This window comes from Labrus bergylta, chromosome 6 (assembly GCF_963930695.1).
Source record: "Labrus bergylta chromosome 6, fLabBer1.1, whole genome shotgun sequence".
In the NCBI taxonomy this organism is placed as follows: domain Eukaryota; kingdom Metazoa; phylum Chordata; class Actinopteri; order Labriformes; family Labridae; genus Labrus; species Labrus bergylta.
The window spans coordinates 24,207,232-24,272,018 of record NC_089200.1 but is presented as its reverse complement, the minus strand read 5'-3'; the positions used below and the strand labels follow the sequence as shown (position 1 = coordinate 24,272,018).

At 41.4% G+C, this 64,787-nt stretch overlaps 1 protein-coding gene across 2 annotated transcripts; it reads right to left on the bottom strand.

Moving 5' to 3' along the window:
- Positions 1 to 5,376: 5,376 nt before the first annotated feature.
- On the bottom strand, positions 5,377 to 11,975 carry LOC109993411 (trypsin-4). Of its 2 annotated transcripts, none has more exons than XM_029279796.2 (6): positions 8,735 to 11,349; positions 7,085 to 7,271; positions 6,692 to 6,874; positions 6,502 to 6,554; positions 6,052 to 6,209; positions 5,377 to 5,930 (listed from the first exon to the last, which is right to left on the bottom strand). In XM_029279796.2, the coding sequence occupies exons 1-6, from the start codon at positions 8,766 to 8,768 to the stop codon at positions 5,715 to 5,717; spliced, it is 831 nt and encodes a 276-aa protein (XP_029135629.1). In that variant the 5' UTR covers positions 8,769 to 11,349; the 3' UTR covers positions 5,377 to 5,714. The 2 variants fall into 2 exon arrangements, with proteins under 2 accessions (XP_029135629.1, XP_020502026.2); XM_020646370.3 differs by lacking the exon at positions 8,735 to 11,349 and adding an exon at positions 11,884 to 11,975 and having other exon boundaries at positions 5,378 to 5,930.
- Positions 11,976 to 64,787: the final 52,812 nt, after the last annotated feature.

Sequence of the window (64,787 nt, the reverse complement as noted above, 5' to 3'; positions counted from 1 at the left end):
GTTTTATTGTCAATAACATGCTTATTGACTTATCTGGAGCATTGAAAAGCTTATATTGAACATGTATACTGAACACTAGCAGTTCCTGGACCATTATCTAGAATTAAAATGGTTTAGTTTAATGCAGAAAAAGGTCAGCTGGGACTTGAGACATTCGTTTTTTTTAAATTAAGAACTAGCTGAAGCCACAAACTCTTCCTAACCTTTACCCAAGTGTTTTTGTTGTTTTTACATAACCACAGACCACGACAATGAACGTTAATCCAGGATTTAAGTGCAGACAGCAGTTCTGAACTTTGTTGTCCGGTCATCTACTGATCCTAAATATTCAGCAGCATACAAGTGTTCTTTTAACCTTAAAAAAAGATGTTGTCCGTGATGATATACAGACTGAGATTCTGTGGTCAACACAACACATTTAGGAGCGCAACGACGTAAAATATAAGAGTACAGGTGGCGGGATCGCGCCAGGGGGATAAATTTAGGGTTTGACAAGCAAACTTCAACCAGATTCACAGGATTAGGGATGGATGGATGGATGTAGGGATGGATGAATAGATGGGTGGATGGATATATGGATGTAGCCCTTTAGTTATGTTTTGATCTAGAAGACCAAAGTGCTTTATGTCCTTTGCCAGATATTTAAAGGAATGAATCATGTTCAATCAAAACAAGGCCTGTTGCAACAACGCTCATCATTTTTCAGTTACTAACCGGTCATGTCAGGACGCTACATGTGAAGCTAAAAAAAGCTTCTTAAAGATGAGCGTGTGCGTGTGTTTGTGTGGGAGTGGAAGATATCAAGGAATGTGAGGAGTTAGAGAGTGAGCACTTCTGTGTCTGTGTTTTAAATTCCTAGTTACTTTTCCTACCAGGCAGTTTTCGCCACATTCCTCCACCTCTCTCTCTCTCTCTCTCTCTCTCTTTCTCTGTGCTCAACGTTAAGCCCCTCCTTCTTCCTGGTTTTCACCTGACTGAAATATGAACCTTTGGTAATAAGAAACCTGTGGCACAGTAAAGTGAGTGCTCAGGTCGGTCGAACAAAGATGACACAGTTCACAGCAAACAAGCAAGCTTTTCAACAGCCTTCATTATCAAGAAAGGGACAGTGAATTAGAGCAGAACCTAACGGATGAAATCATTTAGAAGCTTATGGTTAGATTCCCTCTTTTCCCTTTTAAATAGTCAGTCTGAAAACAAGAAAGAATCTGTCGTGACAGTTGACACATTTCTAAAATGAAACTCTTGTCCTTGTTGTATGATCTCATGAGAGGTACATGTAGGGCCGTCAGATTTGCGTATTTAACTTAAACAGTCGTTGGCAGGTTTCTGTCATCTGCTACATCTGTCGCTGCAAACTTGGCAACACAATGTTTTTTTGTTCCCAGTGCCACAGGCTGTTTGTGCACACACAAGCTTCACGTCAGACATGAAGTTTCGCTGTGTCTGATCCCAGGGTGTGGTCTTTCATTTATGTTCGATGAAAGTGTGACACAGACCTTAGGAATGTTATCTTCTGGCAGACACCGTATCAGGGTTCATGTCAGCATCTTATCCCATCTCTCCCCCTATACCCTTTCCAAGCCCGGCGCAGTCTAGACCTGTGAAGGCTGTTTCGTCATGAGCCGGGGATCCGGCCAAAGATTTCTGCCTTTTAATAAGGCAGTTTTTTCTTACCACTGTAACTTTTGCTGCTTTGCTAAAGTGCTCATGATGGATAGGCCGGGTCTTAAGTAAGGTATTTTACCTGCTCTATGTAACATAACAATGAGTAAGGTCTTTTTACCTGCTCTTTTGTAATGTTAACAGACAAAGAGTAAGGTATTTTACCTGCTTTTTGTAAAGTGTCTCGAGATAACACTTGTTATGAGTTGACGCTATACAAATAAAAATTGATTGATTGATTGAAATTGAAAAGTTGCGGCCCCGTGGTGGCAACCTGTTAGCAAGGTTAGCGCTGTGCTCCATCTCCCACTAAACTATAGCTGACTACAACAGCTGTGTGCTAAGCAGCCCTCTAGAAACAGTGATGGTAACTCCGTCTAGAAACAGTGATGGTAACTCCGTCTAGAAACAGTGATGGTAACTCCGTCTAGAAACAGTGATGGTAACTCCGTCTAGAAACAGTGATGGTAACTGAGGCAAAAGACAGAGAGGATGGACTTTCTCATCACTGGGGGGGGGGGGGGGGGGGGGGGGGGTTGTAGACGGACAAGGGACTCATGTTAGTGTTAGAAAAGTATGGTAAAGAGTATTTTGCATAATATGTGACCTTTAAAGCACCGCCACAGGTGTGTCTGGCTGCGCTGACGCTGAGAAGCAGCACCTGAAGAGCACACAGGAGAGAGAGAGGGAGAGACACAGCGCTACAGCACGTAACAATATGGAACCCCTTAAGGGATAATTCTTGACTCACAGATGCTTCATCTGTATATTCCCACTCTGATTCATTTTTCAGCCAGAAAATATTTCAAATCACTCAGATGTTTAGGACACACACATCTCCAAATGTGTTTCTGCCAATTACCTGAGCTCAGTAATGACCTTGTTGAATCCATTGCTGATATCAAAAACTGCAAGGCCAGCATTTATTTTAGCTAAATGAGACCCACCAGGGATTCTTTTATCAGGTAACACCGGCTTTGAGGCACCAGACTCCCTCTGTGTTTACTCCCCAGTAAAAGATCTTCAGCATGCCAAGACGTGGGACGTACAAGTAGGCATTTCATTCATTCGTAACAGTACGATTGGGAGTAGTTGGTTCTCGCAATTATTTTCAATAGATGTTATCTGTTTGCTTGGCTTACAAGGCAGACGTCATCTTAAGTTCCAGCTTCCTACAAATCCTGCAGCCAAAACATCAGAATGTCATTTTGTATGGACTTGTAAAGACTTGAACAGTCCCTCTGCTCTTTGTAAAGGAGGTCTTTCTTATCAAAACTGAAGTTTGCTCAGCAGCCAGAGGGGGGCAGTGATATCAGGGGGCAGTGACTGAATCATTATGCAGTAGATTGGGTCTGTATTCACAATGTTCTGAGGATTACAACTTAATCAGTAAAAAGAGAGACTGCCAAAACTTTAGTTGCTGGTGTTCACACAACATATACCCAAATACTGACTGAATACTTGTAACCAGTGACGATCTGGGACATTGACAGAGTCCATTAACTGTAGCATGCATAGCAAACTGGCCTGAAAGAGGTGTAGGCCACTTGACTTTTAAAATAAAATTCTGTGCATATGTGTATAAATCTGAAAAAAAATGTGCAAACCTTTTTAGGTTTTTGTGCTCCTCAGAGCTTGAAGAATTGAGTATACAGGAAAACATCCCTTTACCCTCCATATACACACATGTTCATAGGAAGACATTCCCAAAAAGAGATGCCACCCCATGTTTGACTCTACTTCTACTGAATCAGATGTCATCTAATTGCACGCTTTCTTTTTTTAATCCACGCTGCCCTCTACTGGTAGATGAGTGCCTTGGCTTATGATGTCTGCTGGGGTCTTTTTTTCTTGTCAACTTTCACAAGCAATGGAGATGCTGATTTGAGCTTTCTTTTCTATCGTTCTAAATGTGGTGATATACTCACCCGACCCCGCTGTGGTATTGCCAATGGTTGGGAGTGTGTTTTCATGTCAATAGTCATCTTTTTTGCCTGTTATGCAAACTATATTCATGCTTATCACAACCTCTCAGTGGTCTATTTTGTCCTATGGATACTGGGATTGATATCCTGGAGAGACCTCTCCCACCAGAATAAAAGAAAGATGCATTCTAGGCAATAAGAAAGGAGCACACCTAGCCTACTTGGCTAAATCCATTAGTTTAAGGGCAATCTTTTTGAAGCCCCCAGTTTTCTTGGAGGAGGTTAAAGACGATCACTGAGAGTACTTAGCAACTCTTAGCATTATAAAGCCTCAGCCTTCCCTTAAATGAAAGGTCAAGCTTTCAGGTTTTCTGTGAATTTGGGACATGTGTTTAAAATGGCTATTTATTCACACTGCTGCGGATTTTGTGTAAAACTTGACTTTTCTTGTGTCTTCTTTTAGATTACCTCACATCTTACATTATGTATCTATTCCATTCATATCTGTCCTCTCTCTCCCTTTCTCTCAGAATCTTTTCCCCTGCTCTCACTCACTCCTGATGTTTTTTTCATTAGCCTCATGATCACCATGCATGTAGCTAAATCTTTACATTTTGCACGTCAGCAGAGGCTCATTTGAAGATCGATGGTCTAAAATGGCAGGACACAGGTCCTGCATATCCGATGAGATTTGGCTGACGGCAAATTCAGAGGATCAAATGTCACCACAAATGTCACTGCCATCACAGGAAATGTCACTGTCCAAATTTCCTGAGAGGCTTTGAATCCATTTGTGGAATTAACCTCTGTCACACCAGGTAATATTGAAGCTCTGCTCCAACAGCACACAGATATTTGTGACTGCTTGTGGGGTTGCTGGTGAAGGGAAGAAAGTTTTTTACAGGAATAAGAAAAATGTAAAAACAAGTGTTAGGAGTTCCAAAACATAGCATTTATATTCTAATAATGACAAAGAAACCGGACACTGTCACTGTGACTTTAAAACATTTTCCCAGTAGGTTTTAATCATAATTCTCAGCAGGTCCAGATCTTATATAATGAAATAAATTGTCTGAAGCCTTTAATCATGGGAGTGTAAAAGACTGTAAAATGTAACATGGTAGGTTATCAAAGCCAGAGAAATCTATAATTTTATATTTTGTGGCGGTCACCATGACAGAGCCGACATGACAGACACAACAGGTTTATCGTTGCCATGGAAACAGTGGATGTAACGCTAATGACCACAGCATAAGGAAGCATGAACTGCTTCTGAAAGTTGCTGTACTGTTGCTGTATGTGTTGCTGTGATAAAAACGTCATGTAAATGACACTTGGTTACATTAGCTTGACAGTAAACACATCTTGACTGCGGTCATCTCTGAGTTTGTGGGGGGGGGGGGGGGGGGGGGGGGGAGTAGCAGAGAGGATCACTCCCATGATTCCCCACGTAATCTTTCGTTATTTTTTGACTGAGAGCTTCCTGGTGGCAGAATCTACTAACTGCGCATTTAAGACACAGATTTATGAAGGTGTGCTCTCTCGTCTGTTGGTGGCTTCAGGGAAAGATTATTTTTTATTATGAAATAGCTGTGAAAAACAGACACTGAAAGAATGAATAATTCATTGATTGATCAATGAAGTGTTCTTTACTGAGCCAGCTTTAAATTCAAAAGTTTTACAACTTTTTAATACAATACAAAACTGTTTTTTTCTAATGTAGTGATTGGGAGCCCCCTAGTGGTGGAATTTAAATACTGTGCCTTTAATTGAATTGTCCAAAACCCAACTCAAAATTTAATATAATTCTGCTTTATTCTGCTGGATTTCAATAAAATACATAAAAACATTGATTGTTATTAGAAAGTCTCCAAAATAAAATAAACACAACACATTTTGAGTCATATTCATTTTAAATTCATCATTAATCATGATCATATTTTACATGTTTATAGTTTTTACAGACAAACTGACAAAAAAAAGCCAAATACATTTCATGAGTATATTGGAAAATGCACATTTTTAAACATGTTTTTTTTGCCTTCTAACAGTTAAATCAAATCACTTCAGTAATGCTTTAGCAGTAATGCTGTTTCTTTTTTCAAATGGGCTTCACAAGGACAACTAAGGATTAAGACACTTACCCCCTTCCCCCCTGGACAAAGCTTTATTACTAACTTTGTTAAAAAAACCAAGACCCACTTTCTCTTTGATCCATGGCATGTATTTACAGACGTCCATGTATCCAGATTTGTTAACGCAGGCATGAGTACCATTAGCAACAAAAGCGTTGACCCCGTAAATCCTGCAATTTTGCACGGCTCCTCCACCAGAGTCACCCTGTGAGACAGATAAACATTTAGAATTGAATATCTTGACTTAAAAACTTAAATCATATTTAAATGGTAACTCGTGTATTGGCTGTAGGAAATGTGTAATACAAGAAGCTGTTCAGACTCACTGGAGAAATATCCACAGTATTAGATTGGCTACAGAAGAAGTGTTGATAGCTGTAATACTGAGCTGTTCGGTAAGGGCTGCTCTGCAGACATTTTTTATAGTCCGGACACTGGAAGACTGGGATGTCAGCACAGTGAAGTTCTTTTGGTCTATCAATTCCTAGATAAGGACGAGGAGAACGTATTAACTGCAGAGACAAAAAAAACCTTTATTGTTTAAATTGTTGAGAATTTTTCTTTACTTTTACATTCTTCATTAGATCAATGTATCGTGTAGAACTTTCTTTTAACTTGAGTTTTTTTTCTTCTACACCAAAAATCATCTCAAACTATTTAATGCTAAAATAAAAGACTACATTGTGAACTAAATTGTGCAGTTATTTTACTTAGCACACAAACTAAAGTACGAACACCATTTTGGATAAACATAAATAATAACTTAAAAAATGTACCTCTTTTATGATCAGGACCCATAATTGTGGCTCCATGTCCTGCAGTCCGAAGGCTTTTTAAAAAAAAATATTATGAAAAGGATGATAAAATGACAGTCTTTACATTGTGTTTGTTTAGGTTTGTTGTTGTTGCTTGTAGCTCCTAAAGATTTTAACTTTAAGAAAAAGCTTAGGAAAGATCAAAACTCACATTTTATGAAATTTACTACATTTATTTTCATTAGGAAGTGCTACGTATGGAATCTGAGTGGGTTGTGGTAACTTCAGCAGCATGATGTCATGGTTCCCATTAGTGTCATTGTAGATATGGTATTCTGTGATTGTCACTCCTTCTGGTTGACCTGGATGCACTCCTACTAATGCAGTCATATTCCTAAAAAAATAAAGAAAGGAACATGACTGTATAATTGTAGATATACGGTATTATGATAACAGAGGTCAGTTATTATTGAATATTTACATCAGAAAAACTAAAGAAAAGCTGTCTTCATGTTTGGAATTACAGCATGACTTTCAGCTCAATTTCATTTAATTGACAAATTTACCCTTACTTCATTTTAAAACCAAACCATCACTTTCTTACCACCCCTGTTTCCAGCAGTGAGCTGCAGTCAGAACATAGCTCTCACTGATCAGGGAGCCACCACAGAAGAAGTCTTTCTTCCCATTTGATGCTATTAACTTGACATGGTACCGGCGCTCTTCATTTCCACATGGACTACCATTAATAATTCTCTTCTGCAGATCCACAGCTGTGCTCACTGTGACACCTGAAAGAGAAAGTCCACCAGGTGACTGGGAGTTGGAACAGTTTTTGGACCCAACAACTTTTTCATTTTGGAAAGTTAATATACTTCGTGTTGTATAATCCTTTGGAAACCCAGTATTAGAGCTATTTTCTCTCAATCTTTCATTATTTTACTTAAATGCAACACTTTTCATTAGTACATAACTATAGAGGAGATATTGAAATACAGCACTGGATGGACATGGATTATTATTATTTTCTTTAATAAGGGTCTTTTATTTGGCTCTCAACATCACATCTTTATGACCTGCATTGCATCTGGAAATAAATGTTCAACATGTTAAACTCTCCTGCAGATATTTCCAGACATCAAGCATTAACATGTTGATGGAAAGATCTACCCACCGTAAATGCCCTGTACATTGCTCTCTTAAGAGTCAAGTTGCTAGTTTGACAAATAATTCCCATAATATCTAAAACTACATCTGAATCTATTATTGAACTCAATGGACCTCTTCTCTCTCTCCCACTTAGTTACTCAGCAGCCATCTCTGTTCATCAAGTTCCACTGGTCTTACAGCCCCCGGCATGTGGTTACTTTGATGGCATATTAATGGCTAATAATAGGGCTGTAAAACAATGAAAATAATTCACTTGTGATTAATTTATGAATTTCAATAGTTAATCGCGAATAAACACATTTATAGTTTTTCATGTTGAAAACTTCATTATTTTGCATTTCAAAACTGCTTTTGTTGAGCTTTATTTTGAATTGTTGTATTGTCTTATGATGAGGGTACTTAACTTCCTGTTTGAATACAAACATTGTTTTATTTTGAAAAAAATAAACGAACATCGGGTAGATTGTACATATGACACTAACTTAACTACAGAAACAGAAAGTGGTTAGGGATCAAAGCTAAATGAAAATAGCTATAGAGGGACAGTAACAAAAAGCACAGACACCACCTCACGGATCCCCTGACATCACTCCCCGCTTCCACGTGCACATATCGTGTTAACGTTAAAGGAACTCCATAACTGTACTAACTGTCTGAGTCGTGCGTTTGGGTCCTAAAACAAACACGTGTGTTGTTCGTAACAGAATAATTCGGCCAACATGGACCCAGCCGACTCAGATTTACAATCTAATGTTAACTCCCTGCGCCAAACGATCTCCTCTCAAGGAATCATGCTTGGGCAGCACCACCAGACCCTTTGTGGTCTCATGGTGTAACTGGCAGTGTATGGACCCAATTGAAGAATGACAGGAAACTGGCAGATATAGTCACACACACTTTATTTCTCAGCAGCAGGTGATACAAAGACAAACAGAGGTAATCACGGTCTAATCTGAAGTAGCCGCTGAGGGCACAGGAAAAGAGTCCAGAACTGATCGTGCAGAACAAACATGAACACAGAAAAACTCACGTCGAACAGACAAAACAGGTAAGCCACACTCAGACAGAAAGCTGAGGTAATTACCAAGGTTTTGATGGAGAAGGTGAGCCCAAGACATGCAGGACCTGTAGATCAGTCCAAGGGAAACCGATGGAATGAGGTATGAATGTGATGACAATCTGGAAATGAGAGAGTTTGGAGCAGCAGCTTATGTAGGTGCTTGATTACTGATTAGCTGCAGCTGAGAGAGCTGATGAGGTGGGTGTGCCTGACAGGTAGAGTGAGAGGGAGGCGGTCTGAATGGAAAAGTACTGAGAGGCAGAGCAGGGCTGTGACACATGGAGTCCCTGCAAGTGATCTCCACAAGCCTCAATCGTGTGGAGAACCAACTTCAGATCGCCTGATCTCGCACTCCAATTCATCATGGAGGTGGACGCCTCAGATGTGGGTGTCGGCCCCATTCTCTCACAAAGATCAAAAATTGCATCCTTGTACCTTTTTCTCCCGCAAACTGTCCCCCGCAGAAAGGAATTACGACCTGGGTAATAGGGAGCTTCTGGCTGTGAAGTTGGCATTAGAACTGGTTGGAGGGAAGTTAAGACACCCTTTCTGGTTTGGTCAAGAACTTATCATACATCCAGAAGGCCAAAAGGCTCAACACCAGACAAGCCTGGTGGGCTTTGTTTTTTGGCCGTTTCAAGTTCAACCTTACCTATAGACCAGGAAGTAAATATATCGAACCTGACGCACTCTCCAGACAGTTCGCTGCAGCAGATGAGACACCAATTAATCCTGACACGATTCTCCCCTCATCATGCCTGGTGGCAGCTGTCATGCGGGCAACCGAGTCAGTAGTGAGATCTGCACATCCGAGGGTCTCTCACACCCTGGACCTGCTGCGACGACACTTCTGGTGGCCCACCATGACTATTGATACCAAGGAATTTATTAAAACCTGCTCTGTCTGCTCCCATAGTAAAGCATCCCATCGCCCTCCTGTGGATCTCCTCCGTCCGCTCCTAGTGCCAGGCTGTCCGTGGTCTCACATTGCCCTGGACTTCCTTACCAGTTTACCACCTTCACAAGGTAATACTACAGTACTCATCATTGTTGACTGGCTCTCCAAAGCTGTATGTATTCCGATTCCATGGGAAACCATTGGATATCGTCTCTGATCGAGGACCACAATACACCTCATAAGTTTGGAAAGCTTTCTGTCGGGCACTGGGGCAACGGTCAGTTTATCATCTGGCTACCATCCTTCAAACCAACGGGCAGAATGAGAGGGCCCTCGAGACCTCGAAGCAGCCCTCAGATGTTTATGTGCCCAAAAACCTTCATCGTGGAGTGAGCACCTGGCTTGGGTGGCGTTTGCCCTCAACTTACTCACCTCTTCAGTCACAGGTATGGTGCCTTATGAGTGTACTTAGGGTTATTTACCTCCTCTCTTCCCTGCACAGGAGATGGAAATCAAATTACAATCAGTCCAAACTCACCGTCGTCAGATCCGCAGAGTCTGGGTTGGGGCCAGGGCAGCACTTTTAAGGACCAGAGAGTGCAACCAGAGACTGGCTGACTGCCACAGAGATTCTGCTCCCAACTACTCTCCCGGTCAGAAGGTTTGGCTAAGTTCTAAACACATTCCCCTCAGTGTTGCTTCCAAGAAGCTGGCTCCTTGTTATATCGGTCCTTATGAAATCGAGGAAATCGCTATCTCCTCGGCCAAACCGGAAGTAGTTCAAGTCCCGCCATGATAAAGATTGTCCCAAAGCTCTTATAACTGAAAGGAGGAGAGGAACGAGGAGAGAGGAGAGAGATCTGAGGAGCGATGACCGAGGATACACGAGAGCTGACTTTGCAGCTGAAGTCTTTTTACTGACATGCACGCCCCCTTATCGAATATCACTCATTGATTGGACGCTGCTGCGGATCAGACTTCAATGAAACTTATCAGCATAAGCAAAGTTTAATAATGGTGAAAAGACGGACATTAAAAAGACGCTAAACGGGCCGTCGGACATTTAAACAGATTATAAACATCTGTCAGTTTGTAAAGAGTAAGTCTGTGATGAGCTGGGATTAAAAAAAGTGTCTGACATGAAGAGTAACAATGAAATATTATGTAGCCTATAAGATCTATAAAATCAATACCTAAGAGTGTATAGGCCGATCACTCCCGACATTTGATTTGTTTTTTATTAACTGTCAAACAAAAAGTCTGTTGATATGAAGTGTTAAAATAAAAACATCATAAATGATTTCTTCATAATAGTTTTCTTTTCATGATCACTCAGACTGTTTGCCCTTGCTGACAGAGGGAGTCTGTCAGTCAGAAACACGTTTTACATTCATCATTATTTACGTTCGTAAAGTTTCATATAAGACTGATCATTAATGATCTTCTGTTTGGAAAAAGGTCACTTTTTTCTCTATTATTTAGAACTCGTAAATAATTGTCAGTATTCCGGAGACATAAGTATCTGTGTTTATAAAATACAGAGTTCATTGTCGAATTAAAAGTCAAAACTAATACAAATAATAAATAGACAATTTAATATTAAATCTCTTTGTCAGTAGAAATCGTCCTTTTGGTTTGAAGCAGACTGTAGGTTGTTCTTCATGTGCAGGTGTTTGTTATCAGATAAAGTACACAGATTAAACACTGCTACTGTGTGTATTTTATTAGAAATAATAGAGTTCATATTTGTGCGGACATAAACAGCTGTTTAAGTCGACTGACAGCTGAACGTGATCAGCTGATGTCATCATTACAAACGGATGTCGCTTCACGTGACGCTGCAGAGGAAAGGACGTCTCATGTCTCTTAAAACACATCTCCTCATTCCTCTCTCCTCTGCTTCGTTTCCTTGCATCCCTCCATGTATCTCTGGTGGGAGGGACTAGGACGCAAGTGGAGGAGGCAAGTGGAGGACACTTGGATGCAATTAAGGGAACTGGGATGTACCCCTCGTGTGGCAACTCAAGGCAGTCTCCTCCAGTGTTTATTGCAAGTGTAATAGAACGGGAAAGTCTACAAGGTCACAAAAATATGCTTTCTTTGAGTTTTTTGTCCTTTGAGAAAAAAAACAGTCATAATACATCTCTACTATATGAGCCTCTGAGCCTGTTAAAATACTTCCCTTGGGTTTCTGTACGATTCAGATAACTCTACCTCAAAGGATGAAACTTAAAAAGTAAGCAGCAGACATGTAAAGATAGAATCGACTACTCACCTGCACACAGCAAAAGGAGGAGACACTTCATATCACCCATCTCTGCGTGACTGTTCTCCTGGTGTAACAGTGGTTCATTTTCATGTTGTGCTGTTGGACATCCATCCACCAATCAGCACCATGATGGTTTATCAGTGTAACCCCATTGGCCTTCCAGCCTTCCTCCCCTTATTTGCCCTTAAACATTCTGATTAACAGTAACATGAGTTGAGAAGAGAAGAAAATTTAAGCAAAATAATTTCATATTGTATTTCTGTGGTGTCAGTGAAATGTCACTGTTTGAATTTGCTGACTGCCATCTGTCTTCTTTCTTCAAAGTCTTTTTACTGATACCTCCACTGAAGATGAAACAAAAGAGTTTGAGTTCATGTTGTTGACTTAGTAAAACATGCGCTCTAACAGTTGGACTTACAGTTGTCTGGTCAAGACAGATAAGCTCAGGTGATGCAATAAAAGGCTGTAAATTCACACAGCCAGAGTGTTTATCAGCCGCTAGCTGTTATAGTACATCACATTTTAATACATATAACTGAAGCACTCTACAGCTGGCCTTGTCTGAGCATTCAGTGTATCCAAATGAGTCTTTGAATTCTCACTGTCAGTGTGATTATACACAGGGATCTCTTTGTTCACTGACCTTTTATTATCAGTGAGTAGAATATTCTACTCACTAATATAACCACATCACGTGTGTTGTTTTGCATAACTTAAAGTGTATTCAAGTACAATGCTTGAGTACACGTTTGACTTCCTATTTCATATTACTTTAAAATCTACTCCACTACACTTTGAAGGCACATTTTCTGGTTTCCACTTTGGTTCTACTTTATTTATTTGACAGCTTAAATTAGAAGGTACGGTGCACATGAGGATGATAGACATAAAATATATTCTATAAAATAAAATGATGGATTAAGAAGTCGCGTCACATAAAGTAATGAAACTAAGTCACCTTCAGCAGCTGCAACACTGGATATTCTACACCAGTGTTCTTCAAAGTGAGGGCCCTGAACCCCTAGGGCAGGGGTGGGCAACTGGGGGCCCATGTGGTCCCCATCAACCCTCAACGTGGCCCTCAGGTCAATTTTTACATATCAATTAATTGGAACATGAAGAAAACATGACAAAATATTCCATGAAATCATGAAAACCAGAAATATGTCCATAATAATATTTGATCACTGGTATTTGTTGAGTTAAATTTGAGACATAATTGACTGTAATCGTATACAACAATTTGGCCCTCTGGCAGTGAGAAATAAATTAATGTGGCCTTTGCTATGACCAACGTTGCTCATCCCTGCCCTAGGGGGTCACCAGGGGGTTCTAGGGGGGTCATGGAAACTTGTAGGGAAGTGGAAGGTAACTGGAATAAAAATAATTTCTACGACAGTCTTTCAATTTTGTAAAATAACAAACAACACAACGCCATGAATCGTGAATGATTAAAGACAAACTGTGTGATTGTTCCTTGGACTATTGATTATTGCCGAAAGTCGGCATCGGTGCAGACTCGCTAGTGGAGGGTTTTACAACCAACTACCACTCCCTGCTAATTGGTTTGGGACGGACTTAATATGGCAAACCCTCCGCGAGGACGCGCAAACAGAGGGGTGTAGTGTCTGGTTTGAGAAAGACCCACAGAGGCAGGAATGAACACTAGACAAGAAACACTGGAGAAAGAACTACACTCTCAAACACCAAAGACACAAAGAACTCAAGAATTGAACCATACATACTAGAAAAGAGAGAAACACTAGAACAGGGGTGCCCAAACTTTTTTGAACCAAGATCTACTTTTAAAGTTACCAGTCTGCCGAGATTTACCAGTCCACATAGTGAGCCGTAGCCTTTACCGACAGCCTACAAACGCATTTAATACTCACACAACAAACAGAAAATAATTTCAGATATAATAAATGAGAGTTCTGTAAAAAATAATGCAATATCGACATACTTTTTTTTAAACTCTTATTTTAGGGTAGGCTACATTTTAATATTACGTTTGTATTTATATCACATATGTTTTTCCCTTAATTTAGTTTACAACAAACAACTTTAATCTGTGTGGAGATGTTCACAGACTACAGCAGGCTGCTGTGAGATGATGTTGCTTTTGTTAAATTAGCTGCAGACACGGTGAGAGTGAACGGAGTAAAGTCGAACCGACTGTTTGACCGGGTCACGTGTGTTCCCACCTCGGTCCGTAAAGATCACAGATCAACTGTGTGCTGTAGCACTAAAAGTAAAAAGTAAAAAGGTTCGCGTGGTGGCTGGTGCTCCAGTGCAAGTGTGTGTGTGTGTGTGTGTGTGTGTGTGTGTGTGTGTGTGTGTGTGTGTGTGTGTGTGTGTGTGTGTGTGTGTGTGTGTGTGTGTGTGTGTGTGTGTGTGTGTGTGTGTGTGTGTGTGTGTGTGTGTGTGTGTGTGTGTGTGTGTGTGTGTGTGTGTGTGCGTTTGCACTGTTTGTTGGTGTGTCCCGTCCCCCGCCATGCTCACAGTCATGACAGCAGAGAGGAGCAGAGAAAAGTAGCTGCAGCTTCATCAAATGCGCTTAATACTCGTAGCATAGTTTCTATATATGACTTTTTGGTAAAACATTTACCCCCCCGGTTTTACCTGCACGTCATTGCGCATGCCTGCACTCGCTCTCATGCACGCAGCAATTTCATGAATAAATGAAAAATTAAATACAAACAGGTCGGAAGTATACTTGGCTCCCCACACAGGTATCGTGTGTGGGAAACAGTGCAATGAGATGAAATTGAAATCACTTTTCTATTTTACAATTGTATTTTATATTGACTAAACATCTCGCGATCGACTGAGAATCAGTCAGCGATCTACCTGTCGATCGCGATCGACTGTTTGGGCACCCCTGCACTAGAATAACAAATTACAAAATAAAACAGGAAACACTAAAGACTAAACTAGGAAACATTTAAAGAAACACAAGGGACACAAACATAAGAAAAACTAAAACAAGAAGATCTAAACTTTGAAAAACAAAACCAAACCAGACCAAATCATGACAATTTGATAACATTTCGTTTAGTCTCGTGACCTTTAATAAAACATTTTGTGTTTTAATCTGCTCTGTCACTTTAATAATCTTATGTATTTCCCATTTGATGAATAAATTACTAATTTTACAAAAGCTATGAGGTCATATTCTGCCCTTTGTCAATAATTGACATTGATTAATGACAGCCTTTTACACCCATTTTTCCATTCGGTGCAGTTCCCACTTCAGCCACTAGATGTAGTCATAGCCTTGTAGATGTATTACCTTAGCTTTGCAAGTTGCATCAACGCACACAACCCAAACCAGGTTCTTAAACAGCTGAACATATCAGACGAGGATGGTCTTCTGACAGGTTTGGGTTAATGAAGCTTGAGGTGTAAAAAATGTAACATGGTGATAAGCAGTAGGGTAAATTAACAAAATGATTGTTGGAGGTACTGTTGTGACTCGCCACAAAGGTTAAGGACCCAAAAGCCAACTCTGGACACAGCGGAACAATATAACAGTAATTTCATTGTGAATTATCAAATAATTGTGCAAAAGGGGGCAAGGGGGAGTCCGTCCTGGTATCCCAGGTGACGAGTGGTGAGGTGAAGGAGCATGGTGAGGGTCTAGGGGAACAAAGAGTATTTACAGGTGAAGTCCCTCCACATGGTGCATGATGAGTATGGCTCGGTTGAGCAGAGCGTGTCCAAATCCACACAGAATGAACAGGCAGACGGGTGAGCGAGCAGGCAGGCAGGCACGAGCATAGAGCACGGCTGATATCTGAGACAGAGTGACACAGACTAGCATTCAGGCTAAACAAAGGAGCACAAGTTCACACAGAATTACAATTCTCAATGACCCAACAACGAGCGATATACCACAGTGAAATATGGGATACTCAGGCGACGGGTGGTGGAGAGACCAGGGTAGATATTCTAGATGAGAGGGAGATTGCCTGCACCTGGGCTGCCTGCGCAGAAAACCAAACCCACATGCAATCACACACAGGAATGCACTCAGGACACACAGGGGAGGAGAACAGACAGAGGAAAACTAACAGCATTCAAGAGGAAGGAAGGGGCTGCCAGGGGTTGAACCATGACAGGTACTTTTGTCCCGTGTTTGAAGCATCTGAAGTCTGTCTTCGGTCTATTTAGTATTCTGTTTTCGTTCCAGGTTTACTGAAAGTTCATGTTGTTGTTCTGTTCTGTTTACAAAATAACTTTTTCATCTCTGACGTCTAAGAGATGGTATCTCTTGTTTTTCTCCCATATTTCTTTTCCCCATTTTTTCTTCAGTCTTTTTTCGTAGCAGGTATCTTTTCATCCTTCCAATTGAGGTTCCAAGCATAGAAGGTGACATATTCTATTTGGATATTTAAATTAATGAAATCCGCTTGACTTGACTTGATTTAACCCTAGTAGATTCCCACCAGGGGCGGCTGAGGTTCACTTGGTAGAGTCAGTTCTCTCCTAACTTGAAGGTTGGGGGTTCGATCCCCAGCTCCTGCAGACATGTCTGATGTGTCCTTGGGCAAGACACTTAACTCTAAGTTGCTCAGGTTGCTTTGTTGGTGGTGTGTGAATGTGTATGAATATGATTAGTTATGATGGTCACTTTAAGGCCCTGACACACCAAGCAGACGGCAAAGAACTAGTGGCGTGCGTGAGAGGAGATAATTCTCCATGCCAGCAGGCGGCGGTAGTCCGTTGTTATGTTACGAGAAGACCATTTTCACACCGCTGTCAGCCACCACTCGTGTTTTAGGTAGCCTACTAATTGAGAAAAATGTCAAAGTAATATTTTTACTGTGTAGTGCTTTGGGCTTGTTGGCCCATGTGGCCAGTGCTTATAATGAACGTCATATTCCCCTTTTTGTAATGTCAAACCCAACTTCATCATTTTTTTAACTACACATTTACTGTGTAGCCGTTGCTGGAGTCAGCCAGCACAAACAGCTTTATCCCCCACTTGGTGGATTCATCTTTCATGTACTGGGTCATGCCAGTTTTTGCCTTGGTGGCCACCATTCGCTCATCTACAGCCCATTCCTTCCTTGGATGGTAATAAGTCTGGCAGACACTCAGGATGTCATCCATTAGGGGCTTGATCCTGACAACCTTATCATGCTGTGGTGTTCCCTTCCTCTCATCATTTTTTTTGTCCTCCTCCAGGTCACTGGGGTGGATATTCCACAGCAGAGCCCTGAATCTGTCCCTCAACATCACGGTTGCTGGAAACGGCACAGATGTTATCTTGTTCTGCTTCCAATAATCCACAATACTCGGCAGTGACACCAGTGACGTGTAAATAAGTAGTCCAAGGAACTTGTAGAGCTCCTCAACTTCAACGTCATAACATTTATACTTCTTCCTCCAATTTCCTGTTTTCCTGCAGCATACTTATTGGTGTTTCTGCAGAGGGTCCGCAATGTGGTTTGGGAGAAATATAACTGGAACAGGTGCAGAGGTGAATAGGCTGCATGGCTGTCCACCTGGGCTCCTGGTGTTTTCCGTGGTGTGAACGGGCTAATTTGTGGGACAGTGTCAGGATCATTTTCAGTTCTCCAGGGCTCCAAGCGATGGTGTGGCTGCGCGTGTGGAGATCTGGACCTCAGCTTCTCGATTCAGTGATATATGTGACTGTTAAAAGAAAAAAGAGTGTGATTATTAGTTTAAAAGCACTCTCTGCATATGTGCATAACACAATCATCAAAGTGATAACAAGAAGGACTAAAACTTTGTTCACAAAATCAACCCAAATTTAATGAATTTCCCACGCACTCTCCCACGGCCTCTCTGGGTATGCCTCAGTATAGAGGGTACAGGCTCCTCATCTCTGTATGTGCATGACAACAATACAGTGTAAATACATGTGTAAAAATGAGAGATTGTTCAGGTCATTTATCATGTGCACATGATGGACAGTGAAAAAGTTTAGTTGGCACTAAAATACTCAGTTTACAAGGCAATTGCCTTGGGCCCCCAAACTGCAGTGGCTCCAAAAAAAATTATGTTTAAAAGTATAAGAATTACTATTACATTTATTTTTTAAACTCTGTTGTAAGTTATTATATACCCACAGCAAAAATGTCTTATCAGAAGAATGTCTAATACATCTTTAAATGGGGCGGCAGTATCTCAGTCTGTAGGGACTTGGGTTGGGAACCAGAGGGTCGCTGGTTCAAGTCCCGGTGCGGACCAAGTATGGAAGTTGGTCTGGTAACTGGAGATGTGCCAGATCACCCTCTGAGCACTGCCAAGGTGCCCTTGAGCAAGGCACCAAACCCCCTCCCCACCATCAGCTCAGGAGCGCCCACAGCAGCAGCTCCGTCACTCTGACATCTCTCCATTAGTTCATGTCCATATGATCCTGTTTGTGTGGATGTGTGTATATACTTCAGCCTATGTGTGTGTTGCATGACTACAGAGTGTAAAAACTGAAATTCAATCAATAAAAGTAAATCTTAAACCCTCCAGCAGCTCTACATGGACTATTCCATGGCACTCACTAACGGCGTGTTTAAAGAAATGATTGATGCGGCATCACAGGTGACGGAGAGAGAGAAAAGAGACGAGAGCAGAAGAGATAGAAGATCAATTTGTGGGCCTGTTTCTCCCCTTCTGACCAACACTTCCCTCACTAATATGCACAAGAACCGTAGCTCCAGAAGTGGACCTTAGCTCATCTCTTGCATGGTGTAGAAATTATGTCGTCTCATGTCTCATTTAGCGAGACAACAGCCAACGACAAACTCTGTCATCTGGGACAGACTTTGAGTGTGTGCTAGTGCACGCAAGGAGTAGAGAACGAGCAGGGAGACAGGGAGGCGTGATTGGTTCATCAGATTGGTACCTCGTGGCAGACACCGGTTGAAGTTTTTACAGGCTAACAACTGCTACAGATGGAGGATTTTTTTGTTCCTTTTTCAGAGAACATTTATTAAATTCTGTCAGGACCTAAAGAACATTTCAACCCTGCCTTTAACCTTAGTACACTTTATCACAACTGATTATTGTGTATGGAGGTCTAGCATGGCATGAAGTATGAAAAAGAGCTACGACTTGGAGAGGATGTTTCCTCCATGCTTCATGTCTTCTAAGTGATGCTGCACAAAATTCCAGGTCTAATACTATTCACTTCTTCAGTTATATGTTATTAACAACAGATCAGATCTATGAAAATGAACCAAAGTTGTAAAGACCCATAGTTTTTGTTTCAGGCAGTACAATAGACTGCAGTCCAGCACACCGGGACTATCTGATTGGACCAGGTTCCAATTTGATCAAAAGCCAACATCAGCACTGTGTGACTAATCCGTGTGTGTGTGTGTGTGTGTGTGTGTGTGTGTGTGTTGGCGTGTAACTGCTGGCCTCAGCAGTCTGCTACCATAACCGTATGTCACGCAGTGTGATTTGTTCATAAATTCGAAGCCTGCTCTCCACATTCCCCTGCAGCCCTCGGCAGCGGGCTTATCAGACTGAGTCAGACAGTGTGCACTTTAATAATTTGATTACATCCAGTAAAGCAATACTGTGTTTACAGCAACTCATGTAAACACCTGGTTATCTTACTTTCATTAAGGTTGTAATCGGAGTAAAGCATAACTGCATTCACTGAGCCGGATTACTTATCGTCCTTGATTGTTGGCGTGTCTGCAGCTCCGTCCGTTTGCTCTTGGAGTTTTGATTCACAGCATGCACCACAAAGGTCACAAAGTTAACCACATGCAAAGCAATGAGTTTAAACAGAGAGCAGCAGGGCTAGCGGTAGTGGGGGGGCGGGATAGTTTTTGTGGGCAGCAGTGGAAAAGATGTAAAGCTTGAACAGATACTGCCAGAGAGAGCGCTGGTTAAAAGATGCTTTATGAAGCCCTCGATGTATTCTACACAATTTCCCTATATCCTGGCTCCAAATGGTTACAGAAAGTTCTCTATCCATTAGCTACTACAGTTAAATGCAAAGAAAGAAATAACAAAGGCCTGGAGCCAAAAACAGATGTGATTAATTTACATGAGGAACATAGTTGTTATTGTGGTTCATATAAACCCCTTCAATCAATGGAAATAAAACAAGTTGAAGTGAGCTGGGCAACATGTGATCATGTCAAAACAGGTTTTACTTTGACTACACTCCCAAATCAGATTTGTTTGCTCGTTACAGTGACCGGTGATCAAAATTTTTCACAACAGTTTTTGCAGCATAAGTGCAATGCCATCTGATCTTTTCATATTTAGCTTTGGGCCACCTTCATATGTCATCCAGAATCCGATAGGCCTGCGGGTCGGATCCTTGAAATGTTACCCGAGTCTGAACAGTCAGGACAACTCTGAAGTCACTCTTCAGCGACACTTGTCTCTGTTCCCCACCAGAGAGACGGGCAGGAGCTTGCATCACTTTTAGACCCTCTTTCTTCTCTTCTTCTTCTTCCTCACTACCATCTGCTTATAGATTTGCCAACTTCCACTGCACATCAATTTCAACATGAAAGCACAAGCCACACTTACTTCAGTGGCCACCATGTAAATTGTAAATGATAAATTGACTTGAGCTTGTATTGTTCTTTTCTAGTGTTCTACTCAAAGTGTTTCAGGTCACACATTCACACACTGACAGTAGAGGCTGCTTTGAAAGATATCCATCAGTGTTAACTAAGATCAGACATGTTGCTGTAGGAGCTGGGGATCCATCCCTGACCTTCAGATTGAGAAGTGACCGACCCTACCACTGAGCCACAGGGGTGTAGTCTGAATTGGTTGATATCAGGTGGAGGAAGCCTCTGTTGTTTAGACTTATGAAGGAGAGTTCACTCTAATAGTGTGGGACCAGAGCAGACTAGAGGTCTGATGAGGTGGTTAACAGTAGGGTCCTTACAGTTTAATGGTCAGGCAGGATGTCAGGCTTGACCATGGTATTTTAGTTTACTTCACTGCCCTAGTGTTGAACAAAATGCTATTCAGCATCAATGCCTGTCTGGCTCTGCCTGTTAGTCACATCAGCTCTCTTCTAGTTCACAGATTGGTGCTCAACACCAGAGGTGACTGGGCCTTTTGATTCACGGCCTGCGACTCAGAAGAGATCCCACAGCTTTGTGTTTATTTTAAGTGAAGTTTAGTTTAGCTAAAAAATGTTTCAGAAAGGTAGTTTTTGGTACAGTTTTATTGTTAAAGGAGAAATCTATGTCTACTTAGTTAAATGATAAAGTGACCTTACTATATGATCGAACATTAAGGAAACATGCTATGTTGAAGTGCTGGCTTCTCTGACAACAATGCAGCAGCCGTACGTCCTCTTTCTAACTTTAGATTCTGGTCCTGAATGGTCTGGATTTGTTTGGACCAGAGAAGGTAGGCAGTTTTAAGGCACCCCAACACAAACGTTTTGGACGCCCCTCGGTTTGCCAGGTAAACATCAAACCAACAGGTGTTGCAGCGATGGAAGCGGGAGAGAGAACGGGTTCAGATAGAAGTGATTGTACCCGACCTAAAAAGCCTCTACATGTTTCTAATAAGCTCCACGATTAGAAACGTGCTCAAACTAGGATCAATGTTGGAGATGCTTTTGAAAAATGGAGAGAGATTAGAACACAGAAAGGTTTACAGACCGATGCAGAGCTGGCTAAACACTGAAGCTTCAGTGACATGAGAAGCTGCGCGCACATCGACTCTAGGGAGGAGGGGGAAATTTATTAAATTTGGGTTGATTTTGTGAACAAAGTTTTAGTCCTTCTTGTTATCACTTTGATGATTATGTTATGCACATATGCAGAGAGTGTTTTTAAACTAATAATCACACTCCTTTTTCTTTTAACAGTCACATATATCACTGAATCGAGAATCTTTCAGTCTGTTTCACAACCAGCTATAATGATTTATGAGAGCTTGTTTGTTTACTGTTCTATTCTTACTTAGTTGTTTGATTCATCAGAGGTGTATCTGTTGGTCTTGTTGGTTTTATAGAGCTTTAATTCTGTGTAACACCATAAGCTCAGCACCATGTCCTCCGTTATCTGTCTTCCAGCCCGTGACAAGAAAAATTGATTGAGGCCTTGCATCATCGGAGAGCCTTCCAATCCTATAAATGGATCTTAGATCAGACTAGGAATCAAGTGTCTCCTTTACTGATGCTTCTGAACAACACTACAAAAGAAACACACTTTATAAATCAAAAAAGCATCAGAAAGTTGACTGATCGATACAAACAGACAAAAAAGAGACGATTTCTTGATATGTGAGTTGTTCAGATGGGACAATAAATCCTAGTCTAAATAAGCTAAATTTACATACGAAAACAGAAGTGACTGCACCATCAGTGACTCTGTGGTCCAATTTATGATTATTTAAGATTTGTATTTGTCACATGCTCATGCAGATGTGCAGTGAAATGTAGAGACTTTTCCACAAGGCCATACATTAAAAACACTCAAACATTATTATCAGACACATCCATCCATCCATTTTCTATACCTCTTTACCTCTATACCCACACATGCACTGGCAGAACATCTAGGTAACAGCGCTAACCACTGCACCTCCACCGTGTATATAGGATGCAAACAGTCAAATGTGGAAATATAATATACAATTATACAAAATGTAGAGAGATGGCAAGGATATCAAAGTGTGTTTTTTGTCCTGTTTTTATACAAAAATACATAGTTCAGCGTTTTCAGTGCTCTCACCACTAAAATGCCCTCACGGTCAGCTGTTTGTTGTCGCTGTGCTCACAGCATCTCTCAATTGAAAACAGCGGCACACTCGTCAATGCAACTTCTCCCTCACCATCAGTCAGAATCAAGACGGGGCGCGACTTCAAACATAGTCCACAACAATGTCAGAGGAGACGCTAGTGTGACTCGTCTTTTCAAGGGACACAACTCCTTTACACTGCTTTCATGTCTTCTTTGCGATATTTCCTTAAATTAATGAAAGTATTAAACACACTGAGCTAACTAAAAGACACCTAAGGGACATTTTTTTTAAGGGACACAACTTTTGTAACCTAGCAACAATGAGCACAGGTGAGAAGTGCTCTTAAAAGAAGGTTGTAGTAGCTGCCGACGCAAAAAGTGTTGTCTGTTGACAGGCCCTAAAGTGAAGTCAAGGTGTCAAAGTTCAATAGGTTTTTACGTGTGGTTGTGTGTGCCACAGTCTCAGATCCATCGTGTGTTGTGTGTTTTGACCAGAGGAGGTCTGTGGGAAGAAGCTCTTCCTGCGTCTCTCTCTGTGATCGCCTCAATGTGAAGCAGGCGTCTGCAAGATGGCCGCCACACAAAAGGTCTGTTACTGGAATGGTGGGGACCATGATCCCTATTCATGACCTGAATAGAATTATTAATTTTTTTTTTCCATTAGAATAGATGATATTTTTCTAGTACATGGAAACATGGAAAGCCCAAGATTAAGTTCAAATACCATCCGACCGTGTTGTCCCTCAACCAGCATCCAACGCTCAGCCTCCATCATTGGACTGCGTCGCCCCCACAACCACCGCCGTCCTCATTCATGCATGGCCTGCTCCGACCTCCACCTCAGCGGAAAGGAAGTGTGGACAACAAGAACGTGAGGAATACAAAGGAGAAATCCTTCCTGCATATAATCCTATAAGCTCTTTGTAAAGCATCTCGAATAATGCTTGTTATGAATTGGCACTATACAAATAATGATTGATTGATTGAAATATTTCTTTTCACTCTGATATTCTGAATCCTTCTCAAATATTGAATTGAGGAAATAATACAATTTGATGCACTTCAGGACAGGAAATGTGCCTCTCATCACACTTCCTCAGCAGGCTTTCATCATGTTGGAGAATGAATTTACCCCCATGGCTGTTCTCCATGATTGTAGAGCATTTCAAATCACATTAACAGTTCGGATGACAAACCAGCAGTAGCCCTCATTAAAAATGTGAATTGCACAAATAAACAAGAAGTAGTGGTTGTGATTGGAGTCAATCTGCGGCTCTAAATGAGGCGTGTTAGAAGTCATGTGTGAAAATAAATCATCCCAACCCATTTGGTAAAGTGGTTGAATTTATAAAGTGTTATTTTTTTCTCACTCTGTGTGTGATTCATGCCTTCTTTCAATTATAGTGGCCTGTTCTTGTTCTCTTAAACAAAATATCCGCTGGATATTTAATGACTATAAACTTGTTACACTAGCATGACTCATCTCTTTGTGAGAGATTCTGAGGACAATGTACCCTGCTACAAAAGTTGACGTCACCCTGCTGCCGTGGCTGGACTGGTGATCCGGTACACCGAGCAGTTTCACACTCAGGGCTGACGCATGTTTTCTAAATGTTAAGTTTAGATCTATCTTATATTGCGTTTTCTGACTACTCAAAGCACTTTTACACCGCAGGTCACACCTACACATTCACACACTGATGAGGCTGCTATGTAAAGAGTACATTAGAAGTAACTAATCCCATTCATACACATTCATACACTGCCGATGAAGCAGTGGGAGCATCGTGGGGTTAAGTGTCTTGCCGTAGGACATATAACATAAGACTGCTGGAGCTGGGGATCGAACCCCCAACCTTCCAGTTGAGAGATGACCGACTCTACCACTGAGCCACACCAGCCCAAGGTATGGTTTTATCTTTAAAAGAAAAATCTGTAATTGCTTTTTACTGGCCCACACAGCAGAGGCACTGGCTGTCTTTTTTAATGACAGTTGTCTGGCCCACTCCTGCAGGACGTCTCCCCTCACTCACTATCGTGCTCAGAAATTGAAAGTGTTCGAAGGACGTGTATTGAGAGTATCAAAACGATCCCTTGAATATGCTAGAGGCCTAAATTCAAAATACTTTTAGTCAAGATGATGAAAAATATATAAAGACTCACACCCATTCACACACGGATGGCAGATGTCGCTACTGTATGTAAAGTAACTATCAGAAGTAACTAATCACATTAAGACACATTCCCACAGACGAAGAAGCGGGAGCAACTTGGGGTAAAGTGTCTTGCCCAAGGACACATCGGACATGTTGCTGCAGGAGCTTGGGATTGAACCCCCAACCTTCTATTTGAGAGACGACCGAGAGAATTAGCTCTGTATAGTATCATACAGATACATACGCCCGAGGTAGCCCTTTGACCATAGGCTTCAATATACCGTATTTTCCGCACTATAAGGCGCACTTAAAAGCCTTTAATTTTCTCAAAAAACGACAGTGCGCCTTATAATCCGGAGCGCCTTATATATGGATCAATTGGTTAATTGGTTGATCCATACTGGTTGTACAAGGCGCTCAGCGACACTGACTCGGATAATGACGAGAGGGATGCCTCTACTCGCCCAACTGTTCAATTCGGACACTGAAGAAGAATTCGAGGGATTCGTGGACGGGGAATGAACTGAAAAAGTGAGCTTTACGTGTTATACGTAACTGAACAATGTTGAGTTATGCACTAACGTTTGAATTAGCGGTATCAGACTGTGTTTCTTTTACGTGTTTACAACTGAACAAGGCTGGGAGATATTGTGAATATGCACATTAACGTTTGAACAACGTTGAGTTATTGTGAATGCACTACGTATAAAACATAGTTTTATACGTATTTATATTTATATATTCACAATATCTCCCAGCCTTGTTCAGTTGTAAACACGTTCTATTCTATGCGCCTTATAATCCGGTGCGCCCTATATATGAAAACAGTTCTAAAATAGGCCATTCATTGAAGGTGCGCCTTATAATCCGGTGCGCCTTATAGTGCGGAAAATACGGTAATTCCCAACATTTTGTATATGTATGCTATGAGTCCAAGATTGAATGATATATTATATGTGGTTCACATGTATATTAAATGTATTTATATGGAAATTACAAATAATAATTTTTTCAGCATTCTTTCTTACTTTTTGCAAACTTTTACTTGAGGAGGGATTTTTAAACTCCATGGTCACTTCAGGGAGTCAGCCAAACAGAATGAACACACTCTCTAATATGTGTCTATCTTTGGGGGAATCATGTGGTCGACCTATTAAAGGGGACACATGGTACAGTTAAGTCGTGATCCATCGTTTGTAAGAGCTTCATTTTCTTCCCAGTCCAGCGTTGCCTGCTGCTATGCTCTGTCTGTTATGCTCTGTCTGTTATGCTCTTACTTATAAGAGAAAGGTCAAATCAAGCTCCTACAGGTACTGGAATTTTTAGCCCACCTTACAGAAAGTGTCTGATAATAGAATCATCATGACCAGGATTTTAAAGCTTCAGTTTTCCTGAGGGTGGTGCTGTAGGCGAGATCACGGCGAGCACTCTCTGAGGAGCATTGCGTGCCCAGAAAACCTCATGACAACGTTGTCACCTATTCTACCTCTGAACAAATGTAAAATCAATAAAAGGCAAAAAGACAAAAAGACTGTGAGTCATCTAAATCCTGAGCGCTCCTCCTCTGTGGATTCCCTGAGAATATCACTTTTCAGTAGCCTGAGCTGCACACTTGGCTCTATTTTCTTCTGCTCTAAATTGTTGCATCTTCATATAATTGATGTAATACATAAAAATGAAGCTCCTAAACTCACACTACCACTCTGCAGCCAGCAGTTTGATGTGAGATAAGTGTGTGTAGCTGTTGATGTAGCCCTGAGCTCTCCGATGATTCGAGTAGAGGTGAAGAGAGAGCTTGTGAGGTCAGCTGAAAATTTTATTCATTTTCATCCTTCTAGTCTTCAGCAGCGAGCGATGCCTGAGGTGACATCACTTCGTTTTGGATACATGTCAGACCTCACATCGTTACCATGGAGACAATAAAACCATACAACTCTTTTTTTTTCACAGATGGGAGTAGGGCACACTAACAGTGTTTCAGGTTAAGATTTGTAGTTCAGTGGTTTGCACTTCTGTCTCACAGCAAGAGGTTCCTGGTTCAAATCCCCCGTCGGACAGGAGCCTCTCTGTGTGGAGTTTGCATGTTCTCCCTGTACATGTGTGGGTCTTGTCTCGCCCTGCTTTGGTCTTGGTCTTGACGCAGTCTGGATCCTTAAATGTCTTGGTCTAATCTTGGTCTTGGAGCACTCTGGTCTTGGGTATGGCTTGGTCTCAGTTATTGTGGTTTGACTACAACACTAATGGGTAGACAGACATATGAACTTATACAAAAGAAAAGGGGTGATCCATACCAGGTGTGACAGACAAGACACAGGTCACACTAAGGAAATCAAAAAGGAGATAAAACCAGAACCAGGATGGAAGGACGAGAAACACGACGCAAATTGCACACACAAGCAAGACTAAATAAAACAGGAATTACATTTAAAATTATACGACTCATTTAGCAGACGTTTTATCCAAAGCAATGTCATGAGAGAGTAAATTTAAGCAACAAAACCAAAGAATAATCAAATTAAACAAAGGTCATTCATCATATATATATTAGTTCCAGCAGAGTAACTTTTCCCTTCTATGTTCTAACATGACATGTTCAAATTAAAAGATAAGTATTCAACTCATAACAGCATGGTGTAACTTCCAAGGTAAAAACAAAACTCACACTGCTAAATACAACTCCCCATTGTGAGAATTTAATGGAATTACAAGGTATGATTAAAAAGCAGAAAGAAACAGCAGCAGGGGCAAACAGTTCATATTTAGTACAAAACATTTCTGATGATTTATTAGAAATATTCCAAAGAAGAGGACCTAAAGATTAAAAAAACAAGGTCCTTTAAAACTGTTTTGCTTTACCAAATACCACTTTGACATGATCCAAATGTTGTGCAACCCTGGACTTCCATCAGCTCTGGTACATGTACGCGCTCCCTCATCTAACACCACCCACGGGCTGCGTTTTGTGAGCCTGAAGCACGGAGCAGCACCGGCAGACAGCTGAAGTTGCAAAACCAAGGAGTTCCCACAATAATTAGAGAATCACAAAATCAATTTATGTTTAACTATATATGATCATCTTAAAAATGATGTTCTTGTGAGGTTTGATGGTGCAACAAAAAGTTGATTATGTTATATTTTAATCCACGGTCAATTTCTTCTTACATCCAGAGAAAGAGAGGAGGTAACCATCCTCTGTGAAGTTTTAGATCTATTAATGGAATTTAGTCACATTAAAGGAGCAATATGTAACTTTGACACCTAGTGTTTAAAATGGGTACTGTAGTCCAAATTCAAAACATTGTAGAGAGCGTTCTCGCCTCATCCCTCCTCTCTAGAATCGATGGACACGTAGGTTGCCATTTTGTAGACACTGAAGCTTCAGTGTTTAGCCAGCTCTCATCGGTCTGTTAACCTTTTTGCGTTCCAAGCCCCAATCCCGACATACTCCTTGCCCCCATGAGCAGCTGTACACACATCACAGGAGAACTACAAGATCATGCGGGAATAAAGAAAAAAACTAGAAAACAACATGTTTTGTGTCTCTCTGAGGAGGATTTGTTGTTCATCCTGTTTTGACATAACGTTGATAAAGTGATGGAAAATACAATCACGAGTCTGTATATTGTGTTTTAGTTTGAAATTGACCGGATGCTTTGTGCGTTTCCTTGTCTGACTTCCTGTCCGGGTTGTCATATTCTGTCCAGCTTGACATGGACCTGCGTCATAATCCGTCGAATATAGACTCACATCCTATTTGAAACGGAGCAGAGCGCAATGGCGCTGGTGGCACGCTCCGGAGACACAGCTTCCGCTGTGTGAACACAGTGATTGACCAGAGTGGCTACCTGACCTCTCTCCATTTTTCAAAAGCATCTCCAATATTGATCCTAATTTGAGCACGTTTCTGTTTCTATGTTATTAGAAACATGCAGAGGCTTTTTAGATCGGGTACAATCACTTCTACCTGAACCAGTTCTCTTGCCCGCTTCATCACTGCAACACCTGTTGGTTTGACCTGATAACTGGTCTCATATCTCACAAACTGAGGGGCATCCAAAATGGCCAGGCGGTGCCTTAAAACCGTCTACCTTCTCTGGACAAAACAAATCCAGACCATTCAGGACCAAAATCAAAAGTTCAAAATTCTTGAAAAGCAGTATAATATGTGACCTTTGAATAGATCTTTCACTCACAGTCAGTTTTATAATTCTCTCTCTCTCTCTCTCTCTCGACACTGTGCCATCTGGAGAAAAACATTTTGGTATTTGGAATAGATGATCCATAATGAATAGGGTACCAGCTTTTAACATGTTGAATTGAATAAGCTATATTCTCCATATCCAAGCATTGTTTTTTTATTGCTTGTAAGAAACACAAGCAAGGAAGTTTTGTTCTAATTACACTTCATTTCCCTTTACATGTGCCCTCTGTGTGGAAAGCAGTGAATATAATTAGGAGCAACTCTTCCAAGCAGATGGTATGTTTGATCCCACCAGGAACATGACAAACCCATGCATGAAAAGACACAGCAGAGGAACAGAATAAACGCCTTCTTCATGAATTTCAACAAACAAAACAAGCCCAAATGAGATCATGTGGGTTATGTTTGAGGCTTTGCTCAGCAGTGTTGCACAAATGTGTTAAAGCAAGCATGTCATCAAACAGTTTGGTATTATTCATATAAAACTATGTCATTGGTTGAAGTGGTGTTTTCTCTTCTATTCTTTTTACATCGTCTTTACACCTCAGTCTTGTTTCCTATTTGTTTTTTTTCCACCAATGTAGACCTTGAAATGTCCCACAGCATACTCAGTCTTCAAACACACTCTCCTTTCTTTTTTAGAAAACGTATGAGTTTATCACCAGCTTGTCCCTTCTTCCGTAAAGTTGTTTAAGCACCACACATTGAGTATGCAGCACATGCATGTCTACACTTTATGTTTTTATGTGTGGAATATTGTAAAGTGTCTAAATACATGTGACAGGCTGTGACAAACCTTTGTGTTTGTAGTGTCTCTCAGCAATTTAGTAGGTTAATACCATCGACTGTAAATATTAATGGAGAAACCTGAGTGACGTCACTATCTGTTCCTGCAGGGGGTTTTGCAGGCTCATGGGTGGCAGTCTCCAAGCTGGAAATCCTGTCTCAGCCTAACTTTCAGTCAACCTAACGACAGGCTGAGAGCTGGAGCTGAGGTGTGTTTTCGGCTTCCTGACAAAACATGACACTGCGCCCACCTGTCAATCAGGTCAGCTACGCGCCTAACTATGGCTAACACATATCGTTCATAAAATCAAAACGTAGCCCCTAATACAGTGTGTGCCAATCGAGACATTAGCTAATCAGACCTTATTCGTTTTTTTTAAACAGGCTGTAAACATAATTCTTTTCTGCTGTAAAAACTGTCTCATTTTCTTAATTTTTTGAATGGGTGTGTATGTGAATTCCTGTGATTCTGCAGCAAGCCTCTAGTGGACACTTGACAAACTGCAGGATTTGGCACTTCCACATTGGCTTAATATTTCACCACTGGAGGTTGCCGCTTGGTAAATACAGAGGCACTGACGTTATCAAGAAAAAGTTGTCTGTATTTTTTTCATTTGTGTATATAAACTATTGAGAAGTTCAATAATTGATGTGTTAATGGGCTCCACTATCAGAACACAAGAAATCAGTCAGGCACAGATTTATCCAGACTGTGTTTCTGCCTTTTAAATCTTGTCTCACATTGTCTTATCATGTTCCTATTTAGAACGCCATTATATGAAGCTCGAGCTGTGAAATGATAAAAAAGACCAGTTGTGATTCCGGCTGTTTCTCCAGGCATAAAGATGGCTAACTAATTGACTCTGATGAGCTAGATTAAACTTCCTGTCAGCTGAGTTAGCCTGCTGCTCTCTCCTCCTGCTTTTCGTGAGCACATTTTATTATGTCTTCCTGTAATTATAATTTCCAAGAGCCCTGATCATTATTTTTTTTAAATTGCGAGCAAGGCCGGCCTAAGCTTGGGGTGCCTCAGAGGCTGTTTCCAATTGTTTCTATAATATTTAAATGCAATGTGTCGGTATACAGTTACAGTTATCCTGTTCATAGCCATACTTTTACCACTTTAAACACGCCTTGTTTTAAAGGAGCAATAAGTAACTCTGACACCTACAGTCTAAAATGGGTACTGCAGTCAGAATTCAAAACATTGGAGAGAGCTGTCTCCCTTAGCCCCCTCCTTCCTAGAGTCGTTGGACATGTGGGTTGCCACTGAAGCTTCAGTGTTTAGCCAGCTCTGCATCAGTCTGTAAATATTTCTGCGTTCTAACCTCTCTCCATTTTTCAAAAACATCTCCAATATTGATCCTAGTTTGAGCACGTTTCTGCTTGTGGAGTTTATTAGAAACATGCAGAGGCTTTTTAGGTCGGGTACAATCACTTCTATCTGAACCACTTCTCTTGCCAGCTTCCATTGTTGCAACACCTGACGTGATGACGGCTGAGCTTAGTTACAGCACTTTGTGAAAAATGCAGTCTGAAAAGGGCTTAAAACATTTTGAGATCTGCTTCTCATACTTTACACATTTCAGTGCAATCGATCCAATTATGTTCAAGATAATAAAGTCTGGATCAAAGTGGTGGACTGACCAACCCACTGACAGACGAACGGACTGAGGACTGATGTGTTTTGTGTTGTAAGTCTGCAAAGCTTGTTATAAAACAACCCTAATGTAAGCACACTGTGATATCTTTGACACTACAACAAAATTAAGTTTTCATTCCTACAACAGAAAAACAGCTCAATCTCATGGAAACTGTCAAGTCACATTCATCACAAACCATGTAATCCTGGCGTTACACTCCATTGCTCTGAATATTTTAAAGCAAACTGTGTCAGAGAATCGTAAGTGAGGAAGAGAATCTGTCGAGAGCAGGCTTGGTAGTTGATTAACTTTTCCCTCCAAGGCGGCTTTGTTCACCTCACATGCTCACTGTATGAACTTTATGACCTCAAGAGACAGATTATAATATTTATTATGTGCACCAAAGCCTGGGTTCCTTATTTCATCTCCTACAGTTGGTCATGCAGAAAAATGAATGTTGAAAGGATTCAAGACCAATGTTTTTTTCACATGGACGATGATCTTTTTCTTATCGTGCAGATAAATCTCCAGCAGACAAGGAAACGATTCATTGTGCAGGAAAAAGTCCTACAGCTGCAGATTCCTACAGGAGCATCTTTGTAAAACAGCTGATTTGGCGTTTCTATTCTGTCTGTGTGCTTCAATAGATGATTGTGTTTCTCCTTTTCTGTGTAGACTTCACTGCATATTTCTTTCCACACGTAGGTCTGTTTGTTCCAGGCGTCTAGCAGGGACCTCAGAAGATTTAGGGCCCTATTGTACACACAGTGCTTAGAGGCTTGGCACGCAGCGCAGCTGACTGTCCTATTTAACACCTGATGCAATATAATTTTTGGTTTTTAGGTGTTTTGTATTTTACCTGTATTTAGATAGGACAGTTGATAGTGCAAGAAATCAGGATAGAGAGAGTGGGGAATAAGAAAGGAGCCACATGTCTGACTTGAACCTGGGCGGACTGCTTGTAGGACTACAGCCTCCTTAAATGGGATGCAACCTTACTGTTAGTCCATCAGCGCCCCAGCAGTTGTCATTTTCATGCCAGGCGCCACTAGTTGTGCAAATAGCAAATAAACTATGTAAGCGCCATGGGTGTGTTAGTCCTTCAATGAGATGTGGTCAGGTGAACAGATGGCGTGTTTGAGGATAAAGAAAGAAACTACCACAAACCAACTAAAATCTGGTCTAAGGTTAGGTTGGGATAGAGAAACATGCAGGAAGAAGGATAGAGACAAACAGAAGGGCGGGTACATAGTAGCATGCCATCCCACCAACGATCCAGAGGAACCTACGAGACCTGAGAGCTCAGGAAAATATGTGGTTAGTAACACAGTCACACCTTTATTGTTATTCAAATCATAGAGTAATACAAGACTTGAATTATTTATTGTGTTTTATTCTGGAAAACACTTGTAAGTCCTGCGGGACCGACTGGGGGCTGTGCTATAGGTAAACATTTAAGAGACTTCCTGGATCTGTCAATAAGCTATACTTTTTAAAACTCATAAATCACAAAGAAAAACATTTCCTGCTCCATGTCAGAAAAAAATCTCTCAAGGGTTTGATACAGTTTCTTTTTAATGATCCACGCCTGCTGATATTTATACTTTTCAAACCTGTTGTACAGGTCCGTGCCCCCCCCTCAGGACTTTCCCGACGACTCCATCTGTCTTCTCTGTGTCCTCTGATCCGTGTTCTCCATCATGATGGGACAGTTTGAGTTTCTTCTGGGCAGCACTCTGTGAGGAGGAGTGTAAACAATGCAGGCAGACCCGGGTCAGCACATACACATATCGTATTAACTCTGATGAAAACAGGATGCTCGGATCAGAGAGTATGACTCACAGGCAGACAGGAGTTCAGATTCATTTCACCTCACCTTGATTCACCTCATCAACAGCAGGTTGTTTGTCATTTCCATGGCAACAGAAAAATTCTCTGATCTGGTGCCACAGTGGAAGGCCGACATCCTCTGTTGGTGCCTTTCAAAAATGACCCCGTACCTGCTGCAAAAATAATATGAAATGAAAAATTAATTTTCCTGTTTTTAATCCATCGTTCCTGTGTTCAGTGTTCATCTATCTGCCAAACAGTTTTTTACATCTAAATATCTGTATGTTCTCTTCCCTGTTTCAAATATCTGATGATCAGTGTTGTGACGTGTTACTAAGTAAACAGTTACTGTAATGCCACCACAATAAGCGATAACTATAAATGAATTAGTTACTTTCTGGATTCAATAACGCCGTTACAATTATTGACATTGAAAAGCTCTCGTTACTTTATGTGAAACATCCGACAACAGGCAGTCAAGGTTACGCTAACGTCAGCACAGCAGCTTCCTGGTAGAAAGAACGTTGCACGCAGTACATAAACACAGACAGGTGATCATTCAGCCGGGAGCTCCCTGTCTCAGAAATACCAACATTATTTTTCCCTTTTAGTAAAAAAGTCCAAGTCCTTTGACCATTGTACAGAGGCTGTAGTCCTTGAAGCGAGCGGCCCGGGTTTGAATCCGACCTCTGCCTCCTTTCCCACATGTCATCCCCCACTCTCCCAAATTTCCTCCATAGAAAGTGTGAAAATCAATCTTTATTTAAAAGTCCTGTTTTAGTTGAACTAACATGAATCGATTTTTATCATGTAAACATACACACAACATGTGTGACTGTCAGTGGACAACAACTTTAGTCTCCTTGTAATCTTTGAAGACTTTTTTAAAGAGCTTTAAAGTGAAACCCCGGCTACCCTTTTCAGAACAAAAAAGGCTTTCTGGTGTCCTCATGGCACCGTACTTTGAACGACTTGAGCACAGTGTGAAGGCAAATGAGGCAATCTGCTCTCCCTGTAGGATACTGAACAGAGAATTATCCCAGTGAAGCCAACATTTAGTGTGAGGGTCTATGGACTGGAGAGTTGCTGCTGAGAGAGAAAAGATATTTCACAATGAAACTTCAAAGGAACGTTTAGCTTGCTCCTCTGAGGTGAACGGAGCTCGAGAGGTGTATTGATAAGGATAAGTGGATTTCCACACTTCTCAATGTTGACCAGCCAAGAAATAACCTGTTTTAAATGTAAAATCTAATTTATGACATGTGATTACAACATTAAGAATCAGATGCTTTTCAAAGAGGGCTTAGCTCATTTTAAGGATATGACATGTGCAATCTTAGACTTTACAATCAAAAGTGTCTCTCGCTCTATTTGCACTTTTAGGGAAGTTTAAAGTCCTGCACGCTGCTGCTGTGACATTTGCAGTCACAAAATAAACCAAACAAAATCTGAGTCTGTGCAGTCGAGCAGCAGCAGGCTGTTACGAGCAAGGTGTCCAGAGGATGGGGACGACCCAGCGGGGGATGCGTTTAATGGGGCAGTCAAGACAGAAATTGTCTGGGCTGAATTTTGTTCACAGTCCTACCCTTACACTTTCTTTTTCCACTGCACACAGTGTTCAAATATGCCTCTGTCTTCTTGCAAGTCTGCCATTTGTCCTTTGAGAATTTGCCTAAAGTGATGCAATTTGGAGTAAACTGCTGGATCAGTGTTGTTTCGTTTAAAGACAGGACATGGCCTGGTTAGTAAGGGCTTCAGTCTAGCGGGGCTACACAACCTAAATGACTGAAGGTGCCACACATCAATCAGCGAGCACTTACAACAAGCAGGGTGGTGATTTGAACCCATGCTTTCAGGCTAAAGAGGCCAGTCAGCATCCATCACAACATAATCCATCACAGTTTGACGCCTTTCTTTTCCATTCATTGTTGGATAAGCTGCTGTCCTTCTGTGTGTGCATCTCAATGAGGACCTTGCCACAGAGTGAGATAACGGTTGGATACTTCACTGATACCTTGAGCAATGTCAGACGTTGATTGCTCAAGGTTTGTTCAGATAAAAACGCTGAAATACAAGAAGAGAAAGGGCAGTAGCTGCTCTTGTTTCAGAATTACACGTCAGGATTAAACCTTCTCGATGGAGCTGGTGTTGCATCCCAGAGCTGGCCAAGGATGACTGTGTCCATAAAACCTGCAGCAACAAAGAAGAGAAACATTTAGCGCTTTCACACTTGCAGAAATCTCCTGAAAAACTCCTGATATTTCCAGGAGGAGCAGTGTGTGTGAACGCAAACAGCCACATTTTTTTGCTCGGGCTTCACCCGGAGTTTCTCCTGCCAGACCCCTAGTATTTTTTATGAAGCAAGTCCGAGTGAACTGATGTGAAAATGCAGCAGGATATTCTCCGGGGACTTCACCTCGAGACAATAGGAGGGGGGAGTGATGTTTCTACACATTGACTGCTGCACGGTGAAGAGTGTCTTCACGCGACCACTACAATCTCTGTGCACATAATTAAACAGCTGCATTATGTTTTCTGTTCGCCATAACCCGGACTTAATGATGATAATGTAGATGCTGTTAGACACTCGGATTCTCTGGTATATATTTAAAATTATGATCACTGTTTAAGATCACTGAATTAGTAGCCAACCTCTCTTCTACGTATACAAGTGAAGTAATAACAGACATATACCTCAAAAAAGATGAAGAAACTGAGGCAATCTTCTTTAAAGGTAAAAAGCCTTTATTAAATTGTTTATTTTCTTCAGAGGCATGCCTTGTTGTTTTAATCTTTTTGTGTTTTTTGTGTGTTAAAGTGTACATCACAGGAAGCAGGCCCAAACTCCTTTTCACGTACTAACAGAGCATACACATTTCTATTACCAAAAAGTGGACAAAGTCTCACAGCTCCACATAACTTGTCTGTGAAGTTTCTTGTTCTAAATCCACTCTGATCCTGTATTTGATCATGCCTATTAACCTCTCTATTTCAGCCCTGATCAGAACAGACTGTTTCTGTGTCTGTAGCTTTAAATGTAAATGAGCTGTGTCTGACCACGCCCCTCTCTGGAAGGTGCTTGGGTGGCTCGGGTTTTCTCGCTCCATGTCCTATTATTTACAGTGAGAAGGCAGACTCAGAGGGCAGAACAAACACCTAGCTGTGGGAGTGTCACCCACCTGGGGGAGGGGTTACTGCTCTTTGTGATGTCACGAAGGGAAAATCTCCAAAGGGCCTGTTTGAGCACACATTTTCTGAAAAGTGGAGCAGGCCAGAGACAGAGAGGATGGACTTTTCTCTTAATTGGGGTTTTTTAGACAGACTAGGGACACATATTAGTGTTGGAACAACATTGTAAAATGAATTATGCACAATATGTGACCTCTTATATGTCGTTTCTGTCAATATTTTATGTATACTTTCTGTAAACAGTTCTCCAAAGTTACTTCATCTTAACCTTCAGACCTAAATTGAATGTAAAGCTCAGCAGCCTGTTCCTCTGTACTATTATTCTCTTAATCCTCGACAGCTGACTGAAAAGCAAACGCTTTTTAAGGCCTGGAGGATGATAACAATCCAACAAACCGTCAGTCTTCTTTCTATAGATTTTTGGTTTCAAGCTGCTTTGATTTATTCACAAGAGACTGGCTGTCGGCTGAACTCCAGTAAGTCATCCTCGAGTTAATATACACTCTCAACTCCTCTAGTTGATCCTGAGTGCCCTTAAAGATGAAGAACACATCATCAATAAAGTGAAACCAACATTTGAGAAAAAGAGAAAATGGATTTTCTGATACACGAGATCCTCTTTGAATTTCCCTGTAAATTAGTAAGTGTAACTATGACAACAGGGACTCCCCATGCAAACACCCTGACACTGTAAATAATATTTTGGTTTTAGATGTCTCTAACATCTCAACCAAAAACTCAGTGGGGGGAGTGAGGTTCTCTCTCTTGTTCAGATAAGATGTCAGAGTCTCAAGGCCTTCATTACTGCCATTTTCACGAGCAGAAATCTCCTGAAAAATTCTGGATATTTCCTGTAGGAGCCGTATACATGAATGCAAACAGCCACATTTTTATCTTGGACTTCACGCGTGTAGCAGACACGTCTCATGATTCATAAAATCATGTTCATCTTTACAAATCAAGAAATCGTTCTTAAAAAGAGGCCATTTCTTGCAGGAACATAACCGTGGGGTCCCAGAAAGAGGTGTTTAAAATTCATTGTTGCCAAGTATTTCCAGTCTACAGGTTTCTTTATTTGTATTAATTGTTTCGTGGCTGTGCACTGAAGACTTTGATTGTTTGAGTCTGTTCCTTTTTCTGCATTTGCACAAGACACCATAATTCTGTCCTCCCTCCTGGAGATTTAATCAGCACTTATTAATGCCAGAATAAATAATAATAAGCAAGCAGCAACCTCAGGTCTTGAAAAATGAAGCCAATGCGGAAGTGCAAAATCCTGCAGTTCGTCGAGTGCCGGAGCCCCTGCAGGAACAGGTGGCTGACGTCACTCAGGCTTCAAACATTAATATTTACAGTGTATGGATCAAATACAAATAAATATAATAATATAATAATAATAATAAAATAATTTGTTTCTCAGACAGGTTAAGGGGCAGCATTACCAGTGATAGTGCCACAATTTGTCAATGGAGAATTTCACCCTTTATCGGAAATCCACACAGTCTGCCTTTACACCACGCTGGCCTTCTGACAATGCAGCAGCAGCTCAATTTTCACAAAATAAATTTAGCCCAGTTTTTTTGCACAGAAATGGGCTCAGGCATGAAATAGAATGAAAAATACCCGAGGGGGGGAAAGCGACAGGCAGGCAGATTAGCATATCTGAAAGGGCTGCATAATGTTGAGCGGGAAGCATGCTGCAATTATAAGTCATTACAGCACAGGCCATCATGTGGAGCTTTCACTCCCCTGCACACACAGAAAATCAGCCCCAACACTCGGCCTAATAGAGAGTCTGCCTAATTTTACACTCATTTGGAGACAGAATTGATGATTATACATGGAAGCACTTGAGCTACAATGATACTTTCCTCCAGTCCTCCTGGATAATGAAGACCTCTGGCCCTTCTAATTAAAGTTGTGATTCACAATCTCCTGGTAGTGGTATTGGTGGTGGGGGGCTTCAGAGAGAAAATGCAGAACGCTTCAGTCATGCTCTCACATGGACTGTGCAGGTGTGATACCCTTACTCTACGGTCTTTTTGTGGATCTGAACATTTCTAAATCAGTTGGTTGCACTTCTTGCCTCCAGGATGAGAAGCTTTACGAGATCATTCGGGCAGCAAGTCTTCTTGTGCATCCCTTTTAACATATTTGCCATTAATTCCATGAAATTACATTTAGGCATTTTCCCATTATACCTGAATCAGATAGCCCAAAGCAGGGACAGACTCTGAATCATGCATCATGTCCTGCCCCATGTTTTTTTGGGGGGGCAATGAACATTTTCATTGTCGTGTATCTTTTTTTTTTTCTACTTTCATGGTTGTTTTTATTCAGGTGGTGTTTATGCTGGCTGCCCTCATGGGAAACTTGTTTTTTTTTCCTGGATTGAAAATCAATCAGTCAAAAATCAATATTAGCATCATTAATGCTATTTTTTTGATTAAAAATAGAAGAATATTTTGTTTTCAGATTGTTTAGTTATTGCCAGAGTCTTAGATCACTAGAGTGCACGGCAGAGTTTTCCAGTATTTACTGATGTGAAGGCAATGGCTCCATTTACAGGTTACTGCATGCTTTCAATGTGAAAGAATGAGACACAAATAGACAAACACACAGTATTTATGTTTATGTCTCCTAAGGTTGTACAGCACACTATACAACCCAAAGTTGTGTAGTAAACTATAGTAGAGCCGCAAAATTACATTTTAACTAAAAGTTTCATTTAATTTCTCATTCATTTAAATGATGACAGTCTCGCAGAATAATGGAAACACCAATCAGTTGCATAGTAAAACAACTGAAAGTTTTAATTCAATATTACATGCCTCCATTTTCTCTCTCTTGTCTGAGGTCAGGTCGTGGTGGCAGCAGGCCAAGTAAATCAAGCCAGACTTTCCTCACCCCAGCAACGCTCCTCCTGAGGGATTCCGAGGTGTTTCCAGGACCAGACGGGATATATTATCCCTCCAGCAATCTCTGGGTCTACCCTGAAGTCTCCTCCCATTTGGGCATGCCTGGAAAACCTTCAAAAAGGAGGCGTCCAAGAGGCAGCCTAATCAGATGCCCAAACAGCCTCAACTGGCTCCTTTTGCTGTAAAGGAGTAGCGGCTCTACTCAGAGCTCCCCCCAAGTGTCTGACCTCCTCCTCCCCCTATCTCTGAGGCTGAGCCCAGACACCCTCCAGAGGAAACTCATATTGGCTGCTTGTATCCACAATCTTGTTTTTTCGGTCACTACCCAAAGCTCATGACCACAGGTGAATCGAGAGCTTATGACTTCAGGCTCAGTATATTAATATTACATCTCCCCCCCAAATGTTTCATATCCACCTGCATCTTTTTAAGCTGAAACTATGCACACGCCTGGTTGGAGGTCTGCAGAAGTGCACCCATTATTCTTTAATCATTTCCACTTTCTTTCTTGTGTATGTTGTAGGCATGGTTTCTGTGCATATTTATACAAGTGGCCTCAGGCAGGTTTTTGTTGTAAATTTGACTTGAGACTTTTCTGCATTTAATCAAAATTGCAGAACTTCTGCCTGAGTTGAATTGCCAGATCCCACAACTTTGTGAGCCTCTAAGGCTCCATTGTCTACTTAGCGTTTTTTTCCAGCCAGAAAAAGTGCTGACTTGCGATTGCAGGAAGTGGTTGTGTCCTGAGAAGAAAAGTGCTGCACGTCGATCCTGTCTCTATGACAGCAGTCTGTGACAACAGACACGGCTCCGTTACTTTTTGCTTTATGTTTTTTACTTGAGATCGTTTTTTACTCCAACAGTTAGGAGCAGAGAGGATGTGGGTACAAGACACGATCCGTAGGAGGCAAAAATAACGGGTAATATCATTTGGAGAAGAGCGCCGGTGACGTCAACAGCGCCTTTTTTGAAAAGTTTAAAGATTTTCAACTTGAGCGAACAGCGGCCTCACAAAAAAGGCGCAGACTCTGGAAATATGACTGGGAAAAAAAGACACTTTTTTCTCCATGCGACCGCCTGCTACAACAAACGCGCTCTCCTCACGCTTGCTGGACATTGGGCCTAGCAAAGTACTTCCAACCAGTAGAAGTAGATTTAACCGACAATAAGAAATAGACGCTAACTTATTTTGTGGGAGAAGCAGCATTGTCATTTAATTTCTCTATCTACTTCTGGTACGTGTTATCTTCAGCTTCTTGATACAGTTCAAAGTGTCTCTTTCAGTTCATTAACCTTCTCAAGCGTCTGCTCAGACATGAACCACCCACAGAGTCTGTGTACCCAGGACCTTATTAAATCTTTCCCATCCTACTATTTAAGATTCCCATTTCAACCCAGGGACAGAACCAGAAGGCTCTTACATTTAACCATTAAGAGCAGCCTCTTTCGTTCTTATTTCAATTAAATCCCCATTCTTTATAAGGCAACCGAAATAACACAGCTGGCTAGTAAGAGTAATGATGAGTACAATTCTTCTTGAATAAAGTTCCTCTCTCTTTCCTTACATGACACATCTTAGACTGCTTTCATGGGAGGGAAATATAATACTCTCTTTCATGGATTTCACACTTAATTATTTCCATCGCAGGAGGAAATGGGATTCATTAAAGTGGCAATTTAATAAATCAAATACTGTAACGGATTTAATGAAGGTGTAAAGGAGAAGTTAATTGGATTATTTTTTAATGATATTAACGTTTGAGTTTCCCATTGGATGGAGATGGTAAATCAGGTAATGTGATTTATTTTCTAAGGGTTACTTGATCTCAATAGTTTATTAAAATCTTAATTTAAGGTCCATCTACAAGCTTTTTGCTAAATTTCCTCAATTTTCATCACGGGATCCCAGAATGAAACCTCAGTCACATGGTCGTCGACAGGACGTACAGCACACGTGTTTAATATTTTTGACACAGTTGCACATGAAGGTTAAGCAGGGAGGTTTACTAAGACGAAGGATGTGTAGTTATCGAGGTCACTTCAGGGTTAACTCTGGGTTAGCAGGACTAAAGAGGTATTTAAGTTCTTACCACCATGCTTGGGGGTTGAGCACTAAAGCAGTATGGAAATGCATTATGCACTCGCCGATCTATTACCATCTTTAAAATGTGTCCTCGAACTAGCAGGAACATACTGCGCCACAGACTTTATACCAGCTTTTAGCACCACGCACTCCTGAGCTCAGGAGCTGACTGCTCTCTCTGTATTGGAAGATTGTATTTCCACATGATGCGCCACAGTCCGTCTCCGGAGCATGCTAGCAGGACCACTCCCATCTGCTTTAACCACCTGGTAGTCAGACAATTTCAAAATAAAACTCAATATAGAGACTCCTGAAGTGCATCCCATCAGTTTATCAATATCACGTTAAAACCGTACACTGTAAATATTAATGGACGAAGCCTGAGTGACCCATCTGTTCCTGCAAGGGGCTCCAGAGGCTCATCAGCAGCAGCCGCCATGCTGGAAATGCTGTCTGACTTTCAGTCAACCTAACAACAGGCTGAGAGTTGGAGCTGAGGCGGGTTTTAAGCCTCTTGATGAAGCGTTACATCACACCAACCTGTCAATCATGTCAGCTACGAGCCTAACTATGGATAACACGTATTATTTTCAAAATCCAAAAGGGGGCCGTTTAAAAAAAATTCTCCCCCCCGTTCAGTGTGTACCCATGATGACAATAACTAATCAGACCTATTTAGTTTTGTACCAGGCTGTAAAGATGTTTTTTTTTAATGCTGTAAAAATTGCTTTTTTGCCTGTTGTGTGTATGTGACTTCCCGTGTTCCTGGAGTCAGCCTCAAGTGGACACTCGACTGACTGCAGGATTTTGCACTTCCTCATTGGCTTCATTTTTTAAGACCGGAGGTTTCCGCTTGGTTAAAACAGGCACCAAACCAACGGCAAATCTACCTCCGAAAGGCAAATAAAGGTGAAGTTTACTTTATTCCTGCGGGAACTTATTGTTCTCTTGTGATCTTGTGAACCCATGAGCACAACCGCTCATGGTTACGGTCACGTGCATGAAACAGATCCAGTGGGGTAGCTTTCTTTTAAATGTCATTATTGGAATATGTGTTTTCAATATTTTAAATTGCATGCTGAAAATGTGAACTCTTTTGTGAACCTCTGATTCCACACATCCAACAAAAAAGTAATAACTACAGGATCATGAGGGTTTAAGGAAAGCAGCATGCAGCAGAGTTACCCATGAAATATGTAAAAGCTACAGCAACCAAAGGCCTAACACGGAGCAGCTGTTGTGAGAGAGAGAGAGTGCCATGGAGCAGGTCCCCCGACAGTAACAAGACACCAGCCAAGTGACCAAGAAGAACAGCGGAGCAGCTGGTGTGCACCGACACGGTCGCATCCAGGCCCGTGTAGGCATTTAGTGACCTGCCACTCAGGAAACTGAGTATTTTGGACTTTCAATAACAAGTGAGCCAAAAAGTGTCATATCTGGACTGCAGCCGACAAACAACATTCACAAACATAACAATGAGTTTGATCTTTTACCTGCTTTTTGTAAAGTGTCTCGAGATAACACTTGTTATGAGTTGACGCTACACAAATAGAGATTGATTGATTGATGGAGTCTCAGTAATGAACTACAATGTCTTCAGTCCTTATTCACTCTTACATGAAGTCCCTCAAACATATATGTTGGGAAAATACTTCCCGAACATATATCTTAAAGGCAGACTGTGTGACATTTTACACATAAATAAATCAGAAATCAAATATATCCTCTGTAAATGTCTCTCTGAGTCATGACTGTCTACAATGAGTGAGAAGCTCGATGACGGCTCCTCCCCTTGTGTATAAAAGCTGTTTTAGTCAAGGACTACAGAAAAGAAGAACATACTCACTGTTTAATTCAATGTTTTAGATCACGGTCATTCCGTATAAATTTACATGCAGTGTGAAGCTACAAGCTAACTAAAGAGCGCTAACATTAGCCTGCTAACACAACAATGCAGCTTGAGACAAGGACAATTATGTCCGCCGCTTGGGCTTAGCGCTTAGTGCTTAATTATGGTGCGTTCCGATTCGATAACTCCTTCATGCGAAAGTGAGTGGAGAAGGGTTAGAGGTGTCGCTGCAGGAGAGCGGAGGCTTCAGTATGGATAAGGTGTCAAACTGTAGTTTGTTTTGGTTTAAAGCTGGTGCTCAAAGGCGATGATCTACTGGATCAAAAAGTCACACATTCTTCCTTTAAAATAAACTCTGACTTTGTTCTGAACTTTTGAGCAGAAATATGATCAATAAGTGAAACATAAAATGAATGTAAGACTAAAGTGATGCGTAAGGTTAAAGGTCAGAATGAGGGAGTGTTTTAGTTTTGAATGACTGTCACACCATCTGCTGTGTGATTACTAACATTATGAACTGTCTATTATTCTATCCTATTATTTTATATAACAGCTTCTGTGATCCGCAGGAAGTAGCCGCAGCTCGGGCTGCATGATGAGAATCCAAAAAAATGAAATAAAATTAAATTGGTATTGATCAGCCATCCCATCAGCACCCACACATTTTATGGTCACATTGTGGTTTGGCGTTTGGGGCAGTAAAACATTTACTCGTTGCACCTTTAATAACCGGCTTACACCATTTGTTGAACAAGGATGTGGAATTAAACTGTCAAAGTGGTGACTGTTTATTTCTTTTGTTTTCTACACCTTCATCCCCGGCCTCCCACGCAAACAATAAGAGAGCAAGATCACACAGGATTCTTACTGCAGCTGGATAATTCTTTAATAATATTACTTCAAGAGTATAAAAGGTAGGGAAAAGGTTTTAATCATGATCCATTTAATTTAAGAGTTCTGATCTCAGTTAATGCTAATAAACATTATTTAGATCATTTGAAGTAAATGGTAAATTAACTTGAGCTTGTAGAGTTCTTTTCTAGTCTTCTGACTACTCAAAGCACTTTTACACCGCATGTCACACCTACACATTCACACACTGATGGTAGAGGCTGCTGTGTAGTGAGACCATCAGAAGTTACTTATCCATTCATACAATGCTGACGAAGCAACGGGAGCAACTTGGAGTGTGTCTTGTCCAAGGACACATCGGACATGTTGCTGCAGGAGCTGGGGATCGAACCCCAAACCTTCTGATTGAGAGTAAACTGACTACAGAATATTATTCATGGGATATACTTAATTTAAATCATAAACTTGTATTTCTCATTGTGTTAATTAATGGATTCATTTGAACATATTCTTGGCAAAGATTTTGGTCATGGTCGAAGTTAAAGGAAGAATGTTTCGACTTTTTGATCCAGTAGATTTCACCCTTGAGCACCAGCATGAAACCAAAACAAACTGCTGTTTAGCGACTCCTCCGCTATTCTGAAGCCTCCGCTCTCTTCCAGCAACACACCTCCAACCCCTCTCCACTCGCGTTGCACAAATTGTACATTGTTGTGTTAGCACACTCTGGTTAACTCATAGCTTCATATTACACATAAATTGCAACATTTAGCAAAGTTACAGTGGCAAGAAAAAACTTCCTTCAAGAGGCAGAAACCTTGAGCAGAACCAGACATGTGATGAACAGCCATCTGCCGAAAGAGCCCAGGTAGATACTGTAGATGGTTAATAACTAACATAGTACATGTCTTTCCCTACTTCCTCTCTCTGGTTTCCTACTCTATCCACTTTTTATCAAATAAAAGCAAAACAAGGAAAGAAATATCAAGACTCAGGTGTCTGTCCTGCTTCTCAAAACCTTTATTTTCAGACCAATCTTGAAATAATACATCAGTTTGGTAAACACGGTCTGCCTTGTTTATGAAGCAAGATACTCCAGAGTGCAGAATGAGAACATCAGGATTGATTTTTAAGTGCTCTAAGTATCGTGTGCATCATGGTCCAAAATGTTGGATTTATAGATGTTTATCCAAGGTGCTTTAAAATGTGTCTCTTCTTCTCACACTCAGTTAGTCAGACAAACACACAAACTGATGACAGCAAGCCATGGATCATTGGATCATTTTCCTCTGGTAGTGCAGGGTACACACTACAAGATATTAGGGTCAATTATGGGCCTGATTCCCCTCGTTCCGACCAAAGTCAGCAAAGGCTATCTGATGGATCCAAAATTATCTTGCCAGATTCTCCTGAGGTGTGCAGTGAGTAAAGAGTGGTTTTAAACGCCCAGATTTGACATTGAAAATATTAAATGTGTTCAATATTTACGATCAGAAATCCAGACGGCCAACCACGGACTGCTGAGCAAGCTGACTGAAGCAGGAAGCACAACACACATTACCATGGCGACAGCAGCAAGCATTAAGTATAAAGTAAGATGGAAGTCATATTTTCAGGACCAACTTGTTGATTTGTGGTAACAACACAAGTTTTACTGTAAAACAAACCACAGCCCAACTGACAAGGAAATTAGTTGGACCAAAATGTTTTGGACGTACAAGCTAACAGCTAGCCACATTCAGTTTGACCATCATGTTTGTTTACTCTTAAGTCGCGTTTGACTGCGCGAGATGGTTCTGGTTGTTGGTGAATGAATCTGTTAGTGTGTGATGTGCTGAGTTGATCGGCTCATTGCTCACCACACACTATTAGAACTGAACTGTTAATTTGTCATGATTTATCGTCATGTGTGGACTCTCTCACATTTTCCAAATCGTTTAAGATTTTCAAAATCTTTTTGTGTGTGCCAGGCCCAAGCCACTCTCTCATGCTGTGTCTCTATCAGTGTATTCTAAGTCACTAGACCAAACATATATTCACGGCAGATATTAAATCAGAAGCCCCGTCTACCCTCTGAGGTTACAGGGTGGAGACTCTGAGAGCTACTTGGACATGTTCTGAAACCCAAACATCTCCGTCTGACAGAGATGGCGATAGAAATGTGCAGAGGGAAGGAGTAATAAATCAGTAATCTCCTGGAGACTGGAGATAATTAGTCAGCACTGGTGATGGTAAATGTCCATGAGAGGGAGGGAGCGGGATGAGAAGGAGGAAATAATTATCTCATTAGTGTATTTCCATTATGCCAAACACCGTCTGCTTCTCCTCCCCCACCCTCATTATGATTAGGTTTCAGCTCAGCAGGGGAAGAGAATATCAGACATATACTTTGTGTCAGCTGTTAACACCCATTACAGCAGTGATGGAACTCAAATGGCAACAACAAATGACGGAGATCAACGTTATTTTGCTGTGATAAGAGCTCCTCAATTAGCATTTTTAACAATGTGAAATAATGTTCATGTGTGTGTGTGTTTGTGTGTGTGTGCGTGTTTGTGTGGTTAAACACTTCCCAACACATGCTAGGTCATAGACATCATCAGCTTGTTAGCCTGTTACACGTACTGCTGACATTTTTTGGTTTTCTTTCTTTTTAATCATGCCATCATTAGGATCCATCAGACACCTATGATGCACAAAGACCTGAAACACTATGGCTCCTAGAGATGGGGCGGCTGTGGATCAGTTTGTAGAATCGGTCGTCTCCCAACCGGAGGGTCGGGGGTTTGATCCCCAGGTCCTGCAGCAACATGTCTGATTTGCTCTTGGGCAAGACACCTAGCTCCTGCTGATTTGTCGGCAGTGTATGAATATGTATGTATGTTCTTCTGATGGTCACTTTACAGAGTGAGCTCTGTCATCAGTGTGTGAATGTGTGTGTGTGACCTGTGGTGTAAAAGAGCTTTTGAGTAGTCAGAAGACTAGAAAAAGTCAATTTACCATTTTACTGATTGTCTGTTACTGAGCCTGAGTGTCTGTGGGTTTAAGTGAATTCAAAACTCAGCAGTCTCCTGTTCTTACTCACATGTCCCCACACGTCTCCAGGCAGTTTTGTCCTCTCGGGTCGGATTGTTTATGACGCAGACTCAGTCCCAGCAGAACAAGAAATAATTATTCTGCTTAATTTGTGCCATCCTGGGTACATTTGCATCCAATTATGTGTCTCTTCATTGACTTTGCATGCAACTTCTAAAATGTGTGTTCTTTTTTCCAACTTTACTGAGTCGAGAATGACTACACCACCCATCTCTAGAAAAGGATTTCATTTCTTAAAGAAGCCCAGGGGTCAAAGAGTGGTTTGATCCTGCACTTGGTCTGGCGTTGCTAGTCAGGAAAGAAGGCACATTTTGAAGGAGCTCAGGAAGGAACTGCTGCTTTTTTTTTTGCAGCACCAAAAGACTTTTGTGAAGCTGAGGAGGACGTGATGTTTGTAGGAAATCCTGAACACACAAGTGAAAGATTACATCCCATCTGGACTAGAAACACCCACCAAGAGAAGGAGGCTCTGGCTGTCCACTGTAGACCAGCATCCGCCAGGACCTGAGCCGGGATTAGAAGCAGGAAATGGACGGATTGGTTTCATTTGTAATAAAAGGACACTAAGACAGTGATGCAGTAAATTGATATACAGGTATCAGTGTTATCCCTATATGTGTGTACATGCAGCCACATTTTGTCCAGTGGAAATCGATGAGCCTTATTATCACGCTAAATCAATGAACACGAGGTCATTGTGAGTACCACATCTGATATGAGAGGAGAAAACAAGAGCAGCAGAGACAGTGAAGATGCAGCCTGAATGAAGTGTGTGTGTGTGTGTGTGTGTGTGTGTGTGTGTGTGTGTGTTGCTTGTACAGTGGTGTCTGCTGTGTGTGTGCGTGTGTTTATTATGCGACGAGTCGGTGAAAGTTCCTGCATTTTGATTGGGGTGGTAAATAAACAGGAAGGCATCGCAGAGCTTAAAGGCACTCTCTCTTCGCCTGTATTGATCTCAGTGCAGAGCTGAGGGGCTCTCTAGAGGCTTTATTACTGCCAGATGAATGGAGACGCGCAGAGGAGGAGGGGGGGGGGGGGATGCAGCGTTACCCACCAAGGTGAGGGGAGGAGGACTCCCTCATCTCAGAAGTGAAGCATTTTCAACCAAAAAACACACAGCATTTGTCACACCTGGGACAGGAGATGAGGCAGAGCCGACTTACGTATCCTCCAGTATTTCCCAGCATACATTGTCAGATCATTTGTCAACATGTTTCACACCTAGAGCACTATATGCTGCTGTGATGGGCTCTGTACTGTTTGTGTTGAACTTACACTGCTGGGAGAAGGCAAGTTTTGAGGTGAAGTAATTACTGTTTGGTATTACTTTCAGCCACAGTTTCTGTTTCGATTTCTACACTGAGACTTTTTTTCTATTCATCAGGTGAATATTTCTAGAGGTGGCTTGATCATTACTTAAAGTAGCAACACTTCAGATTGATGTAGTTGGGAGTATGGATTGGTGTATGGATATCTGATCACATTCTGCGAACACTATTGTAATTAGTTTTAGGAAGATTTTCTGACACAGCTGACACGCACAGATGAGGACATCCATTATCAGAAAGTAATAAAACATGGGGACTCATTAGATCCCCTTCCAGAGTCTATTAATATTTGTAAATCAGTGACGGTGGTCATGGTAGGCGATGCCTCAAATGTTACTCACTAAGCCAGACTGGATTCTCAGAGGAAACGATGAATTAAAGCATGAAGGGGGACCAACCAAGACTTAACCACAGTTTTTGTCAGGCTTGCCAAATCACAATGTGTGTACTAACTTAACTTATTTACATTTTCTCCTTCCAGTATTTTGCACACTCAGGCAGAAACACCCCATATTGCATATTCATTAAGGCAAACGTACTAAATGGACAATGTGTGCTGTTTTGCAAATTTGAAGACGCAATCTTCACTGTTAGTAGATCAGGTAGAACATTTGTTTGCAGATGGCTTCAAGTTTGCACACGTTTTAGTAAATGATTCCCTACGTGTTTTATTACGATTTAAGCCAATATGTTGAAAACTAAATTTGACAACCTCAGAGCAGACAGAGTCTTGCCAAGATCTCTGGCGCCCCCCCTTGGGGTGCCTGGACCCCAGGTTGGGAACCAATGGTTTAAGTGACGCTGACATCAGCTGCTGTGTCATCATAAATGGTAAAGATGATTGAATGCTATCACTGAATATAGTGCATAAAGTACGTCGGTCAGTTCATGTGCAGCTGTTGAAAGTGATTCCTGCTTCATTACTGAAAATAACTACATATGGAGTTTTACTTGTGTGCGTAGTCCTTGGCGATATGACTAAAAATGATTAAATATCAGACGATTTCGATATATTATCACGATAAATGTCAAATCATGATGTCTTTAAAATTTTGAGGCAGATTTTTGCTCCCGTCTACCTATATCCCTGTTGGCTGTTTGAGAAGAAGCCAACATGATTGGTTTTTCTCTTTAATGTCAGGTGGTATCGTTTAAAGCATCCACCTTTCCCAGTGTTTGGGTGTTGGCGTTTGCCACTCTTTTTCGTACCTTTCCACCTTAACCTCCCACACAAGTGTGCCTGAAAACACTTCATAGACCACTACACTACCAAACGGAGGTAAGCTGGTCCACTGCTGTTTTTTCAGTAATTTGTCTCTACTACAGAGCACCTTGTATTACACAGTGAGCAAGCCAGCTTCCATTCATAGTTTTGGTGTAATTACAGGTTTAAATTTGTCAAACTTCTATCGAACATTTGTCATATTTATAATGAGAAAACTTATATCATGATAATTATCCTTATCGTTTCACACCCAGGCTTATGTGTGCAGTATTAAAGTTCACTTCTGATGTCAAAAACAAGACGAGTGTAAGCAAGTCATGAATGCAAGCAGTTTTATGTATAAGGTGTAACATCCTTCCAGGATGAGTATTAGTTTTATCAGAAATATGTTTTAATGTGGCTTTCATTCGACATCCTACGCTGTCTACCCTGTTGCTGACTTCACCACTCATTAGGCTCTCCTGCTGCTTATGGACACATCAAAAGATAATAATCATGCTTGGACCATCTGCTCTTTAATGAAAAAATAGCAGTTAAATATTAATTGGTTTTTTAAGCACTTTACAATGGAAACCTTTATTTTTGTTTGAAGCCATAACTCCCTTTCACTGGTCGCAAAGGAGGGTTTGACTAATACCTGAAACAATCTTCACTAATCTGTGACGCTCTTAAGATATACAAGCATCATTAACACCTACCTTAGAATGGATTCTAGATCTGGCTTTGCAATGGGAGATTTTTTTTCTCATCCTCTCTGCTCAATGATCACACGAGTCATAAATAATATATTAATCTTTTATTGTTTTAACTTCTTTTTCTGTTTTTCCACTTTTCTTAAAGTTATTCTCTCTTCAGTTCATTATCCCAGTCATCATCTTTATCATTTTCTCCAAGTAGGTCAAAAGAAATGTGGAGATAACTTCTTCTTGTAGTTGTCTGGAAGTTTTCTCTGCTGTTGCCATAGCGACTCATTGTAGATATAGGCTGATCCTTTGTGGTAGTTTCACCAGAACTAATCAGTGGGCGTCCCCTCGTCAGGAGAAATAAAAAAAGGACACCCTGAAGCCAATCAGAGTCAACGTAGAGTGTATGTAAAATGTAACAACAGGCAAAAGAATGCAGGCCTGCTGGTCCCTACAGATCCTGAGCTCTCAGGTCTTATAAGTTCCTCTGGATTGTTGATGAGGACGGCCTGCTGCTAATGGAACCCCCCGCCCCTTCTGGACCAAAACCCCAGGAGGCCTTATGCTCTTTTGTAAAGCGTCTCGAGATAACACTTGTTATGAATTGGCGCTTTACAAAAAATTTGTGATTGATTGATTGGAGGGAGAAGGGTCTTATCCGAAAAGCCACAGTTCAGTATGGAGTGCAGACTTTTCAGTAGTGAGTTTCAGTAGACTGAACACTCGTGGTCATTCAGTGGGCATTTTTTGGGCCCACCTCAGTAGACATCTCAGTACGGATACTAACGTCTGGTTTTATGCAGTATGGATCGGATGCATCCTTTCAGGAAATGAGTTGTACTTTAACATTCACAATGTTGTGAGAAATTAAATGTAAAACGTCTCTTCACGTGCGCCTCCAAATCAAAACAAACGAGGATGAAATAAATTTAAAAAACATCGCTTGCGGCCGGTTCGGGTAACGCGCCTTTCAAATGTTAAGTTCTTAAATTGTTTACATGCAATGTAAAGTTTTGTATTCTTTTCTGAGCCATCGTGCAAATCACATCTGAGTTGGAGTGTCACTAAAATGACGCGGGCTAATGACACCACTTCCACACTGAATGAATCAGACGAAGTAGGAACAAATATCTGCCTACTGTGCGTGCCTACTGAACAATAGGTCCTAACAGTATACAGCACGGATAGAAGGAACTATACTGACAACTGTCAGACTGTGTACGCACTTTGCAATTCGGATGCACCCTATGATCTGATGCGTAATGTAGACTTTTCCCGAATCAGAATGACGACAGGGTATTTTTGGCCTTCTGCGGAGCTCGCATTTGTTTGCATACTGCCTACTGCATTTTGGCCAAATCAGTACAAACTACTAGCACAGTAGGCGGTTAAGAAAAACAGCCTTGAGCATGCAGACAGGCAGAATGGGAGCAAGAAGAAGGGGTGGTCACAGTACATAATGTTTGGTTTACTTACCAGCATTGATCAATAACATGTAGATGATGTTCCTGTAACGTATCAGATAGACACAAAGTATCGATTTGTTATTAAATATTACACCATCTGGTTAATAGTGCAGAGGGTCACCCTGGTGACTTGTAAAGGAATCTCCCACTCTGATAGATAAATGTCACGTTGTTTGAATCATGCATGGAACCACTAAGAGGCTTTACGTTGTTGTGTGTAGAAACTGTAGTCTCAGACTCCTGCATGTAAAGTTGAGTCCAAATCAGATTTTTCCTCTCTCCTTGCACTTCATTGACAAATGTTGCCCAAAGTATGGGCAAACTCCCTTGTTAAATGAGCAGCAGCAGATATTGATTTCAGGTGTTAGAATTACGCTATCAGTCAGCTCATTAGCCTGTATATCTTAACATGCTGCTAGCGCACATAAATCCCTCATCCACCCGAGCACAAAAATCAATTCAACAAATGGGATGTTGATGGATTTTCTACCTCAAACCTCTCCTGCCTCAGGCCCTCGGTGAAGAATTATTCCTCTGATGTTTTTTGAAGAAGCTTGTGGGAAACATTTTTTGGAATAAATGAATATGATTGTGCCCCTCAGAAATACTTAACATCAAAACAGGGGTGAATCATTTTTACAGTAAAATTAGTTTCGGAGTTAATAGTCACTTACTCTGATAAACATTTTATATAATCACAACAGGTAAAACTGGTAAATGGACTTGAGCCTGTTCAGAGCTTTTCTAGTCTTCTGACTACTCGAAGAGCTTTTACACAGCAGGTCACACCTACAGGGCGGCTGTGGGTCAGTGGTAGAGTTGGACCAGAAGGTTGGGGTTCGATCCCAAGCTCCAGCAGCATGTCCTTGGGCAAGACACTTAACCCTAAGTCACTTTTGCTGCTTCATTTGCGGTGTATGATGAATGGGATTAGTTACTTCTGTGGACTCTTTACATATCAATCTTTAACATCAGTGTGTGAATGTGTAGGTGTGACCTGTGGTGTAAAAACAATTTGAGTAGACAGATGACTAGAAAAGCCAATGTCCATTTACCACATACTCGTTTACAACCGCTGACGAAGCAGCAGGAGTCACTTGGGGTTAAGGTCTTACCCAAGGTCACATCTGACTGCAGGAGCTGGGGATCTAGCCCCCTTACCTTCCAGTTGAGAGATCACCAAATCTACCGCTGACCCTGCGCCGCAAAATTAGTTGTCAACATTGGATAAGTGGCTCCCAACATTTGAACGTGTATGTAAATACCCATCCATCCATTGTTTTTCTCTTATCCTGCTGGTGGCAGCACGTTGACCATGACGTTTCTCTCCCTAGCGACGTTTTCAAGTTCCTAAGATTCTGTGACGTTTGCAGACCATATTGGATATGGAATCCCTCCATTGAGCACTGGGTCCACCCCAGGGTCTCCTCCCAGTTGTATGTGCCTGGACAAAAAAAAAAAAGAGCAGTAAGCATACTCAGAATGCACGAAACCAACTCAACAGGCTCCTTTCAAAACAAAAGAGTAGCAGCTCCACTCCGAGCTCCCACTGAATGTCTGAACTCCTTAACCCTCTCTCTAAGGCTGAGACCAGACGCCCTTCAGAGGAAACTCATTTCAGCTGCTTTTATCCACAATCTCATTCTCTCAGTCACTTCTATGTAGATATGTTTGTGTTTTTATGGTTGACACATTTCAAACGTCTGCCTCTGTTGAGATCATTTCCTATTTTAATTTTCTGAACTGATGCTGAGATATAAACGGATTCACTTTTCATAATAAAGTAAAGAACAGAGAAAATCTGAGTAATGTATTATTTAGAGAAGTACTGTCTCTCGAGGTAGTCAAGGTAGGACTGTGAGATTAGGGTGGATTCCTTTAGCACACTGCATGAGTTATTACACTTCCAGGAGATTTTTGATTTATAATGTGTTTTTTCAATTATAGTACATTTCTGAAAAACGTTTTTTAGAATGTTAATGTTTGTGTTGACTAAATGTTTTTGTGTTTTATGTAGAGTCTTGTATAGCTGCTGTAGCAGTGTAATGTACTTCTAGGCTCATCGCTATAAGCACACACTCACTGCAGGACGTAGTGTGTACGTTTACATTTGCAAACGGCTTATTTATCCAACTTAATTTCACTCAGCTGACTGTTTTAACATCCACTAACAACGGCAATTTGTTCTTGTTTCAGTCAGTACAGTGTGTGCTTATTAAATTCTGATTCGCAGGCAGAGCTGCGGTGAAGCACTGAACGAGTCGGTGAACGATTATTTTGAACAAATCTTTTTACTGAACTGATTCTACTGATTCAGTACATTGAAAAGAACTGCTTTTCACATCACTAATGGAGGCCCCGAAGTGAAGATTGAGCGACATCACTTTTGTATACATCTATATTTTGTTCTTTAGTTAAAAGCTCTCTGACTCTTTCTTTAATAAAGTGTCGATCAGTCTGTCTGTCTGTCTGTCTGTCTGTCTATAATCCATTTCTGTCTTCATTCAGCGGGCAACATCGAATATTGATTTTTGAACTTTACCATACTTTGATTAATGACATGAAATGACATAACTGACTGTGCTCCCTTCAACCATAGCTGTACCTTGTGTTTATGCTTAGCAGTACTTAAAAGTGTGATGGTCTGCATCAAAGTGAGGAGCTTTTCCACTTGAACTGCTTAACTATAAAAGAATCTTTTGAGTAAAGGCTTCCCCCTCCCCCACACACAATAATAAAATGCGTCTTAAAAGCCCACTGCATATCCACACCACCATCTGTTGTCTGCTTCTTCACTCAACTACAACCCTTTGCTTGCTTGAGTAGAAAATAATAAAGGTCTAGAGGAAGTGTGACCTGAACAGACTGTACGGAGTTTGCTGCCAGGGAGACGTCTCTTTAAGTTTGGAGAGAACCTGCTGTGGGTATTAGACTTCATACACAGTCAGGGAGTCACTCTATCATCTCATTCTCTGCATATATGGTGCTGTGCTTGTTACTCTTCAGCGTAAACATTGTCTACAGGCACCCGGTAGGTTTGTGTTTCTTGTCTGTCCCATGTGGAGACGTGGTTGGTTTCAAGAAGTTACAGAAGGAGAAAGACTTTAATTTAAAGTTGACATGAAATAGAAAGTGTTTGTGTGTATTTTACAGTTTCTCATTAATAAAGAACAGGCTGCATGGAGATGGAAAATGTCCAGCGTGGTTGTTTTTTTTTTTTTAGAGAAACCAGCACTAACACACAGAGCACCACGAGAGACGCATTGTGTCTTTCTAAAAGTAATTCTCTCAAACTGATGGTGTGTGTTTGTGAGATGTGCAGAACAAGACACAGTGAAAACCTCTCTTCTAGGGGTTATAAGATGAGACAGAACTAAGAGAATAGTATAACAGTCGTGCACTTCTGCCTGCTGATGGGTTGCAGACTGACAGGTACCACATGCTGTGTGATCAGACTGGGTGACACTCACAGATGCTTCAGTCTCCAGCATGGTCTGATGGAATAAAGAGAGTGCAGCTAAGAGCAGGGGGACTGACTTTACTGTCCTCGTTCACCACAGTCTTTGAAGAAAGCAGTGACGTTGTGACATAGGAATATTCTCTCTAAGTGCTATTCTATGCAGGCAAACTATGTTGAGCAGATGGTACTGGTTTTAGTGTCCCATAATGGTTTGACGGGTGCTTCTGAGACTTCTCTACCCTGACTAGAACAGCACTCTCGATCCTCCGTTGTTAAAAAATGAGGCCGATATGGAAGTGAAAAATCCTGCACCTCTTTGAGTGTCCTATTGAGGCTGGCTGCAGAAAAAAACCATTCAAGAAAAGCCCTTTTACAGCAGAAATTAACATGACATAACAACTAAACTCCAGACTGCAGCATCTCTACCACATTTTTTTATGACAGTATCAGTGATGCATGCTCGTTTAGATTTCCCAGGCAGAGGAAAGAGCACTCTGTTCACGCTTTGCTCTGATGAAGAGGAGAGCCGCTGCAGTATCCCGCAGACTTTCTTGTAGATTAGTCTTGAAAAATTAGAACGTGATTTCAGTTCTGAAAGTCGGAATGTTGTAACAACAGCAAAAAAAACAGCGTGGATGCTACGAAGAAGATGTGTGAATGTCTCTGTTACAAGTTATATTCGAGCAAAAAGTTGATGTGCAATATGTGAAGTAATAAAAAGTACCTTAACATAAACAAAACATATTTTGTCCCCCGTGTTGACGATTCTGATGTCAAGTCGGCAAGTTTGGCACCTAATTCTTTTGGTTGTTCTTCCGATTTTAGCAGGTGTTCATGTGAATTTTACAGGTCAGAAACTTGTTTTTCCGATGCGTCCGACATCACATGACTACAACATAAGTGACAAATAAGGGTATCACACATGAAACAAGGAAGTGAATTTATTATCAACTAAAGTTAAAAGAGTAAATAATGTAAGTCTTAAAAACCTGTCATGAATGCAATGTATGGATGAATGGGGTGTTTTGAGGTGCAAACAAAACCAAACTAGCTGGTGGAGGCCTGGGAGGGAGAGAGGAGAGAGAGATGTCAGAGTGGAAGCCACTTAAATAAGCGGAGGCCTGATGGACTCAGGTGTACTCAGTTAACTGATGTCCTCCCTGACTCCGCCTACTCTCTGCCAAGCCAGGAAGCCAAACCCAGCGAACACATTCAGACAGAGGGCAGGAGGTCAAACCACCCCAGATGCCTACCCAAAATCCTAAACTATGATTGGCTTATGTTCAAATCAAGTATTTGGGCAGTCAGTATTTAGAATTTTGATGCTGGACTAGTTTTTAAAGATGTAAGCTAAAAAGATTGACAAGAATATGTTGCTGTTCTCTTGTTAGTTAAAAGTAGATATGAGAAGTGAAAACAGAAAGGGTTGATGAATCAAATTGTGTGCACACAAACTTTACACCACCTTTGCATAAGACAGTACCCCGGTTGGGCCACCTCTCTCAAAAAGTCTGGACACGCCCCTGCACATGCCACACCCTGCAATGTTAGTAATGCACATGAGCACACCGCTATATTGAAATCATATCTTGTTCAGCCCTTATTTCCAGCTGGGACAAACAAGAAGTTGGGGGTATAGAGGTAAGAAACTGTACATACCCTCTCTGTATTAGAGATATCCTGACAATGAACATCTTACTGCAGAGCAGAGGACTCTCAGATATCGAGTCAGTCGTGCGAGCATCTCTGTTGAATGGTCTTTTGGAGGGCTTAAGGGAAGATGGAGGAGTCTGTTGACAAAGATGGATAACAGCATCTTAAGGGTCCCTGCCATTGTCAGCAGCTGCTGTGCTTGCACAACTTTTGTGAGTTGCACAGAGATTAGTTTTTTCTTTTGGGAGGACTGGAGGGAGGAAGTGGATGAGCAAGCAGAATTTAAGTAACATCACTTCTTTCACTTATCCGTGGTGGAGAGGAGGACGTGTGGCTCGGTTCTTTTTGGCAGCGGCTGAGAGTTGCTCTGTGTTAACATGGATTCGTATTGTTCATGTGTGTCTACAAGATCATTTTTTAAAATGTGATTGTCATTCCTGTAAGTTCACTGAGTTAGTCCATCTTGAACAAACAACAAGTACAGCTTTATGCAGCTGCACTTTCATACATACTGTGGGATTTCACTTTTAAAGACCTGCATGTGTATCACTCTTGCGAGAGACAATTAACTTTTTTTATTTTATTCATTGATGAATATGCGTCTGTGCTGGACGCCAGAGAGATGTGCCATCTGATTTCCTGTTATTACCTGTGAGCCCAGGTGTCAGGCACTGATCACAGGGGGGATGGCATATCTTATAGAGGATGTGATAAAAATTGGAAACAGAATTTTATGAGCATCAGTAGAAGAACAATAAAAAAGCATGACACACTGTAGAGTAGATCATCTAACTTCTTTAAGCTGTGGGAAAGAGTTTTATTATGTTGAAAAATAGTTCAATTATAAAAGTTGTGTCTTTGCTGCCTTTTGGGAGTAGCTGACCACTTTTGAGAGGAGACTTATATTCATCGATCAAACTGAGAGAGAATTTTGATTTTGCAAATATGGTGCATGTCAAGCATCATATTCAGGGCGCTGTCACACGCTTTGGTGTATGCCGTGCGCGCTGTGCAAGTTGCTAGGTGCTACTTTTTGGATGACCAGTGTGCATGTATCTCTCAACTAATAAGAAGAAAGCCCTGACCTTTCTTCTGCTGAGGAGCGGGAGGCGAGCAGCAAAGAAGAAGAAGGTGTGTGTTCATGAAATCTTCAGGGCACGACAGAGACCGCTTCACAAGCACGCCACACATTTCTGCTGATTTATTAAACACACCTGGTATGCCCAAACTGCTGGACATTTCTTTCCAACTTAGAGCTTTCTTGCTAATGTCCCTCCTATTGGACGCGCTAAGGTGTTGTCACAGACCGCTGCGCCCAATTTGTTGAAACTGTTTTACTTCCATGCAGCATGGACAGATGGCAAACTGCATCCCATCTGGAAGGCTCTTTATTTAAAGAGACAGTACAGTGAGTGGTTAGAGGTCACCACAGCCAATCTGATTCCTGTATACTAAAAAAGGTGCCGTCGTCCACTTCCACACTGTCCTGAGGTTGGCTCTTATCAGACCAAATTAATAACGTGTTAAACTGCAGCTGCTTCGAGGTGGATCCATTTGAAAAGCGTGGCACCGCCATGAGAAGCTGGACTCGCAGGTTCACAAGATCACAGGAGAACTACAAGATCACGTGGGAATAAAGAGAACAACATCCAAACAAACAGATTACTTTTTCCTCCAGAGGTTGATTAGTTCATTTGGAGCCTGTTTTGATGTAATGTTGATAAAGTGATAGGATGTACGATCGGGAGTCTTTGAAAAGACAGGATGCTCTATGCATTCCCTTGTCTGACTTCCTTTCATTGCTTCGCTAATTTTCTATATCAGATCAGACTTTAAAGAGGCAGATCACTTATACAGCTGTTAATCTGTTCATCTGTCTAATTCTTTTTAACTTATTCTGCATTCTGTGCTCTCAAGCTTTGTCCTATCGTCCCCCACTTCCTCTGAAATAACCTCCCTGTTGATCTCAACTCTCTTATCACCCTAGTTATTTACCTCCTCCTCCTTGTTCTGTCTCTTCACTAAGGCTTCTCTGTGTGACCGTCAGCCATGCTGAGACTACTCTCCATACCTGACGGTTGGATCCTCTTTCAAGATGTTATTGATCCCAACCTTCCTCCTCCAAGAGATTCACTTTTTCCCTTTGTCCCTCCCTCTCCCTCCCTGTGTTATTTTTCTTCTACCTGTGCGAGTACTCTGCTTGAGCTTTTTGCCTTTTTTCTGGTGAATATGCTGTCATCTTCCAGGTTTCCATGGTGAAGAGGATGTCTATCTGTTTGGAAATGAAGATTTCCAACATCCTATCAGATCCATTCTTAGGGGGTTTTTACATTAGGCACGATTGTTTCATACTGAGGTCTGCGTTCACATTAGGAACATTGTTTCATGCCATAGTACACTTTTGTATGTACACACAGCAAGTGGCAGTATGCACACAGTTTATTTGAAAATCCACCAAGAAGCAGAAAGAAGAAGAAGCAACCATGGCAACCACTCGTGGGCTAAGTCCATCCTGCTAAGTGTGGATATTTTTGTTATTTCTAAGATGCCAACAATGACCCTCTTCCTACTATCACATCTATCGTGCAGCTCAGAGGATGAAGCGGTCTGTGCTCCGCGGATACAATGGTTTTTGGAGCAACAGGAACCGTTAAGAATGATTTCATATAGCAGTAAATGGGAAATGGACTTGAGCTTGTATAGCGCTTTTCTAGTCTTCTGACAACTCAAAGCGCTTTTACACCGCAGGTTACACCTACACATTCACACAATGATGGTAGAGACTGATATGTAAAGTGACCACCAGAAGTAAATACCATTCATACACCACCAACGAAACAGCCGGAGCAACTTGGGGTTAAGTGTCTTGCCCAAGGATACATCGGTCATGTTGCTGCAGGAGCTGGGGATCAATCCCCCGACCTAACCGTTGAGAGACAACCGACTCTACCAACTGAGCCAGAGCCGCCCTGGTCCACTTCCTTGTTTGAGCACGGTTGGGTTCGCATCTCCCTCGGACAGTACTCGAGTACACACGACTAATGCCCGAGACCCCCCCTTCAAGCAGATTCTAGCACAGTACCCGAGTACGGTAGGAGTACGGTACGTTTGTGTTCACACAGACGGGACTTTGGGTTCAAGCGTACTCGGATCCGGGCCTGGGTCCCTAGTGTGACCCTTAATGTTTACAACCAAACTTGCATTTATCCTGTAAGTGCATTGCTTGTCTTCATTCTTGGAGACTCAGACTTAAACTGTTGTGCATTCTGTAGTTTCCACTATTTTCTGAACTTGAAACACTTTTTGTGAAGCTTCTCCTTATGCATCAAAGTTGTTAGGATAGAGGGCGTCAGGGGCTGCATAGATGGTAGAAGCCTGTTGGGGCTGAATACAGGCACATCTTCCCAACATGCAGCAATGCTTGGATTGGAATTTGAAAGCTTAAAGTCAGTGAGTAAATCGTATGTCATTCACCTGGGATGAGTGTCATGATGTCTGCTTAGTTGAACCAGCTTTAACATGACTGACAATGAGACACAATGGTGGTAAATACAGACAAACGGCAGATATGAGCCGTTGAATCTGAAAGGCTTATACTGTCACCATAAAGGGTGGATGTGTCATTCTGGTTATTGTAGATTGTCAGCATACTGCCGCTCTCTTCTGTTTGTTGTATATCCTCCAGCTAATGTTACAGTGATCCCTAAACCCAGCAGGAATGCAGCACTGAGCCCAGCCTTGGCCTCTGTGTGTTTTCTCTCTGTGTGGCGCCTCGGCAGCCTCTGCTCTGTGGGTCGGGCATCTCAATTATTTCCCAGCCATAATGCAATCAGCCTCGCCGTAATGGCCAATATTGCCTTGCATAACTCACTCATAACTCATTTGCAGAATTAATTGCTGCATTAGACGCTGGGTGTCCCCAGTGGCGAGTGAGCTCCACCGATAAGAGATTTCATTAAGTTCACTTGTTTACAACACATTCCATCAACAGCAGGGCTGTTATTCAGGATGAAGAGAGACAGAGCCTGACATTGTCACAACACAGGATCCCAGTGTTGAAACTGGAGCAACCGAGATCAACCCAGTTAATACTGCTAGGGGAAGAAGTCCTATGTCATTGTTATGTGATGTGTTTCTTTTTAATTTTTGGCAAACAAGCAGCTGAGTTCTAGAGAAGGCACTGCCAGTCGCTACTTTGGTTTGGGCTCTGATATCTCAGCAATTTCTATGGAAATCTAAAAAAAATTGTCTTTTTTAAGCAACATGCCTCAGTAACTTTTTGATAGATGTTGCTATCATAAAAGCATTATTTGTGCATAAATTCATAGTGCGCCAAGAATGCATTCTCATGACACTGATAATCAATCAGATCCCGCTACGTAGGTTCAGCATTTTAATTTCATTAGCATCAGCTCTGCTTTTTGTGTTAAAGGCAGAATATGCGATTTTTTTGATCCAGCAGATGTCGCCCTTGAGCACCAGCATGAAACCAAAATAACTCGCGCCGCATTGTTGTGTTAGCATGCAAATGCTAGCGATCTTTATTATGCTCGTATCTTCACACTGCATGTAAATTTACCCGAAATGACCGTGATCTAGAAACGCTTATGTGACATTCAATTAAGCAGTGAGTGCAGTATGTTATTCTCTCTAGTCCCTCAATTAAACAACTTTTATACGTGAGGGGATGAGCCGGCCGGTGGTCTCGGCGTTGTAAACAAAGTGCAGATACGGCTAGGAAAGCTCGGAAAACATCAGGCAGCGGGATTCGGGTGCCACACTCATCGTAGACAGTCATGACTCAGTTATTTTCAGAGGATATACTTGATTTCTGCTACATTTAAGTGTGAAAAATCGCACATGAAGCCTTTAAGCAAATACTCAATTGTTAGCATGCTGAACTAACATGGTAACATGGTGAACTAACCATGCTAGAAATGGTGCCATTATGTTAGCATTAGGTGTTTGCTTTTTTGGACCAAACAGTTCTGGGAACTTTTTGTCAATGTCGATATCCCTACCCCCAATTCACACATACTCCGTCTGCGCCGCGGTCCATCAGTGCTGCGCAATACGCCACCGTTCCCTGCCACTTAAGTCAATAATTGTGTTTCCAGAGGGAGCAGTGACACTCCGCTCTGCTCCGTTTCAAAACGCTGCAAGTCTATTTTTGACGGAGCTGGACGGACTAGAATGACCCGGGAAGTCAGCCAAGGAAATGCACAGAACATCTGGTCAATTTTAAAATAAAACACAATATACGGACTTACCATCGTATTGTCCATCACTTTATCAACATTACGTCAAAACAGGCACCAAACGAACAACAAATTATCCTCAGAAAGACAAAGTAACATGTTGACTGAACGTTTTCCTCTTTATTCCAGCATGATTTTGTAATTCTGTTGTGTTGTGTACGGCTGCTCATGGCTGCACTCCGTTCACGTTCAACAAACCGATCCAGTGGGGCATGGTGTGCACCTTTTGATGGTAATACTTCAAAATCACTGTTCAGGGCGTGCTTAGGATTAGATGCTATTCATTTAAAGATTTATTTTTGGCTTTTCGTGGCTTTAATGCAGAGAGAGGACAGTGGATAGAGTCGGAAACCAGGGAGAGAGAGCGGGAATGACATGCGGAAAGGGGCCACGGGAAGCGAACCCGGGCCTACCGCTCGAGACGAGAGTCTCAACACATGGGCGCCCTACCAATGCGCCACCAGCGTGCCCCTAGATGCTATTTATTTATTTATTTTCATCTCGTAAGCAGAGATAAACAGCAAATGTAACATGACCAGTAAGGGTGTTTAATACAGGGGTGCAAACTCATCAGGGATGAAAAAGGTGACAGGGGTCCAAACCTCCTAGGGGGGTCGGGGGGCATGCTCCCCCGGGAAGACTTTTAAAAAATATCAGCTTTAAAATGTGAATTTACAGACAAAATTTACTAAAGAAGCAGTGCAAACAATAAGAAAAACACAATTGCTTGTCGATATCTATGTTCAGTTCTAACTGTTTTGATAAAGCTTCAGTGAAACATGAAAAACCTGTGCTCCTAACCTTCAGTCCCTTTTTATCAATGGGATGAATTTGCAGAACAGGGCCTACCATGTTCCACTGAGGGGTGAAGTGAAGGGCAGTCACTATGCAAGTAGCTCTCTGAGAGTCTGAGAGAGCATCATAATACAGTCATCAAGTATGACAATATTTTCTCTTCTATCATAAAATATGTAACATTATCAATATATGAACCTGACGTTTAGCTCCTGCTGATTTTCATTAAGTTTATATTCCCTCTCTTATTACATTTGTTGACCAGCTGTTAATATGATCAGACAGGATGTTTAACAGAAAGGCTGGCTTACTCGCCAGACTTCGAATCTTTCCGAAGTCTTTTCACGGAAAAATAACGTTATGTAAATTAGCCATGTGCTGCACACTGTGACTCATTGAATCAGGTTTCATGTTTCTTGCGGCGATATTGCGCAATTGCGGCCGGCGAGAGGAGGGTCCGCAGAGGGTCTGAGCGCCCAGCCGAGCATCTCCAAGATTTTGTAACAACGCGGACGGGTTCGCGCCGACCGCGTTGCAATGATTGGCCGCAAGAAGCATGAATCAGGTTTTCATGACAGCTCGCGACGCAGATTTACCCCCCCCCCCTTCCTCCAAATGTTTTTATTGCAGATCTAAATGATTCACACAAATGACCTATTTGGAATCCAAAATGGCGAATTTCGCCGAAAGGTGACAGGTTTGCACCCCTGTTAATAAATTAATAATAAACCAAAGTCTTGTCTGGTAACAGGTACCAATAATATGACCATTGGACGATTAGGTCTACACTCTGTGTGTATTTAAAAATGTATTCTGTCATAAAACTTAAATTTAATGTATTAATTGGCTCTAAATCAAATTGTAAAGGATTTAAACTGTGTCTACTGTCCACTGTGCTCTACTGCTGTCCATACTGTGGTTTCAATTTATATATATTTGCTGTTTATCCTATTTTGCACTCTACATATGAAACAGACGGTGTGCCTTTTGGTTGAGAATACCTCCAGGGACGGCACTTTGCTGAAGTGTGCCTTCTTCTGCTTTACAAAGCCCCCTCCTCCACATAATGACACAGATCTCCCACAAAATCGAGCATTCTTCCGCATTTACAAACGGAGCTCTCCTCCAGCTTTGTGTCTGTGCTCAGGGGATATGATACTTACCAAAAAAAAAAGTGGCAGGCGACGATCTAACACAGTGATTATTATGGTTGCAAATGCATGACTTTTTCCAGAGAGTTATATAATTTATCTTTCTCCCTCCTCAAAGGTAATAACTGGAAGGGCATGCATAATTCAGAATAAATCAGGACTCAGATTACTGTCATATGAAAGCGGTTCAATGTGTTTAATGTGTTTGCCTCATCAGTTTCCCCGTAGCTCCTGGAGGAGTCTGTCACCAAGAGAGAAATGCTGTAAGCTCACTGGTTCTGGTGTCATTTCCTTTTTTCCGTGCTGCATTGATTTTGACATGCAGAATATTTGAGGTCAAAATATTTGAGGCTCAACTATTCAACCAAATCAAGATTTATTCCGCCCTGTTTAACTGTGCTAAGAATAATAAATGTATCTCATATTTTGTTTTTTGGTTAATCTTACCACAGGAGCTCATTTTGGATAGCCGTCCAGCTGGCCTCTATTAACAACTCCTCAGGAGGCTGGCAGCCATTGCAGAAAGTGCATCCTCACTCTGCACAGCTCTCGACTAAATCAAAGAAATGGCAGCACTTATTC

What these genes read in the sequence shown, in the direction of transcription:
- LOC109993411 (XM_020646370.3), bottom strand. Translation starts at nt 11,923, where the DNA reads ATGGGTGATATGAAGTGTCTCCTCCTTTTGCTGTGTGCAG. An exon ending in CCTCCTTTTGCTGTGTGCAG is followed by an intron (nt 7,272 to 11,883) that starts GTGAGTAGTCGA and finishes TTTCTCTTTCAG; the next exon opens with GTGTCACAGTGAGCACAGCT. An exon ending in TGTAGTAAATTTCATAAAAT is followed by an intron (nt 6,555 to 6,691) that starts GTGAGTTTTGAT and finishes TTTTTTAAAAAG; the next exon opens with CCTTCGGACTGCAGGACATG.